The sequence below is a fragment of the Podarcis vaucheri genome, assembly GCF_965113315.1.
Source record: "Podarcis vaucheri genome assembly, chromosome: 14".
Classification (NCBI taxonomy): Eukaryota; Metazoa; Chordata; class Lepidosauria; order Squamata; family Lacertidae; genus Podarcis; species Podarcis vaucheri.
In genome coordinates, this window is record NC_138752.1 from 40,635,312 (window position 1) to 40,707,400 (window position 72,089).

The window sequence follows — 72,089 nt, forward strand, 5'->3', positions numbered from 1 at the left end:
TGTGCTGAATTGTCAAGAGCTCACAGATGTGCTGCCATGCAGGTTATAATTACAAACGCACACCTCTGCGTACCACCATTGACCACATTAATGTCAAGAAAACCCAACAGATTCTTCCCCTTTTCCAGCATTCAATCAATGAGAACTTTTAATCCAACTGCTAATTATTGGTCACAAATCCCAATGAATCAGTGGTGCTCCTTGACTTGCTCCCATATGGCACAGAAGTGGGCGGCCTACTGAGGAGTGCTGATCAAGGCTGGTCTTGCAACACAGCAGGATGAAGGGACCTGCTTCAGTGGCATCATGAGCGACAAAAATATGAAGGCAGAAACGGTGTCTGAATTGTACAGACTTCTTAAGGCAGGGCATTGCCAATGCTGCTCCCATGCCTGCCAGAATGCACACCAGTTCCCCTACTAAAGGTAAATATCCCCTCATAAATCCACAATGTGCAAGAGACGTCATGCTCAGTTTCTACCACCATTGGTTCAGCATCTCCTACATTGAACCTCTACCCCTTTAACCATGTGCACGTTGTCAGCACTTCCTTTTTGTGAGCAGGGAAGTGCAAAAACATCATCTCTGTGAGTGAACACGGAGGTGGCTAATATCGGTGCCTTTTTCCATCGACGAGGAAGGCACACCTGCTCCATTTTGCAGCCCTCTCGTCTGCTCTTTTAGATGTGGCAGCCATTTTGTGTTACACCACACCTGCCCAACATCCATTTTGTGATGGGTGTCCATAACATTTCATCAAAATTCAAATGTGCCCAATGGTCCAAAAAGGTTGGTATTCCTGTCACAAAGTGTTGTGACAAACACTGGAGGTTGGCAGAGCCTTTTGTCTCTGCTTCAGGCAGGGGAAAAAATGTTGGGCCCACAATGATGTATGGAAGGGAAAATCTTCCAATTTTGCCATGGCTGGTCTACATCCTACTTGTCAAGATATTGATGGGAAAGAGGACTGATGGATGACCTGGTAGAAAGGCCTTTGCGAATTTGATACCAATACAAATGGTGGTCTTTAGTAGCCATTTATCTTTCAAGAAAGGAATAATTTCCCCCTTTGGCACATTAAGATCTTTGTCTGGATTTATCACCACTACCACCGATGCATTCAGTACATTTTTTGAGCACAGCACAGGGAAATATAGCTCTTCCAACAACAGCAACATTTCATCAGACTTATACAAACCTTAAAATATTAAAATATCAAATGAAGTTGAATGGCAGAAGTACTCCCTTACACAGCACATAGTTAAATTATTGTATAGTGAGATGGGTTTATGGGCAATAAGTCTATCAATAGGTTCTGGTCATGAAGATGGTGTACTCTCTCCCTCTGAATACCAGTTACTGGAGAACAACGACAGAAAAGGTTGGTTGCTTTTGTATCCTGCTTGCGGGCTTCTCATAATCATCTGGTTGGCCACGGTGAAGAAACAAGATCCTTGACTAGATTAGATCTTTGGTTTTGTGTTTTTATTCATTCCTGATGGTGGGGGAATGCCTAGTTTTCACCCCATTCAAAAACCTGCTCTTCCATGCTATAGAGTGTGGTTAGATCAGGTTTCTGTGTCTTGCCTTGGGTCTAAAGAGGTTGTGTGGAAACACAGGGTTGTCTTTACTTGGGGTTGTTTGACTTTTACATAGTGGTCTCTGCTTTGGTTGGCCTTGCTTATCTAGACCTACCTTCTGCTTCTTTGAACCTTGCTTTGCTGGAACCTGGGGTGATGTCATGGAATCTAGATGTCTTACACCTGCCCCTGCCTGAGCTAGAGCCCAGCTGGGACTACTGATTGGGACAGAATGCACGGTTCCCTCCCCCTGGCTCACCTCAGACTGCCTTGAGGAAGCTTGGAGCTATCCATGGTACTGAAACTCTAGTTTGATATTGCCTGCTATCTACCTGACTAACCTACCCTGGGACATCTATCAAGTTCTATGGCAGGGGTGAGGGACTTGAAGCCACCCAGTAGGCTGTATCTCCACCCCCCCTCCATGGGTCATGCTCAGCTGGCCATTGGAATTTGCAGAATGATGTACCTTTGCTTGCATAAACAGTTGCCCAATGTGAGCAAAAGTGAGTCACCTGAAGCTGTTGATCTCCTGGCATCATGGTGATCCATTTTTGCCCACTTTTCAGCTTCAATGCCCAGCTAAGGACTTGCAAAGCACTATGCATGGGCTGACTGGGAGGGCCTGCAAAGCTCCTTTAGTTCAACAGACTATTTACCTGTATTTTTACCTGGAAGACAGGTGGATATGACTTGGACAAATGGCATCACAGGCCTGATGGGGAAGTGTGCTAAGCCTCATTTGGCTTGCAGGCCATTTGCTTTACCACCCCTACCCTATTGACTCAGACTAGTGGTCAAGATGGACCACTGATATATAATATTCCCCAAGATTTTGGCTCATCCTTGCCTTGCTTTGCCAAGAATACACTGCAATTCTCCTGACAACACTGGAATATGCTTCTGGAAATTGCTCCCACTTTACATACAGGAGAACAAAGCAATCTTGTCTTTTGCAGAGCAGACTTCAAGTAATACATCCACCCTGCTATAGGGAAGGGAGAGAAACTTCTGCACAAATGTAAAAGAGCCTTATGCAGAGGTTTGCATTACAGAAGAGATACCTTCTGATGCTGTTTGTTAGTACTTTTTAAAACGTGTCACAGTAACAAATTGCGTAAGTTGGAATTTCTGTTTGCTGATAATGAAAGTTGGTTATTAGTATTAAAAATTTAGATTGCCACCATGCTCAAGCAGCTATTACACTCTTCATTCACCTGCCTGTTTGATCTGTCAGCATTATTAAACGACCCATCTGCAGGAGAGGATGTATAGCTTAGGGGCCCAGAACGCCCGATATGAGCTCCGCATACAAAAACCTTTAGGTAACTGACAGTGCTATACAAATCCGAGATCTGCTGGGATGAGCGAGTTTGCAAGAGATGGACCCTGAGCTGTTCCTCATCCTGGGGCTGCTGGGGATATGCTGGTGTAACTCATAGAATCATAGAATCATAGAATCATAGAATCATAGAATCATAGAGTTGGAAGAGACCACAAGGGCCATCGAGTCCAACCCCCTGCCAAGCAGGAAACACCATCAGAGCACTCCTGACATATGGTTGTCAAGCCTCTGCTTAAAGACCTCCAAAGTAGGAGACTCCACCACACTCCTTGGCAGCAAATTCCACTGTCGAACAGCTCTTACTGTCAGGAAGTTCTTCCTAATGTTTAGGTGGAATCTTCTTTCTTGTAGTTTGGATCCATTGCTCCGTGTCCGCTTCTCCGGAGCAGCAGAAAACAACCTTTCTCCCTCCTCTATGTGACATCCTTTTATATATTTGAACATGGCTATCATATCACCCCTTAACCTCCTCTTCTCCAGGCTAAACATGCCCAGCTCCCTTAGCCGTTCCTCATAAGGCATCGTTTCCAGGCCTTTGACCATTTTGGTTGCCCTCCTCTGGACACGTTCCAGTTTGTCAGTGTCCTTCTTGAATTGTGGTGCCCAGAACTGGACACAGTACTCCAGGTGTGGTCTGACCAGAGCAGAATACAGTGGCACTATTACTTCCCTTGATCTAGATGCTATACTCCTATTGATGCAGCCCAGAATTGCATTGGCTTTTTTAGCTGCCGCGTCACACTGTTGGCTCATGTCAAGTTTGTGGTCAACCAAGACTCCTAGATCCTTTTCACATGTACTGCTCTCAAGCCAGGTGTCACCCATCTTGTATTTGTGCCTCTCATTTTTTTTGCCCAAGTGCAATACTTTACATTTCTCCCTGTTAAAATTCATCTTGTTTATTTTTGCCCAGTTCTCTAATCTGTCAAGGTCGTTTTGAAGTGTGATCCTGTCCTCTGGGGTGTTAGCCACCCCTCCCAGTTTGGTGTCATCTGCAAATTTGATCAGGATGCCCTTGAGTCCATCATCCAAGTCGTTGATAAAGATGTTGAATAAGACCGGGCCCAAGACAGAACCCTGTGGCACCCCACTAGTCACTCTTCTCCAGGATGAAGAGGAACCATTGATGAGCACCCTTTGGGTTCGGTCAGTCAGCCAGTTACAAATCCACTGAGTGGTAGCATAGTCAAGACCGCATTTGACCAGCTTCTTTACAAGAATATCATGGGGCACCTTGTCAAATGCCTTGCTGAAATCAAGGTAGGCTACATCCACTGCGTTCCCTTCATCTACCAGGCTTGTAATTCTGTCAAAAAACGAGATCAGGTTAGTCTGACATGACTTATTTTTCAGAAATCCATGCTGACTATTGGTGATCACAGCATTCCTTTCTAGGTGCTCACAGACTGTTTGCTTAATGATCTGCTCCAGAATCTTCCCTGCTATTGATGTCAGACTGACTGGGCGGTAATTATTTGGGTCCTCTCTTTTCCCCTTTTTGAAAATAGGGACAACATTTGCCCTCCTCCAGTCTGCCGGGACTTCGCCTGTTCTCCAGGAATTCTCAAAGATGACTGCCAGTGGTTCTGAGATCACATCTGCCAGTTCTTTTAATACTCTTGGATGCAGTTCATCTGGCCCTGGAGACTTGAATACATCTAAACTAGCCAAATATTCTTGTACTATCTCCTTAGTTATTCTGGGCTGTGTTTCCTTTGCTGAATCATTTGCTCCAAATTCTTCAGGTCGGGCATTGTTTTCTTTATCGGAGAAGACTGAGGCAAAGAAGGCATTGAGTAGTTCAGCCCTTTCTGTGTCCCCTGTTTGCATTTCACCATCTTCTCCTCTGAGTGACCCCATTGTTTCTTTGTTCTTCCTTTTGCTACGAACATACCCATAAAAGCCTTTTTTGTTGCTTTTAACCTCTCTAGCAAGCCTGAGTTCATTCTGTGCTTTAGCTTTTCTGACTTTGTGTCTACACGTGCTGGCTATTTGTTTGAATTCCTCTTTGGTGGTTTCCCCCCTTTTCCATTTTTTGTACACATCCTTTTTTAATCTTAATTCAGTTAAAAGTTCTTTAGATAGCCACCCTGGCTTCTTTAGGCACCTTCCATGTTTCCGTCTCATTGGTATTGCCTGACGTTGTGCTTTTAGTATCTCCCTCTTAACAAACTCCCAGCCATCATGAACTCCCTTTCCTTTTAGTATTGTTGTCCATGGGATCTCACCCAGCACTTCCCTAAGTTTTATGAAGTCGGCTTTCTTAAAGTCAAGAAATTGAGTCCTAGTATGCTTGGCTGCTCCTTTCCGCTGTATAGTAAACTTCAGAAGAGCATGATCACTTGCGCCTAATGATCCTTCCACTTCTACCCCACTAACCAGGTCATCAACATTGGTTAGGACCAGATCTAAAATGGCTGTTCCTCTTGTTGCTTCTCCCACTTTCTGAACAATGAAGTTGTCTGCAAGGCCAGTGAGGAATCTGTTTGACCTTATGCTCTTGGCTGAGTTTGACGTCCAACAAATGTCCGGGTAATTGAAGTCCCCCATTACTACTATCTCCCTTCCTTTTGCATGCTTAGCCATCTGTTCCAGGAAGGCATCATCTATGTCCTCCGTTTGGCTTGGGGATCTATAGTAAACTCCCACAATGAGGTCTCTGTTATTCTTCTCTCCCTTAATTTTGACCCAAATGCTCTCACTTTGGCTTTGAGGATCTAAATCTTGGATCTCTTCACAGGTATACACATCCCTGACATATAACGCCACTCCTCCTCCTTTCTTGTCTGGTCTGTTTCTCTGAAATAGATTGTATCCCCCCATTATTACATTCCAATCGTGGGACTTATCCCACCAGGTTTCAGTGATGCCTATTATGTCATATTTAGTTTGCTGTACCAAGAGCTCAAGCTCATCTTGTTTATTTCCCATGCTTTGTGCATTAGTGTACAGACATTGAAGTCCATTAATCATTCCCCCGTGTCTCTTATTTAAGGATTTTTTCCTCCCACCACTAGGTCCGCGTGCTGTTTGCTCCATTTGGTCTATGACATTTGGATGATCATCTTCATTAATTGATAGACTCCTACCTTCAGGAGCACTGTCTCCCTCAACCTGGCTGAGTTGAGACTATTCAGGGCTCAGCTGGTGGAACTTACACCAGATTAAGTCCTTAAAAGGGGACCTCTTTCTGCTCAGTCACAAGGCTTTTAAAAGGAAATGAGGAAGGTGGCTAACAAGGGTGTATGATGACATAGCAACACTAAATTGCTTAACTTTGGAGCATGATCCACGAAGAAATAAAGAAAATATTAAGAATATCATATAGTAAAAGGCCAGAGGCATTCCTTTTAGGAATTTTAAATGACGATATTCCAAAAGACAAAACTAAATTTTTCTTATACGCAACGTCTGCAGCAAGAATCCTGGTGGCTAAGTACTGGAAAGGGAATCAGTTGCCCACTAGGGGAGAGTGGCTATGTAAGCTCTCAGAATACTTAGAATTAGCCAAATTGACAGACATAATAAGACAAAAACCAAAAATTGAAGTAAAAAAAAAGAATGGGAGTGCCTAAATGAATACCTCAAAAGTCAAGGTTCGAGGGCAGAAATCTGGCTGAGTCTGGAATAACCTTGTGAAGTGAAAGGATATGAAAGAAGGATTTACATCTAGATGTTAGGATAGAGATGATGAAGAAAACAGGAAAACAGGAAGACAATTTTAAACCCATAACGCAAACAGGAGTGAATGGCTGGAGCTCAGTGTTCTGCAGGATATTCACTCAGATGAGTTCCCAATGCGCGTGCTGGGAACTCATCTGTCTCCACCAAGGCAGGGTGAGTTCCATCCCCTCACCACTGTCACCATGGGCCAACAGATGCCAAAGTCATAGATCTATGGGGACACCCATTTCCCCCTTTGTACAATTGCTCTCCTGACTTGAACATCCTGTTTTAATTGCTGTTTTAAATCTTCCGTTGTTGTACCGTTTCAGCAGACTCCTTTTAGTATGCCTTTTAATTACGAATGCTTCTTTAAATGTTTTCGTGTAATTGTTTTATTGCGTATTTTAATTATGTGTAATTGGTTTTAGAGTTGCAAGCCACTTAGAAGCCATCTTGGCAATTAAAAGGTATATATAATAAATAACAATAATAATAATTGCATTCACTTCCTGGAATATTTTTAATAGGGGTTTTCTGATCACGCAGAGCTGCTTAAAATGTTTAAAAAGTGGAGTAGCCCTCATATAACCTCAAAAGGACAGTATGGATCCATGAAGGGTTTAGCCCATTGATCAATCTGCAGATCAACAGTCCAATTTCTGTGTGAGTCCAGCGGGGAGCGGGTAAAATGGGAAAGTTTGCTCAAAAATGCAGAGAGAACCAAAATCCTTCCCAACCTTAGGTATCAGACAGCTTCCTAAGTTTTTTTTTTTTATAATGATTTTTATTGCATTTTTTCCAAATTACAGAAAGAACAGAAGAAAGAAGTAACATAAAGAATAGAAAGAAAGAAAATTAAAACAGAAAATCACAACCATTTCAACAACTTGTTTCAAATTTCCTTTGGACTTCCCCACATCTCCCACATAGTGCATTCTTGACAATAAAGTTATCAGCAAATTATACCCTTATTTCGTATGTTTCTTTGTATTTTCAATTGCAGTTTAGGTTTAAATCTCTTATTTTCCATTTACTCTAAAAATATAACATGTTGTCATTTTTACCCATTTAAACTTTGATTCTTTCATAAATGTTATCCAATTTCATAAATAATTAAATTTTCGTTGCTGGGGCTAACATTCCAAGTCATACGGCATCTTAAGATTCATATAACTTATAATACTTTTGCAAATAGTCTTTAAATTTTTTCCAGTCCTCCTCCATTGCCTCTTCTCCCAAGTCTCGGATCCTTGCAGTCATCTCGGCTAGTTCCATGTAGTTCATCAATTGCGTCTGCCAGTCCTCCAGTGTGGGCAAATCTTGGGTCTTCCAATGCTTAGCGATAAGGATTCTTGCTGCTGTTGTAGCATACATAAAAAAGGTTCTATCCTTTTTTAACACCTTCTGGCCGACAATGCCCAGAAGGAAGGCCTCCAGTTCCTTGGGGAAGGTGTACTTGAACACCTTTTTTAACTCGTTATAAATCATTTCCCAGAAGGCCTTCAATCTTGGACAAGTCCACCAAAGGTGAAAGAATGTCCCCTCAGCTTCCTTACATTTCCAGCATTTATTATCGGACAAATGGTATATCTTAGCCAGCTTGACCGGGGTCATGTACCACCTGTATACCATTTTCATAATATTTTCTTTCAGAGCATTACATGCAGTAAACTTCATACCGGTGGTCCATAACCTCTCCCAGTCTTCAGACATGATATTATAACCAATGTCCTGAGCAGACAGCTTCCTAAGTTTTTAACCCTTCTTTATTTTCGTTTGGAAAAGCTTTGTTTTATTATTTGGGGATGGGCCACAGCTCAGTGATATAGGATCCGCTTTGCATGCAGGAAGGTCCCAGGGACAAGCCACAGAATCTCCAGGCAAGGCTGTGAATTCATGCTGTCTGAAACCCTGGATAGTTTTTTTAAAAATACAGTGGTGCCTCGCAAGAAGAAATTAATTCGTTCCGTGAGTCTCTTCGTCTAGCGGTTTTTTTGTCTTGCGAAGCAACCCTATTAGCGGATTAGCGCTATTAGCGGTTTAGCGGCTATTAAAGGTTTAGCGGCTATTAAAGGCTTAGCGGATTAGCGGCTAAAAGACTATTAGTGGCTTAGCGGCTTAGAAAAAGGGGGGGAGCGAAAAAAAATCGGAACACTCGCAAGACGTTTTCGTCTTGCAAAGCAAGCCCATAGGGAAAATCGTCTTGCAAAGCAGCTCAAAAACGGAAAACCCTTTCGTCTAGCGGGTTTTCCATCTTGCGAGGCATTCGTCTTACGGGGCACCACTGTATATTCTTTATTGAAAAATAAGAATGAATTTTCGTGCACGATGTAAATAAGTGCAAAGGTAAAACAAGATGTGAAAAGAGTAACAATTGTTAAAATATACCTGGGTAAAAAGAAGGAAAAAAAAGAAAGAAAGAAAGAAAGAAAGAAAGAAAGAAAGAAAGGGGATTTTTAAAATAAGATTGTTATTTTAATGATCCTAAACCTAATACAGTGTTTATAAAAATGATTTTTAAATATTGTTGAATTTATCCATGGCAAGTCGACATTTGTACACGACTTGTTCATATGTTGCGAGTTTACACATCTCTTCCATCCATTTGTTGAAGTGAGCCAATTTTTTATTTTTTCAGTTCATCAATACCAGTCCTTTTGCCGTCACAAGGGCATGGAGAGTCCATTCATATTGTCCTTTTGTTGGGTTCCATAAATTGTGTATATAGTTCAAGGGGATGTTTTCCTCTGCAAACCTAAGATTTTTCCGAACAGTCACGTTGATAGTTTCTGTTACCCTCTGCCAAAAATTTAGCAAGGTAGGGCATTGTAGGGACATATGTTTTAAGGAAGCGTTGTCCCTATTGCACCACCAGCAGCTAGATGTCTTGGATAGCCCTTTTGTAAATCCTGGAGAGTTGCTTTCAGTTCGTGTAGACAATACCAAGCTAGATTGGCCAATGGTTTGACCTGGTTTAAGGCACCTTCCTGTGTTCTACACCAGGCTGTCCCAACCATGGGTCCCCAGATATTGTTGGACTGCAACTCCCATCAGCCCCAGCAAGCATGGCCAATAGTCAGGGAAGATGGGAATTGTAGTTCAACAACATATGGGGAACCAAGGTTGGGAAAAGGCTATTCTACGTCACACTTCAAATGATGTTTGTCTCCAGGTTGGCCACCTTCCTGCTACTTATAATGCAGCTATTTGACAGTGGTCTGCTGATGCAATTGCTCTGTGGTTAGCATGTTTGGCCACAGGTCCCCCTGTGCTTTTGGAAAGAGTTAAATCAATTTAGTAGCAAACTTAATATAATTAGTAGTTAATAGCTAGAGCCCAGGTTCTCGTGGTGTAAATTGTTTCTGTATTGATCTGAACCTGCATTGTCAGCATTCTGGAGAGGCTGAACTTTAAGTGCTTAATTCAGCCGTATTCAACCAATAATTTTGTGTTTATCCTTCCAAACAAAAGTGCCCCGGCTTGCTCTATTTTTCTGCATGTAACAAAATCAATTAAAACTATTTCTCCCTCCTGCCCACCCCCAAATAGCCTTAGCCTCTTCTGTTCAATGCATTTGAAATGTCAGTGTATTCCAAGAAAATGGTTTTGAATCATAGCTGTCAACTTACAGATTTGAAAATAAGGGACCAGCAGCCTTGAAAATAAGGGACCAGCAGCCAAAATAAGGGACCTCCAGCCTCACCTGTTCCAGGCACTCCAGTCTTCCTGTCCTCCTGCAGTCTGGTCAAACTCATGCTGGTAGCTTCGAGAACACTGCCCAACCAACTTTGTAACCAGAGGTTCAACTGAATAGAATCTGAATCACATGCACCACAAGGCCTATGCAGCCTCAACTTAAGATGACTCCCCGGCCTGGCTTTGCACTGCAAAGTTTGCAGCAGCACGTGCAACAAAATGGCGTCCAGCATTCAAAAAACCCCTCAGCTTGCATTAACTAGCCACACACAAGGCATGCAAGCTCCACCCCCCATTCTTTCTTAGACTTCTTATTGGGTGAGCAACACAGCCAAGCAACACAGTTGGAGCCTCTCTCCTCCCTGGCTGGCAGGGAGGGAGGGAGAGGAGCTGCTTCCTTTGAAATTTAAGAGACATCATTTAAGGGACATCCATCAATAAGGGACAGCAGCGGGACATGGCGCTGGAATAAGGGACTGTCCCTTTAAATAAGGGACACTTGACAGCTATGTTTTGAATGCATTTGCGGAAGACATTGCAGCCCCCTGGAGGCAAATGGAAAGCCAGTAGTGAGCTGCCCCCCAGGACTGTTGAGATCTCTGCTGGGATATTTTCCCATCAGTTGTGTTCTGGTTATAGAATGGAGGTGACTACAAAAGTAACCTAGGTCAACCCTCTGTCAGTGCAGGGAACCCATCCCTACAGCATCCTGATAAGTGGTTCAACACCACCATATTCCTTTTTAAAAATATTTTTTGAATTTTATAACAATTAATGATACAAATCTCATTCATCATGTTATTTACAATTATTCTCCCTCCCCTCCTCTGGACTTTGCTCAACTCCCCGTCTGCTGAGTTATTTAGTTTTATTTATCGTATCCTGCTTTTCCTACACAAAAATAAAACCCCTTATCATTTCTCTGAAATATCTGTTACTCAAATGAAATTGTAAAAGTTTATTCAAATCCTGCCAGTGAATCCAGTCCATTCTGTTGTTTCTGCAAATAAACTGTAAATGGTTCCCAGACTCTTTTGAAGTCCTTTTTGTCCTTCTCTCATAGTTTGTCTGTTAGCTTAGCCAATTCTGCATAGTTCATCAGCTTTTCTTGCCATTGTTTCTTTGCTGGTATTTCTTCCGTCTTCCAATATTGCACAATCAAGATTCTTGCCGCTATTGTAGCATACATACATAATGTCCATTTTTCTTTTGGTAGCTCTTGATCTGAGATACCTAACAAAAAGGCTTCAGGGTATTTAACAAAATTCATTTTAAACATTTTTTTCAGTTCATTGTATATCATTCCCCAATATTTTTTAATGCATTTGCATTCCAACACCACCATCTTCCAATGCAATCTGTTTCACTGTAGAATAGCTAAGTACAATGGAAAGATATTGGTGATGGGCATTAGCTCAGTGGTAGAGCAACTGCTTTGGATGCAGGAGACCCCAGTTGAGTGTGTGGAAGGTACCAAAATGGTTCATGGCATTTTGGAGTAAAGGGATGCTAACCATGGTGGTGTAAACAACTCCCCACAAAATAACTTCATGGCTCTGAAACAATACCCTTAAGGAACCCCTCTAAGAAGGTCCCCTAAATTCACCACCAGTAAGAACATAGGAGTGGCCGCCGGTACCACATAACACTGGTTCTGAGAGATCTGCATTGGCTCCCAGTACGTTTCTGAGCACAATTCAAAGTGTTGGTGCTGATCTTAAAGCCCTAAACGGCCTCCGTCCTGTATACCTGAAGGAGCGTCTCCACCCCCATCGTTTAGTCCGGACACTGAGATCCAGCGCCGAGGGCCTTCTGGCGGTTCCCTCATTGCGAGAAGTAAGGTTACAGGGAACCAGGCAGAGGGCCTTCTCGGTAGTGGCGCCTGCCCTGTGGAACGCCCTTCCAGCAGATGTCAAGGCAATAAACAACTATTTTACTTTTAAAAGACAACTGAAGGCAGCCCTCTTTAGGGAAGTTTTTAATGTCTGATGCTGTACTGTTTTTAACATTCAGTTGGAAGCCGCCCAGAGTGGCTGGGGAAACCCAGCCAGATAGGCGGGGTATAAATAATAAATTATTATTATTATTATTATTATTATTATTATTATTATTATTATTATTATTAGAGCTCAGCTGGCTCAGGTCAATGGTTCATCTAGTCCAGTGTTTCCCAAATTTGGGTCTCCAGATGTTCTTAGACTACAACTCCCATGATCCCTAGCTAGCAGGATCTGGGATGATGGGAACCGTAGTCCAGAAACAGCAGGAGATCCAAGTTTGGGAAATACTGACCTAGTCTAACATCCTGTTCTCACAGTGACCAACCATATGCCCATGGGAAGCCCACAAGCAGAACCTGGGTGCAATAGCGTTCTTCCTACTTGTGATTCCCAGCAACTGGTATTCAGAGGCATATTTCCACTGACGGTGGAGGCAGAATGTAACTATTGTGGCTAGTAGTCACTGGCAGTCTTTACGGGAGCAGCAAATGTGAAGGCTATTTCAGCACATTTCTAACCTCCTCTGGTTTCCAGCTTGTTTCCAAGCTCATTTAAAATAGCTGGTTTTGAACTTCAAAGTCCTAAGCAGCCTGGGATCTGGGCATTGTCTCCAACTATATGAATCCATGCAACATCAGAAATGGAAATCGAACTTGTGAGATTAATGCAGCATATCTAAACTCTATCTAACCATGTTATTAGTTTCCAGCCTTCACTGTCATTGACCGGACCTAAGGAGATTGGCTTTGCATAACACAAGAACATGGCTCTGAGCAATATTTTTTATGGATTTCAATTTATGGAAATTATGACACCAATGATGATTGCTAACACAATACAGCCTCCCTAACGAGAACATGCCCCTAATTATTTCCAGAAGGCACTTCTTGCCCCTTCGATGGGATCTCATTGGCTGGTAATAAATGTTAATAGAGCTCTAGACCTGGTTAAAGTTATCAGATCCCGTGTAAAACAATGAACAATTTATTTAGCGTGATAAGTTCCTTTTAGTGGTTACAAGCTTTTCATCTACTGAGGTGCCATCTGCTCTGCCCTTTAATTGCATGTTGAAAAGGGGCTGAAACTTGCGTTTGCATCATAATAAAAAGAATGTTATTTGATTTTAGCCTCACAGCATGTTCTGTCTTGCTGGTAGCTGCTGTGCTTCCTAGAGGTATTAAAATCTATAACTGCAGGGGCTTAGTGCTCTCTGTCAAGCAGCAAACATGCACACTCTTGATTTCACAGACCGGCAGACACACAGACACACAGACACACACACACACACACACACACACGAAGAAGATGCGTTTAACCAACCACTTATCCATTCAATCTGTTCAAAAGCAGAACCACACATCTGTTCACCATGGGGTGCCTCTCCACTGGAACATTGTTTTTATGTTTTTATTTTTTAAAAAATGATATTTATTAAAAGTTTAAAATTACAGAGAATAAAAAAGAGAGAAGGAGAAGAAGAAGAAGAAAAAGAAGAAAAGGAAAAGAATATATATATATATATATATATATATATATATATATATATATATATATATGCAGGTTTTGGTGTCTTCGGGTGTCTTCCCGTGTAAGAGTCGGGGTGTCTGTGCGACGTTTCGACGAGGTCTCACTCGTCATCTTCAGGCTGGTGCTTTCGGCTTCTTGTTACTGGAACAGAGCAGAATCTGGTGTTTGAGTTCCTATAAATACTGTTGAGGGGTGTGGTGTATAGCCTCCAACGTTCTGGGCAGAGAGGAAGTTCCTAGATTAGTGTGCCTTTTCTTCTTTTGTTCCTTAATTACTTGAGGGATATCTTGAGTGATTTCATGAGCGATATTCTGAATACCACTGGGTGGGTCATTAAGTGTAGATTAGTTGCTAAAGCTTTCGTGTCTTGACCTCTTGAGCTTGTGAAGAGTTTTTCTGAGAAGATGGCTGTGCTGCATTTAGTTGTGCTCTGGCTTGGCTTCGTGTATAGGGGCGAGCTGTGGTTTTGTGCTTTGTGCCAGCCAGATCTGTGTAGGGATTGCAGGGGGGTGCAGCATCCGGAGGTGCCACTATAGTTTGGCTACTGGATGGAGTCTGTAATATGTCTGTGGAGAGGGTCTGGGTTTGGGTCTGGTGTGGTTGATTGGTGACGGCGTTCTGTGTGCCTCTGGTTCTGGTGTCGGTTTTTGTGGGGAGGGCTAATTTCCAGATGTCTGGCAGGCGGGACGTGTCGTCACGCTTGTTCATGTTGTGAGGGTGTTTCTCTATCTCGATGGCTTCCATGATTATTCTCTTGTGGTGATGTTCCATGTTAAAGAGCAATTTGGAATCTGCAAAATTAATTTCGTGTCCTGTTTCTTTCATGTGTTGGAAAAGAGAGGAAGTTTTTTCTTCTTTTTTGACGGCATTCTTGTGTTCTGCGATACGTGCATTTATTCGTCTGTTTGTTTGTCCAATGTACGTGGCTGGGCAGACTTTGCAGGGTATTTCATAGACCCCTTGGTTTTCCAGCTGGATTTTGTCTTTTGGGTTTCTGAGGATACACGGGAAGACACGGGAAGACGGGAAGACACCCGAAGACACCAAAACCTGCATTCCTGTACCCGTGAAAATCTACGAAAGCATATATATATATATATATATATATATATATATATATATATATAAAATTCAGAAAAACAAGGAATTAAGCAATACAAGTCAATAAAAAGAAAAAAAGAAAAATACAAAACACACAATACATCAAAACCAACAACAAAAAAACGAAAAACAAAAAATTTAAAAACAAATCCAGTATTCCCAAATCTTTATCTTTCGTTAACTTGTTTCATCGACCTCCTCACACCTCCCTTTTTTGTATTCTAATTGTTAATTATCTCAGCAAATCCTTTGCATCTTTCACTATATTCTATCATTAAATTACCTTAATTTATTTTAACCTTATCTTACCATAAAAAGCCCTAGAGCTTAAAACTTAAATCTTATTTATACATAATTCCTTATAGTATTTCTACTAAAGCCAAATAGTTTCATTCCAGCATTTTTCTAACACTCATTAATTTTACAATAATTCTCTAAATGAATTTTTAAACTTTCTTCCAATCTTCATCCATCGTCTCTTCTTCCTGGTCTCGGGTTTTGTCAGTCCTTTCTATCCCTTCCATCTAGTCCATTAACCTGGTGACCTTCTATCCGAGGCTCTTAAGTCTTTTCCATGTCCCTTCTGCAGGTCCTCTTCATGTTTATACCTGCACTTTACTTTATCTTCTGCTGATCTTATCCTTAATTTCCTTCCTTTCTCACTGAGGGGTAGATCTCAGGGAGACTCCAACTTGACAATGTCTTTATCCCTTCTCGACAGGTCAGCCCACTCTCCACAGTCAGCACTGAAATCCAAAAGATATTTGAAGGCATGTTTCAAAGTCCCTCCAAAGTTAAGGGCCCCCACAACTCCAAGCTCCCCCTGGCCCACAATCAGATCCCAAAAGTCAGAACATTCATGTATAGGGGGATCCATCCAGCTTCCCATCTCCAAACCAAACAGTACTCCATCTCTCCCAATCTGACTTTCTCCAGGTTCAGTCGTCGGAAACAACAACTTATTTTCCTGCAAGGCTGCGGCTCTCTTCATTTCTATTACTTGAGGTTCAGCAACAACCTCCTCTTTTGTCTTCTGCACAACTTGCCCTGTCAAAGCAAATTCCTGAGATGGTTCCTGAGTAGTTTCTATGTAGGTATTCACCGTTTGTCCAAAATTGCTAACTGCAACAGTCATCAAATCCATCTTTTCATGTAGCTGTTCCAGTAAAGCGCTTGTCTTGCAAAGAGCAAGCACTAAAACTTCTTCTAGACACATTCTTGCTCAAGGTCAGTGTCTGGTTCCCACGATCTTTAATCTCTGCAGCTGTAAAATTCCCCAGATCGACTCCAGCAACAGTATCACAAGCTCCCTCTAGAGGAAACAATTTCTGTTTGTATCCGTCTTTTTGAAAGCAGCTCCAGCAACAAAATTACTTTCGTTTTCCATATATTTTATTCCTTTTTATATGCAGAAGGAAACACTGGAATCAATATGTTTCTCTTTTTTAACTATCTGTCAAAAAACGTTTTATTCACAGTCAATGAACTTCCCCAAAGCGTCTGTCTCTGACACCCCGTTCCCAGGTTCAAGACGGTGGAAATTTATCTTTCTTTACTCTCTCTCCTGCAGGTTTAAACAATCTAAGATTTCCCCCCTCTTCTCCTGCTTCCAAGGGGGGTTTGGTGTTTTTAGCTGTTGAAAATTTAGTCCTTTACAAACGACTTTCCAGACTTTAGCTTGCAATGTCTTTGCTTCAATCTATTTACAAAAGCGGAGGGCGGACTTCCTGTTTAGACCTTCCCGCTTCAGTGCCAAATAAGTTCAACTTTTAAAACTCCAATTCTTCACTTTACTCATGGGTAGTTACTTTTAAATCCAATTGTCCACAGGAAAAAGTCAGCGCTCTCCGGCAACAGCTGTGCGGCTTCACTCCATGAAAGTAGCAATCAGTTCGAAGCACCACACCGCTCACCCCACTTCGCTCCGGAGCCCCAAAATGGGTTTCCCTGCGAGTAGGGGAGGCGCTCTTGGTGCCCGCCAAATCCCACGTTCCCAGGCTTCCTCCGCCTGGGATTTTTAAGGGGTCCCCACCTTCGCCGCCGCGGCAAGACCCGATTCTGACAGAGCAGGTTCCTCTCGGTCAGAGGAACTCCGCCATTGCCGATGGCGCTAACCCGGAAGTCTCCACTGGAACATTGTTACCTTGGTAGTTGCTAGTGCACTCTGGTGTCCCATGAGTCATCAGGTAATCTGTTTTGCAGCATCCAGAGTCGATAGGCTGAAGATTGCTGAATATGCTTGCACTTTCTTCACCTGTCAACAGCTCATGGGACTCAATGCAGGAACACCTCTTCAGCTTGCCATCAGAGCATAGGCAACTGAAGAGAGGGTCAAAGAATCATAGAACTGTAGAGCTGGAAGGGACCCTAAGGGTCATCGCATCTAACACCTAATAATAATAATACAGTGGTACCTCGCAAGACGAATGCCTCGCAAGACAAAAAACTCGCTAGACGAAAGGTTTTTCCATTTTCGAATTGCCTCGCAAGATGAATTTCACCTATGGGCTTGCTTCGCAAGACGAAAACGTCTCGCGACTTTGTTTCCTTTGTCTAAAAACAAAGACATGTTTTGTTTATAAAGTTAATTTATTTTCCCTTCAATTTTTGAACTGCTCTTTACAGTATGTGTGACTTTAAAGAGCAGTTAATAAACTGTTGTTGTACCAAATTTGGCTTTGTTTGGACTTTTTTTGACCATAGGAACGCATTAATTGTTTTTCAATGCATTCCTATGGGATTTCGTGATTCGCAAGACGAAAAATTCGCTAGACGACAAAACTTGCGGAACGAATTAATTTCATCTTGCGGGGCACCACTGTAATAATTTTTTTTATTTATATCCCACCCTCCCCAGCCGAAGCCGGACTCAGAGCGGCTAACAGCAATAAAAGTAACACAGCATTCTAAAATCAATTCATTTTAAAATCAATTCAAAATCAAATTCATGGCAACCATTGGGCTAGAGTTCAGTGAGGATTACCAAAGGAGGGGGTCAGTCTGTGCCTTGGCCAAAGGCCTGGTGGAGCAGCTCTGTCTTGCAGGCCCTGCGGAAAGATGTCAAGTCCCACAGAGCCCTAGTCTCTTGTGACAGAGCGTTCCACCAGATTGGGACCACAGCCGAAAATGCCCAGGCTCTGTTGAGGACAGCCTAACCTTCCTGTGGCCCAGGACCTCCAGGATGTTTTTGTTTGAAGACTGTAAGGCCCTCCGTGGAGAGGTGGTCGGTCCCGTAGGTTTCCTCCTCCTTAGAATCTGCAATGCAGTAATCAGTGCTAAAGAATCCCTGACAGATGGCCACCCAACTTCTGCTTTAGAACCTCCAGAGAAGGAGAGTCCACCACCTTCTGATGTAGCCTGTTCTACAGTCAAAACAGTTCTTATCATCAGAAAGTTCTTCTGAATGTTTAGTCAGAATTTCCTTACTTGCAATTTGAACTCTACCCTCTGGAGCTGTAGAAAACAAGCCTGCTGCATCTTCCATGTGACAGAAGCATGGCTGAAAGATTCATGGAACTACAGTGGTACCTCATGTTAAGAACTTAATTTGTTCTGGAGGTCCGTTCTTAACCTGAAACTGTTCTTAACCTGAAGCACCACTTTAGCTAATGGAGCCTACCGCTGCTACCGTGCCACTGCCATGTGATTTCTGTTCTCATCCTGAAGCAAATTTCTTAACCCGAGGTACTATTTCTGGGTTAGCGGAGTCTGTAACCTGAAGCGTATGTAACCTGAAGCGTATGTAACCTGAGGTACCACTGTACTGCTCTTATTGGTGTTTTGCAACTTTGATCTGTTGCAGGACCTTAGCCAGACCTTAGCAGAGCATACGCAGAGTTCCAGAAAGTAATCAGTTGCAGGCAGGATGGACGAAGCAGGAACCAGACACCGCTACTAGTAACTTGGTTACTTAGAGATGTTTATTATTTACAGCAGACGCTACAAGTTACTATATACAAGAACAGATATGGATCTTAACTAGCTCTCTCTTAACAAACTCCAAACGACTCTCCCTCTCTCAGAACACCACACTGACCAACAAACCATCCAGTCAGTTAGGTCATAAGTCACTGTGCCTGTGTGAGACCTCAACCAATGGTGGAGCTGTATCCAAGGTCTCATATCTCTAGGCAGAATAACTCCTCTCTGCTCAGTCATCCTTGGCTTTCAGCCAATGCTTAATTGACTCTGTGTGAAGCTGCACAGAATGGCATGTAGTCAAAAATCCCAACAACTCTGTTGATACAAATGGAGCAGCCTTTGCAACAGTGGAGTCTGGTCCATTAGCACCAATGGGGCATTGTCCCACCAACTCCGCCTGCCTTCAGCTAGCCCTGCACTCGCCTGCTTTCTAACAACTGTTAGGATATTTCCGTTCCACCTTAAAAGGGAGCAGGATGTTTGTCTCACAGCCTGCGTATTTCCTGTTCACAGGATGTTTATGTTTCCTATTGCTTTCGTTTTCTCTCTCTCTGTCGGAGACACTGACGCAGACAGTCATGTCTTTCTTTGTTCTGATCAACGCTGAATAAAGCTTGTAAATAATGCTCTCCTGCGTGCGACTTCCGCTGTACTTTATCTGCTGATAGAGTGTGCATGAGCTCTAGAATGTGGCAAGATTTTTTCTAGCAACTCATGTCGCTAATCGATGATACTGCGTGCCTACGGGAGATCGATGGATCATCCAGCACACGGCTTGGGGCCATGATGGACTTTATCTCCCTGGCAGTATCCCAACAACAACTAGTCCAAAAGTGGCATTCCCCATCAGTTTCCTCCTCCTTAAAATCTTGACTAGCCTCTGTCACACCGCCGCTAACTCATCTTAGATGAAAAATCAAAAAATGGGAAGAGGGTCAAGGTGGCAGGCTGGGGCAGATCAGCTGAGAATTTGATACCAGGTATGAAACACTGTCCAGGCTTGGATGGTCAATAAGCTAACTTTAATTGGCCTTTCACATTTGTTATGGAAACAGTAATTGCAACAACAGGATTGATGGTGATGACTGGTTTGCTGGCCTCTCTCATATTTACATTGCTATTTTATACTGCAGGAAGTTAACCTCCCAGTTTAAATGAAGTGTTACAGGAAAAGAAAACCACATAAAATTCTATGTAGTGTAAAATGAACAGGGGAGATTGCAAATTAACTGCAGAATATCAATACCACAATGAAATGAATAATGTATCTAAGGTATTGATTGTCAGTCCCTTGCATTTCATTATCCATGCTCTTTGTTTTAGAGGGTTTTAAAAAATAAAAAATATTTGATCAAGTTGTTGGCATAACTCAGATCATATCTATCTTAGGCTTGGCTCACATAATCACTTTTCAAGTGGATGGGTGGAAGAAGTCACCAGGAAGTGATATTTCCATCATCGGTTTTCAATGGTCTTGACAATTTTCTCAAAAATCTTAAACATTTAAGAAGGGTATTGACAAGCTGGAAAATGTACAGAGGAGGGTGGCCAATATGATGTCTGGAAACCAAGCCTTATGAGGAATGGTTGAAGGAGCTGGGTATGTCTAGCCTGGAGAAGAGTAGACTAAGAGGTGATATGATAGCCATCTTCAAATATCACATGGAAGATGGAGCAAACTTGTTTTCTGCTGCCCCAGAGAGCAGGACCCAAACAAATGGATTCAAATCACAAGAAAGGAGGTTCCAACTAAACTGTAGAAAAAACTTTCATACAGTAAGAGCTGTCTGGTAGAGATGGAGGAAGAGGTTCCATGAAGCGGCTCCTTTTTTGACCCATGGGCAGGACTGTTGGTTGACCCCTTGGCATGATGCTGTATCAGGAGACGCCAGGGATTGAACCTAGGAACTTCTGCATGCAGGGTCTATAAAAAGGTAAAGGGACCCCTGACCATTAGGTCCAGTTGTGACCTACTCTGGGGTTGTATTGCTCATCTCGCTTTATTGGCCGAGGGAGCCGGCATACAGCTTCAGGGTCATGTGGCCAGCATGACTAAGCCGCTTCTGGCGAACCAGAGCAGCGCACAGAAACGCCATTTACCTTCCCACCAGAGCGGTACCTATTTATCTACTTGCACTTTGATGTGCTTTCGAACTGCTAGGTTGGCAGGAGCAGGGACCAAGCAACAGGAGCTCACCCTGTCGTGGGGATTCGAACCGCCGACCTTCTGAACGGCAAGTCCTAGGCTCTGTGGTTTAACCCACAGTGCCACCCGTGTCCCTGCAGGGTCTATACTCGCCCAATAATCTGTGGCCCTTCCTCAAAGAAGCATCTCTTTCTTGGGCTGATGGCTGCAGCCAGGGAGACTCTGGGTTGTTCCCCACCCCCTTTATAAATCAATGCAGGGACAGATTGCTAATGTGAGAAGTTAGAAAATTTGCTGAACAGATTAGACCTACAGACTTTTCCTTCTTTTACAAAGATGCAATTTAGCAATTGCATATATCCCCTTCCCTGAAAGGAGTTTATGTTGATAACAGAAAGAAAAGTGGGTCAAGCAAAGAAGACTTTGCTCTTTTCGTTTCCTGGGTACAGCCAGGTCACCGTGGCCATTGTGTTTGCTTCCACGCTTTGTGCCTTTTCAAAAGCCCTGTGTGGTCCAGTGCTCAAATCCCCAGACCATTAAGTAGCACTTAGGTGCTCAGAATGGTCACTGCAATTTGCCCTAAGTACAGAGAAGCTCAGACAGAGGAGTGGACCTTTTCTTCTTAATGCACTTCAGAGCAGAAACCTTTTCTCCTCCTGCATTCGGCAAAAATAGTTTTGCCGTTCAGCCTCCCCTTATAAAGCAGCTCACACTCGTCATGCCAAAGGATCACTTTCTACTTCAAGTTCTAAACCTGAGCAGATGTGAAGTGTCTGGAAGAAAACATTGCTTTTGTTTGTAAATGAAACTACATTAAAAAATGCCTTGATTTCCAACTCCTCCACTTTCTTCTTAAGTGCGGAAATATGGGAGAAGATTCTTATCAAATGCTTTATTATTTTTATTATGGGCTTCTTCAGGGACCTGCACAGCTAGACTCTGAAGTCTCCTGTGGCTACCAATGCTGGCTCATAATGGAGGCCACTCGGGCATTGCTGGGAAAAGAGGATCAGATAGATTTGCATAAAATTCCATCTGTTAATATATGTAGATATGGTGCCAATTTGAAAACTGTTACTGTGATCAAAAAAACAAAGATCATGGCCACTGGTCTCATCACCTCCTGGCAAATAGAAGGGGAAGAAATGGAGGCAGTGAAAGATTTTACTTTCTTGGGCTCCATGATCACTGCAGATGGTGACAGCAGTCACGAAATTAAAAGACGCCTGCTTCTTGGGAGAAAGCAATGACAAACCTAGACAGCATCTTAAAAAGCAGAGACATCACCTTGCCAACAAAGGTCCATATAGTTAAAGCCATGGTTTTCCCAGTAGTGATGTATGGAAGTGAGAGCTGGACCATAAAGAAGGCTGATCGCCGAAGAATTGATGCTTTTGAATTATGGTGCTGGAGGAGACTCTTGAGAGTCCCATGGTCTGCAAGAAGATCAAACCTATCCATTCTTAAGGAAATCAGCCCTGAGTGCTCACTGGAAGGACAGATCCTGAAGCTGAGGCTCCAATACTTTGGCCACCTCATGAGAAGAGAAGACTCCCTGGAAAAGACCCTGATGTTGGGAAAGATTGAGGGCACAAGGAGAAGGGGATGACAGAGAATGAGATGGTTGGACAGTGTTCTTGAAGCTACCAGCAGGAGTTTGACCAAACTGCGGGAGGCAGTGGAAGACAGGAGTGCCTGGTGTGCTCTGGTCCATGAGGTCACGAAGAGTCGGACACGACTAAATGACCAAACAACAACAACTGTGATTTAAACAGGGGAAGTTGCCCTTATACCAAGTCAGACCATTAGTCCATCTAACTCAGTACTGTCTACACTGACTGGCAGCAGAATATAAATGCAATAAATCCAGAGGGATGTTTGATCACATTTACCTGAGCCTTTTTGGGGGGCAACCAAACCATTTCTGAAATCAACTGGAAATCTGTTTTCTGTCTCAAAGGTGATAATAAGGCTGCAGATTTGAAGCAAAGTGTAAAGGCAGATAATTGGATCAATGAGCTGTTAATGATGACACTGAACAGCTACTTTGCCACTTGGGTCTGTGATATGGTAAAAATAAATGGAGCTTGTTTCGCATTGCAATCCAGCAATGGCTTAATCCTATCAACATATCTGCCCTGCAAACTTGAACAATTCAGAGGTGACTGAGATTCTATTCAGACAGACTGTGATGGTTAAATATTGGTTGCACAAACAGATGAAGCAGAATGGGTTGATTTCTATGGCTATTTTGATCCCAGGTACAGTGGTACCTCAGGTTACATACACTTCAGGTTACAGACTCCGCTAACCCAGAAATAGTGCTTCAGGTTAAGAACTTTGCTTCAGGATGAGAACAGAAATCATGCTCCGGCAGTGCGGCGGCAGCAGGAGGCCCCATTAGCTAAAGTGGTGCTTCAGGTTAAGAACAGTTTCAGGTTAAGAACAGACCTCTGGAACAAATTAAGTACTTAACCTGAGGTACCACTGTACTTTGTCATGTTACCCCCCTGCAAACAGATGCGAATGCAGGTTAAATAAAGACCTGATATCTTCTAACCTATGTGTAGGCTTTGTGCAAGCAAATCAGGGTGAATCCTCCTTGAACAAGTCCTTTGGAGGAGCTGTCGGCCAGGGAGGTCCTCCAGAAGAAGAAGAAGAAGAAGAGTTTGGATTTGATATCCCGCCTTTCACTCCCCTTCAGGAGTCTCAAAGCGGCTAACAATCTCCTTTCCCTTCCTCCCCCACAACAAACACTCTGTGAGGTGAGTGGGGCTGAGAGACTTCACAGAAGTGTGATTGGCCCAAGGTCACCCAGCAGCTGCATGTGGAGGAGCGGAGCCGCGAACCCGGTTACCCAGATTACGTGACTACCGCTCTTAACCACTACACCACACTGGCTCTCCAGGTGTTCCATTAGACCCAGCCAGCATGGACAGCACTCAAGGACTATGGGAACCATTGTCCAAGAGCATCTGGAGGTCCACAGGTTCCTCACTAGATGGGTTGATGAGCTGACTCAAGTATAAAGCAGCTCTCTCCCCTTTCCACCTCCATCCTGTCTGCCATCCGTAGAAAAAGCTTGCCCCGATTCCTTTGCTACTGATGAAGAAGTGGAGCAAAGATTCGGCAGGGATGCTAAAGCGGTTGTGACTTGTCCCGAGGAAGAGAATATTAATTCACTCTTCTCTTACTAATAGCTGATGTCATGTGAATTTGCCGTCTCCTGCTGCAATAAAGTACCCGGGAGATAATTAGCCATGAAAAAATAGCAGTGTACTTGAGACACATTTAATATTTGGAAATATGTCAGCAATGCACCAAAATGTTAGCTTTCACAGTGCGGTGCCATATTTTAAGACCTGAGAAGGAGCTCCATGGCTCATCTATCAGGGGGTTTTTTGTACGCGGTTACAATGTGCTCTGCTGTGGGTTGTCACAGAGGCCTTTAATTACAGCTATCATAAAGATTGGTTGTTCATAATAACCATCAATAGACGCTCTTCAGAGAGCCTTCCTTTCTCTCTTGTTTTTATATTCTTTTTCCTTCACAGGATTCCTATTCCCTTTCTTTAGTGCCACTTGTTCATAAGAGAAAGTGAATGCTGTTGTTTGAATGAAAATGAGATCCCCAAACCTACCTTAAATCTATGCCACAAGTGGAGGACCCCACAGCCAAGGGTGGAACATGGCCCTCCATACTTTTATACCTGGCCCTCCAAACTCTCCACCAGGCCACACCCTCTTTTGCACCCACATGCTTCTATTTGGGTGTAGTAGTAGTAGTAGTAGTAGTAGTAGTAATAATAATAATAATAATAATAATAATAATAATAATAATAATAATAATTTATACCTGCCCTCCCCAGCCAGAGCCGTGCTCAGGGAGGCTAACACCAGTAAAATTACAGTAAAAACATAATAGGGGAAAAAAAAACAATTTAAAATACAGGTTAAAATGCAGCCTCGTTTTAAAAGTAGCCCATAGATCAAAACCATAAGGGAAGGGAAACATAAGGGTCAGACTGAATCCAAACCAAAGGCCAGGCAGAACAGCTCTGTCTTGCAGGCCCTGCGGAAAGATGTCAAGTCTCACAGGGCCCTCGTCTCTTGAGAAAGAGCGTTCCACCAAGTCAGGGCCAGTACTGAAAAGGCCCTGGCCTTAGTTAAGACCAATCTAACTACCTTATGACCTAGGACCTAGGACCTCCAAAATGTTGTCATTTGTGGACCTTAAGGTCCTCCGCAGGGCATACCAGGAGAGGCAGTCCCGTAGATAAGTGGGTCCTTGAACTCTGATAATGCCTCTTGCTTGTCTGAATGAAAGATATAAAGGGTGTGTGTGTGTGTGTGTGTGTGTGTGTGTGTGTGTGTGTGTGTAAGAACTAGCCTATTGTACAAAGGTAACATTTGTGACTTTGCTCAATATTTGCCTCTGGCTCCACGCATCACTGTCCTGTGGCCCCCCAGAAGCAAACGTGGCCCTCAGACTGAAAAAGGTTCCCCATCACTTATCTCCGCTTAACTGCTATTGACAAGAGTAGGAATGGAGAATAATTTGGGGGGATAGGGGCTTAGAAACAGATTTCTTCAGCTCGGAAATCCATCAGTGGATAATGGCCAATGTCATAGACCAGGAGCCAGGGGTCCTCCAGGGGTTGTTGGAGCCAGGGATCCTCCAGGGGTTGTTGGAGCACACCTCCCACTGTCCCTGAGCATTTGGGAGGGAGTCCATTCCACTGTCAAACAGATCTTTGTTTAGTTGGAATCTCCTTTCTTGCTACTTGAAGCTACTGGTTTGAGTTCTACCCTTCAGAGAGGAGAAAAGGAGCTTCTTCCATCTTCTTTATGAGGAGCGATTGAAGGAGCTGGGTATGTTTAGCCTGGAAAAGAGGAGACTGAGAGAAGATGTGATACCAATCTTCAAATATCTCAAGGGCTGTCGCATGGAAGATAGATGAAGTTTGTTTCCTCCTGCTCTGGGGGGATAGGATTTGAACCAATGGCTTCAAGTTACAAGAAAGGAGATTCCAACTAAACATCAGAAATAATTTTCTGACACTAAGAGCTCTTTGACAGTGGACGGACTCCCTCAGGAGGCTGTGCACTCTCCTTCCTTGGAGGTTTTTAAGTTGATGTTGGATGGCCGTCTGTCATGGATACTTTAGTTGAGATTCCTGCATTGCAGGGGGTTGACTCTTGGGGTACCTTTCCAACTCTATGATTCTATGTGACAAGACGTGAGGTATTTGAAGATGGCTATCGTATCTCCTCTCAGTTTCCTGAGATAAACATAGCCAGATCCTCAAACCATTCGATACGATAATCTTTATTGTCATTGTCCCATACAGAACAACGAAATTGAAAAAATCTACATAAGACATTCAAAAACCAGCAAGCCTGCTATCCCAGTTATCCCAACCTGGTTAGCCCCCTAAAAACTCTGATACCCCATTTTTAAATACAATATACTCCCATAGAGACTCCTTATACTGCATTTAAAATCAAAATCACATTTGGATATAAACTGTTAGTCCTAGTCTTTATAACCCTGTACCTTCTTCCAGAAGGCAGAAGTTGAAAGAGATCATTTCCGGGGTGTGCACTATCCTGCTCTATCTCTGCAGCTTCCTTATGGCACTTGGAAGCATAGATTTGATCCAAGGTGGGAAGAGTGCACCCAATTATTCTCTCCGCAGTCTTTACAACCCTGGACAGCATTGTTCTTTCCCTGACCGTGCAGCTCCCAAACCACACACACAGACCATAAGTTAATACACTCTCCACAGTACAATGGTAGAATGCCATCAACAGGTCCTTTGAGAGATTGTTTTTCTGGAGGATTCGAGAACTGGACATGGTATTCCAGGTGTGGTCTGACCAAGGCCAAATAGAGTGGTACTATTATTTCCCTTCATCTGGAGGGTATATGTCTGTTGATGCAGCCTGGGAGAGCATTAGCCTTTTTGCTGCTGCATCATTCATGTTAAGCTTGTGGTCCATCAAGACCCTTAGATCCTTTTCACATGCACTGCTGGTCAGCCAGGTGTCCTCAATCTTACATTTATGCAGCTGGTTCTCCCTGCCCAAGAGACTTACATTTGTCCCTATTGAAATTCATTTTGTTAGTGTCACTTCTGCTCTGACACTCCAACCCAGGCATCCCCAACCTTCGGCCCTCCAGGTGGTTTTGGACTGCAGTTCCCATCATCCCTGACCACTGGTCCTGTTAGCTAGAGGTCATGGGAGTTGTAGGCCAAAACATCTGGAGGTTGGGGATGCCTGCTCCAACCATTCTACCACACTGACTCCACAAAAGAGACTAGTGGAGCAAAGGAGTCCTGTATGGCAAAGGTGGAGAATGCGTGGTTCTCCAGATGTTGTGAGACTCCAGCTCCCATCAATTCCAGCCCCCCCACCCGCTTGATCAGGAATCCTGTACCATTGGCAGTCATGGAGGTTTCCCCTCCATGCTGTACAGCGACTGCATCCCTACAAACTCCCTCCCTCTGTGAGTGGCTTTGCTGAGGTTCGTCCTGGCCAGCTATTACCCCCAGACATCTCTGCATTAAAAATAAAACTTGCTGGGAATGAGGGGATGGTATTGGCCGTTTGTCATTTTAATGTCAAAACCTTGGCAAGTAATTGCTTTAAAATCCTACTTTATTGCCAGCTCATGCTTTAATCTAACCGCTGACGTGAGCCACATCGGGAATGGAGGAGAAGGCACCTGGAAGACTCCCTCTCCCTTGGAGATCTTGCCCTCCACTTTCCCCCCAAGGGCAAATCCTCAGCCTGGTTTCATCGTTGGTGTCCAAACACCATGTAGAAAACGGCAAAATGTCAACTCTCCACCATCCCACCCGATCTAAACCAAGCACAGATCACTATTTTTGGCAAATATCACAAGGAGACTGCCGTTTAAATTATAGGGGGAGGGGGAAATCTGTTCCTCGTTCTGTTCTCCCTCTTTTTCTTTTGTACATTAAACATGCATTCTGGGTATTGTGTCCTACACTCAGAACCAGCTTTCTGGATGCTACATTAGGTTTTTTTGATGACGCACACATCTGGCATGCAAATGTGGACAGATTGACTAAGAAGAGGCAGCCATCTAAATCGGTGTTTGATAACACTCCTGCCGCAAAGCAGTGGCTTTTACGAGAGGAGAAATATATCATAAATCCTACAGGAAACTCTGCTGAAGTGGGGGGGGGGGCAGCCGGGCGTTGACGCGTCCGCCGGAGGAGATATTGCTGACTGGCAAGCATTAATTACAAGTGTCAAGCATAACGTGTGCAACACGGGCTCATGTGAAATTAAGTCTTTGATTTACTGAGCAGCTTTTACTCCCCATGTGCACAGAAGAATAAGGTTTGCTTTGACTCTTGATTTTATAAATTGCATTAGCATTTGACACCCTCTCCCTACCAAGTCTGGTTTTACAACTAAAGACTTCCAAGTGATGTCCAGAGAATATTAATGTGGAGAAGCTGGTGGGCCAAAGATCTGCTTCCTCTTCACAGTGGTTCACAGAACACTGGCCAATTTGGGACAAATGGCTTGCAGATAGTCTACCTAACACCATGGCTGACTCATGGTCACACCGTGAGGTTAAATCCTAGAGTGATAAACTTGGGTGCTTAAGGGGACTTTCCTTGTTGTGAGCAATTTTGGAATGACCTGTAAGTTTGTTTGGGCAGTGGGTAACAGGCAGGAGATTTGAGAGGTGTTGAGTGAGGAAATGTTTTAAAAGAAAAGGAGGCAGAATCTGTTGATTTCAATTTCTCTCTGTTTCTCATTTTTCCAGTCTTCAGTTTTCCGCATTTCCGCACCAGTTAATGAATTTGTGTGCGGGTGGTTTTATATTTATTTATTTATTTATTTATTTATTTTCAAAAAAAAAAATCCTTATGAAAATTCATCACAATTTTTTAATTGCTTAGCTTCGTATGCACTTTTGCCTAACATAAACAGGTTTGAAAGCAATTTCTCCTAATATAATGCATTTTTGTATGTTATTTTCACAAATAGATGCATATTTATGAAGATTTCCCCATAACATATGTATTTTGTATATACTGTTTAGTTGGAGGACAGCACTGCAAAATTCAGAGGTGTGTGTGAATTTTGAAGAATCTCATATAGTCTTCCCCTCCCCATTTTATGCTCACAATAACCCTGCAAGGTGGGTTAGGCAAAGAGACAGTGACTACCCCAAGGTCATCCAGTGAGTTGCATGCCTGAGTGAGGATCTGAGTCTTCCAGGTCATAGTCCAGCTCTCACAAATGCATAGAATCGTAGAGTTGGAGAGGATACCAGGGTCATCTACTCCAAACCCCTGCAATGCAGAAAGTAAAGCTGAAGAATCCATGACAGATGGCCATCCAAACTATGCTTTAAAACCTCCAGTGAAGAGGAATCCATCACGTTCCGAGGGAGACCATTCCACTGCCAAATTTTAATCCATTGGCATTTATGACCAATGGATCCATTGGACACGAACAATGTCAAAGGGCTCAAGATGGCATCCCTACAACCCTACATTTTCCATCTTCCCCATCTTCACGTAAACAATTCTGCAAGAAACAAAGTTAAGGCAAAGAGAAGGTGACCTGGCCAAGGTCACCCAGCGAGGTTCAGAGATGAGCTGGGAAACTGAGTGCCTAAAAAACAGGAGGGCTTAAGGCTATAGCATTATTATTTTGATGGTCAATCCAACCTTGGTACCCAGTGATGTGTGCTTCTGGCTTGTAGATAGATAGCTTAGTGTCAGGAGTGCATGCAGGAGCCAGGCCCTGTGACCAGTAGGGCTTCACAAGACTGGGGCCTTCCTAAGTTTGTTCTGGAGAGGCAAGGTGCGGCCGCACAGGTGAGGCTGATTGGTAACTCACAGCACCTGGTGGCAAGAGCCGGGAAAGGATATAAGCTCAGCATTTCCCTTCGGCTCTTTGCCCCAGCAACTTGTTTCCTGCCTTGCTGCATTTGGCTTCTTGCTTCCTGATCCTCGGACCTCGGCTTCTTGACCCTCGACTTTGTCACTCCCTGCTTCCTGATCCTCAGACTCCTGGCTTCTAGACTCTCATTCCTGCTCTCACCCCATCACCTTGCCCCCAGTCCCGGTGTTCTCAGCCGGGACTTTGATTGACCGTAGACCGGACAGTGGCACTTAAGTAATACTGGAATTGCACTGCATTCTAAGAAGGAGGTAGAGCCAGTGACTCAATTAAGAGACCAAACTATGCAGCCCAACCTATATACAACCTATACAGCAAGAACACTCTGGAACCCAAAGGTAGTTCAGTTGGTAGAGAATGTCCAAGCCCCACGTTGGGCAAAAAGATTCCTGCATTGCAGGGGGTTGGACCAGATGACCCTCAAGATCTCTTCTAACTCTACAGTTCTATGATTCAGCTGATAGATCCATTGCAGATTTTCCAAGCATCTGGCAGTAGCTAGAGCACTGGTCTCGAAAAGGTGGGTTGAGAACCATTACTGAGTCACTGCCTAACCCAAGTTGTGTCGCAACCAGAGCACTACCACCATGCAAATACATAAGATGTGGGATATTTACAATGTGGACAATCCAATAATGCATGTTTGCTAGATGATAGGAGCTGAAGCTCACATAGCTTTCCTGTAACTTTGCTAGAAATAACTCTGAGAGACACTCCCACTGTGCCATGGGTAGGCAAACTAAGGCCCGGGGGGCGGATCCAGCCCAATCGCCTTCTAAATCCGGCCCACGGAAGGTCCGGGAATCAGTGTGCTTTTACATGAGTAGAATGTGTCCTTTTATTTAAAATGCATCTCTGGATTATTTGTGGGGCATAGGAATTCGTGCATTAAAAAAACGTCCGGCCCTCCACAAGGTCTAAGGGACAGTGAACTGGCCCCCTGCTGAAAAAGTTTGCTGGCCCCTGCATAATCTCCTCATCTGACCAGGTACTTTGTCTTTGCTCTTTGCTCTCGTTGCAGAAATGTGAGAACATCTGCATGTCTGATCTCCATTGCTCAGACGCCATTTTAAGCCAGACTAAAGTATGGATTTGTGTTTGGATTACCATTTTAAGCCTGCCTGAGCAAAGTTGCTGTTATTTGTTATGCTTCAACAAGAAACACTGGGTGAGAAAATGTTGTTTTTACCTTTTACAAGACTCTTTGTCTGATGATTGTTTTAAAAGGGGAGAGAAGGGGGAAATAGCAGGAGAATCCAACCTGCCTCAAAGCATCCTAGATTACTTAAATGAAAAGGCTAAGACTAACCGATCTAAGCTTCCCTTTTAAGATGCAAAGGGTTGCACTCTGCTGAACCCACAAACGTGAGGAAGAAAGGATAAGATCTGATAAATATATCCTCTTTTAGCACCCCCCCAATACGGTAAAAGAATAAGAACTGGGTCCTCAAATGCATGCTTGGGTCCTGGCTCTGGAAAGTTCGAAGACTACTGAGCTAAAGGATGCATGTTGTATGTACAAAAAAGGGCACACCTCAAAGTGCTCACTTAAGACTGCACTTAGGAAGCACACTTGGGGGTGCAACCAAGCAAGAGGTGGTGATGTCCTGTGATAATTTCAAATTGGGTGGAGGTCAGCTAGCAATTTTTTTAAAAATATTAATTTTTATTTCAATACACACTGGTGGTTTTGGTGAAGGGTTTATAGGATCTGAAGAGAAACCAGAGTATAATACAGGTTACGGTTTCAACAAGGAAGAAGCCTGTGGACGTGGGATTCGGCTGGCACCTTTTGCGCCTCCCCTACTCGCGGGGAAACCTGGTTTCGGGGATCCGGAGCGACGTGGGGTGAGCGACGCGGTGCTTCGAATCGACTGCTTCTTTCACGGAGTGAAGCCGCATTGCTGTTGCCGGAGAGCGCTGACTTTTTCCTGTGGACAATTGGACTTTAAACAACTACCCGTGAGTAGAACGGGAAATTGGATCTTTAAACATCTTAATTTGGCACCGAAACGGGAAGGTTTCAAACAGGAAGTCCGCCTTCCTCTTTTGTAAATAGATTGAAGCAAAGGCTCTGCAAGCTAAAGTCTTGGAAGCCTCTTCTAAAGGATTAAATTTCCATCGGTTAAAACTACTAAACCCCCCTTGGAAGCAGGAGAAGAGGGGGGAAATTTTGGATTGCCTAAGCCTGCAGGAGAGAGAGTGAAGGAAGATAAATTGCCACCATTTTGAACCTGAGAACAGGCTGCCAGTAAGATCGACGTTTTGGGAAAGTTCAATGACTGTGAATAAAATGTATGTTGACAGACAGTTAAATAAGAGAAATATATTGTTTCCATTGTTTCCTTTTGCACTTAAAAAGGAGCAAAAGTAGCTGAAAATTGAAACTAATTTTGTTGCTGGATCTGCGTTTAAAAGGATGAATACAAATAGAAATTGTTTCCTCTAGAGGGAGCTTTTGAAACTGTTGCAGGAGTGGAGCTGGGGAATTTTCCAGCTGCAGAGATTAAAGACCGTGAGAATCAGAGATTGACCTTGGACAAGAATGTCAACAGAAGAAGCCTTAGTGATTGCATTTTGCAAGATAAGTGCTTTATTGGAACAGCTTCATGAGAAAACGGATGTGATGACTACTAAAATTGATAATTTGGGACAAAAAATGACTGATTTGGGACAAAAAGTGAATACCTATACAGAAACTACTCAGGAATCCACCTTGACATGGCAAGTTGAGGAGAAGATGAGGGAGAAAGCTGTTGTTGAACCTCAAGTAATACAAGTGGAGAGAGCCCCAGCTGTTCAGAGGCAATTTGATGAATATAAGCTGTTGCCTTCTACGATTGAATTTAGAGAAAGCCAGATTTGGAGGGATGGAGTCCCGCTTGGATTGGAGAAGGAAAGTTGGATAGATCCCCTTATGCAGGGATGCTCTGGCTTTTAGGATCTGGATTTGGGTCAGGGGGAGATTGGAGTTGTGGGGGCCTTTAGCTTCGGAGGGATTTTGAAACACGCTCTGAAATATCTTATGGACTTTAGTTTTGACTATGGAGAATGGGCTGACCTGTCGAGAAGGAATAAAGACATTGTTAGGTTGGAGTTCCCCCGAGATCTACTCCTCAGCACCAAAGGAAGGAAATTAAGAACAAGATCAGCAGAAGATAAAGTTAAGTGCATGTATAAATATGAAGAAGATCTGCAGAAGGGGACATGGAAAAGAGTTAAGAGCCTCGGACAGAAAATCACCAGGTTGATGGACCATATGGAATTGATAGAAAGGACTGACAGAATCTGAGACCAGGGAGAAGAGACGGTGAAAGAAGATTGGAAAAAAGTTTAAAATTTATTTAGAGAAATATTGTAAAATTAATGAGTGTTAGAAAAATGTTGGAATGAAATTACATGGCTTTAGTAGAAACGTTATAAGGAGTTAAGTTCAAATAAGTTTTAGGGTTTTAATGGTAAGATAAGGTTAAAATAAATCAAGACAAATAAATGACAGAAAACAGTGAAAGATGGAAAGGATTTGCTGAAATAATTAATAACTAGAATACAAAAAAGGGAGGTGTGAGGAGGTCGATGAAACAAGTTAATGAAAGATAAAGATATGGAAATATTGGATGTGTTTTTAATTGTTTTTGCTTTTGTTTTTGCTTTGATGTATTGTGTCTTTTTATGTATTGCAATGTATTGATTTGTATTGTTTTTCTCTTTTTTTACTTCTTTCTGTAATCTTTAAACTTTTAATAAATATTATTTTTTTAAAAAACAAACAAACAAGGAAGAAGCAAATTCCATTTGAATACCCAAGGAAATTGCTCCTCTGCTGTTTCTGAGCAGTCTTCAGATCTTGTGCGAATCAAGTTTTACCCAACTTCTTTAAGAACATAGTTTTCTTCGCAATCAGCATGGCAGCCACACATGTGACCCTTAGACTTTTTAAAGACTTTCGTGCCACCCGCTACATCAGTAGGGAAGATTAAAAGAATGGAAAGGGGGGGGGACGACAATGAAAGTGGAGAATAATTAAAGAAACTTTCAAGTTCACGGGGAACTTTTCTCTCTGTATTGGTAACCTTTGCTGATTAGTGGTGACCTCAGACAGCCTGGTCTCCATAGCAGCAGCAGCTGCCTTATTCAGGATTTGCAGGTGATGTTATAAACTCCTGCATATTTTCTCGTTTTTAACTGGTAAGATGCCAGTTTGAGAAGAGGAATGGCGTGCGGGTTGAGGAAGACGCCACTTAACCCTTTCCGCCCTCCTTTGCTCAGAATTATTCATTCCTCTGTATAAGGAAAAAGAGCCAGTGTAGTGTAGTGGTTAGAGTGTCAGACTAGGACCTGGGAGACCAGAGTTTGAATCCTCAGCCACAAAGCTCACTGGATATCCTTGGACCAGTCACTGGCTCTTAGTCTAACCTACTTTACAGGATTCTTATGGGGATTAACTGGGGGAGGGAGAGAATTATGTATGCCACCTTGAGCATAAATATACAGGGTGGATGAGGAACCTGTGGCTCTCCGTCTGTTTCTAAACTCCAACTCACATCATTCTTGATGACTGGCTATGCTGGCTGTAATGATGTTGGAGTACAACAACATCTGGAAGGCCACAGATGAGATACAGGAACCCTTCTTCTCCCCTTGCCCCCAGCAGGAAAGAAGCAAAGCAGTGGGCTTTGATCAAATAAGTGCCAGGAAAGGGATAAAGTTAAGTTCTCTCACACACATTTCCATCACAACCTCCACGGTTCATTTTAATATCCAGGAGACTGTTTATGGATATCCCATGCAATCCTTCAAGTTTGGCCTTTAGTCCATTCAATCACCAAAAATCCCTTCTGGATTAAGACCAGAGTTAAGACTGTCTCGCGTTGGCTCAAGTTCCACAAAGCTGGGAAATTAAAAGCTAAGTCTGGTGCCTTAACAGATGTGCCTTGTGACCAGCAATTAAGTTGTGCCGTATCAGAATATTTGTGCCTACTTGCATCTTTCCCCTCCATTCACCTGCAATTCCTCTGAGTTTTTCAGACCAAAATCCAACTGCAGAAGCTTAAAGGTCTTGGAACAAGAAAGAGGCCCCATATCCACCTGGTTTTGTATTGCCTTATCAAGCCAGAGGACTTCTCCTGTGAGGATCTGTGCCTGTTCCTTGCTTATATCAGCAGCTGATGGAGGGGATGAGAAAGTTTCCTCCTGTGAACTTCCTGCAGCTATCTTATTTTAGGATCCAAAGCATTATCTCTTAGTGCTTGTCCACACTTGTCTTGCCAGTTCCCCCCAGGAAAGCCCACTGCTTACCCCTGAATTGGAACAAATGTCAATTGGTTTCTCTGTGGCTTGATATTTGTTCACATTCAGCAGTAAACAGTGGGTTTTCCTGGGGGAAAGCGGTGGGTCAAACGAGAAACCAGACTCGTGCCTCGAAAGCATGGGAGAAGCGAAAAGTCTCAGACCCGTGTTTTCTAGGCACGGGAAAAACCAGAAGTGTAGCCGAACCCTTAGTTTCTGCTTTGGGCTGCAGTGGTCAAGTTCTACGACTGAGGTCACGTTTGAGAATACTTCCTTATTTGTTTTGTTGCATATCGTACAGCTCCGAGTGGTTTAACAATCAATCCCTCTTCTTAGGCAACTCTGGGGCATGTAGCTCTGGGAGGAGTATATGGGTCTCCTAATCACACCCAGCACCATCACAAACTACAGTTCCCAGAATTCATAGGGGGAAGCCCTGACTGTTTAAGGTGGCATCAAATTGCGTATGGTGTGCATATGGTTTGGGCTCTGGGTGAGAGCTGGGAGGCTGATAGGTACTGAGTGAGGAGATGAGCCACCAGGAAGGTGGAACTGCTATCTGTACACATTTTGTTAGCAATTTTTAATGATGGTTACATTGTGCGTTTTTGTGATAGCTGTTGTTTTAAGTTTTCTGCGCACCACATTGAGATATTTTATATATATTAAGCAGTGTCCAAATGGTCTAAATAAACACATAAAAGTTTCAGCTGAACAGGGTGGTAATTCTGGCTGAAGGCAGCCAAGCTTTTGACACATGGGGCTAACAACCTTTCCAAGGTACTTTGGCGGTTAATTGCTTTTTAAAGCTCATCTTGGAAATAATAACAATTCTCTCAGGTATGATAATAAATTACCTTTGTTAATAGATTTCCCACTTATTAAGAGATTCCCCATAGCCTTCCTGAAACCTGACTTCTGCACTCTGATAAGATCAACTTGATAATGTATAAACACACAGCAGTCCTGGAGTTTTATTTATCCTGGTTAACGATAGCTGCTGTATTCCATGCTGTGGTAACCTCCCAACTAGACTACTGCAGTACATGGGTCTGCCCTTGAAGATGACATAGAGACTTTAACTAGTGCAGAATGCGGTGGCTGGAAAGTCCACAGGTGTAGTCAGATGTAATCATATTACACTGATCCTAAGGGGGCTGCCCTGGTCGCCTTTTTGCTTCCAGGCCCAAATCAAGGAACTGCTGCTTACCTCTATAGCCATAAAACAGCCATAGAACAACCTCCCTAGAACAACCTCAAGTCTTTAAGGCCCAAGAGGCTCAGTGGTTTAGACCACAGCGCCACCCGATCAGAAGGTCGACAGTTCGAATCCCCATGATGGGGTGAGTTCCCATTGCTCTATCCCAGCTCCTGCCAACCTAGCAGTTCGAAAGCATGCCAGTGCAAGTAGATAAATAGGTACCACTGTGGTGGGAAGGTAAACGGCATTTCCGTGCGCTCTGTTTTATGTCACGGTGTTCCATTGTGCCAGAAGTGGTTTAGTCATGTTGGCCACATGACCTGGAAAGCTGTCTGTGGACAAACGCTGACTCCCTCAGCCTGAAAGCGAGATGAGCGCCGCACCCCCATAGTGCCTTTGACTGGACTTAACCATCCAGGGGTCCTTTACCTAATCTTTAAGGAAGCATTGAAGAATCTTTTCCAAGGGGGGTCTTTGACCACCCACAACCCCAGACCACTACACCATTTCTCGAGAGGGCCAAACAAAGAGGCCTGGAGGGCCAGACATGGCCCCCAAGCCTGAGATTCTGTACCCCTGGTTTAATATGACACCAGATGCTATTGTTTGATCCTAGATGAGACATTCCTGCTGTGCATGTGTTTGTAAGAAGTCAGGAAGCATTTGCCATCTTCATTTTTTTTACAGAAGTACTACTAAAAAAAGAAATCGGGGTGCAACATTTAATGGATAGGTTTGGTCAGTTAATGAAAAAAAAAACATTTCAAGTGCAAAGAGTCGTCATGGCAAGTGTACAGGTTTGAGAATTTGATTCTACACTCTACAGCTGGGCAAAGCACAGGAACATCTGCTGCTTAAATATATATATATATATATATATATATATATATATATATATATATATAGCTGCAGGCTTTTTCTGTTAAACTGTCTTGCTTTCTGAAATTAGTTTCCTTCTCTAAAGCTAGCCATAACAACAACAGCAGCAAAAATTTAAACAGTAAGTGATTCCAAGAGAGTCTGACTGGGACACACAGACACACACACACACAGAGAGAGAGAGAGAGAGAGAGAGAGAGAGAGAGAGAGAGAGAGAGCATGAAATGAAGAAAAGCAGGGATGGGGAATCCTAGGCCTGGGAAACAAATGTGGCCCTCCAAGGGCAGATCCATAACATACATTTAAAAAACACTGCTCAAAAAAGCCTGGGAAGTATAGTTTCCCCCTCACAGAGCTACAGTCCCAGCACCCTTAACAAACTACTGCTCCTGGGATTATTTTGAGGAAGCTGTGGGCTTTATATGTGCCGGGATAGCTCTGTCAGTGAAGCATGATGCTCCTAATCTCTTAATCCTATGCTCTTTTAAAACGTGGTGGTGGGGTTTTTTTTTGGGGGGGGGAGGTTATTGAGTTGTTGTTGTTTTGATTATATGGTTTTATATTTTGTGGTATTTATTTTGATTTTATTCTGTGAACCGCCCTGAGACCTGCAGGTAGAGGGCAGTATATAAATTAAACATGGAAACAAATAAAATTTCAGGGTTGTGGTTTCAAGTCCCACATGGGCAAAAGATTCCTGCATTGCAAGGGGTTGGACTAGATGACCCTTGGGGTCCTTTCCAACTCTACAATTCTATGGAAGTGCTATAACTGTATGGTGTTAATCTCCCTTTGGTGCGTCTCTTTATCTGTTGCAAAGGTGGTCTGAGACTCTTCTCATTATAAGGTTCTTGTGAAGCTTATATCTGTACAGGTTTAATCATCTGAAGTTTTACAGACCCTTTCCCTCCCCACAGTTTATTTCCGGTGCCCAGAGCTGTGTAGTTCTGCCACTCACAGCTCTCTATTTTAGTCCTTCCCTGCCTTAAGTCAGCTTCAACTCAGCTTTTATTTGCTGCTTTTGAGACTGAGGTAACATCCCCCTTATAGCTCCATTGTTGCTGGCTGCTGCTAAGGTTGCTTCTGCCTCTGTCCCCCCCCCTTTTTTCCCTCCTCCCCCATCATCACCTTACCATACAGGTGAAGGCTGCTTTGATGTCTTCAGGCTGCTCTTCCAGCCAAGCAATGTTGCCTCTGGCACAGCTGTGTTTACACCCAGCTGTGTCCAGTAGTGTGGTGGCAAATTTCGAAATGTAGGGTTCCCTTCATAATAGTCACAGGCACGCCCTCTTTTAAGACTATAAAAGCTTCTAAGATTATAAAACAATCTTAAAATTACACAATAATAATCTTACAGATGTAATGCAATGATCAGTGCAGATCTTCACTAGTTGCCTTTCAGCTAGATCTAATATTTGTAGGTAACAGAATTTGGACACTGAAACACTTCAGGTTTTCAGTGTTCCTGGATGCTTAGCTTTGCAGCACAAAGGAGGAGGAGAAGAAGAAGAAGAAGAGGAGTTTGGATTTGACATCCCGCTTTATCACTACCCGAAGGAGTCTCAAAGCGGCTAACATTCTCCTTTCCCTTGCTCCCCCACAACAAACACTCTGTGAGGTGAGTGAGGCTGAGAGACTTCAAAGAAGTGTGACTGGCCCAAGGTCACCCAGCAGCTGCATGTGGAGGAGCGGAGACATGAACCCGGTTCACCAGATTACGAGACTACCGCTCTTAACCACTACACCACACTGGCTCCTCCTCAGTGCTCTTCCCACACACCTTCTCCAGAGTGACCATAGGAGCCAATCCTCGGTGGCTGACTCTTGTCCCTTTCACTCTGATTTGCTCCAATCAGCACAAAGCATGAGAAGATGCCTTCTCAGTGGCTCAAAAGTTTTCATGCTGATTGGGCAGCTCTAGGTCACTGGAGACAGAGTCTCTGCTAGGACCTTGCTGCAAAAATATAAACAGGCCTTCAACCCCTTGTGACCCCAGACACCTTTGGCTGTGTACCATCTAGTAACTGGAGCTGCTCCAGACTCCCTAACTACATCCACCTTTCAGGATATACATCCTACGAAGGTGACTTATGATAACTTTCAGTTACATATTCTGCCACTCTCAGACACACTTGATATGGACATGGGAAAGGGCCTTCTCAGTAATTGCTCCCAGATTATGGATCTTCCTCCCTGGAGAAGTTAGACTTGTTCCTTCCTTGTTGATTTTCTTGTTCCAACAGGCTTTTTGGGAACTGAATGCTTTTAATGAAAGGGCTGGTGCCATGCTGTCATGGATCTCTTCAGAAGTGTACTCATCCTTTATTTATAATGCTGCTACTCCTCCCTTCATGTTTGATCTATTCCTTTTGAATAGGTTACAGCCATCAATTTCTACATTCAAGAGTCTCATCCCACCAAGTTTCAGTACTGCCTATTAGGTCAGATTTGCCATTCCATATTAAGAGGTCAAATTCATCTTGCTTGTTTCCCATACTCTGTACATTAGTATAGAGATAACTGAAACCATGAGTCATTACCTTCAGCTGCTTCCTTCTTGTAGTTTCCTGCCCTTTGGCAGTTTTTTGGAGCACCACCTCAATTTCCTGTACATCAATGATGCTATTATCCCCACTACCAGGTGTTCCCCTGTCATTTGTAATATTGTCTCCCTCCCCCTCAGGATTTAGTTTAAAGCTCTCTTGATCTGGTTCGCGAAACTCTTAGCAAACACATTCAGCCTAAATGTGTCAAGCAAACAATGAGCAACAAGAAGCAGCTTCTCACAGTTCTGCCAAAAATGCAAACTCTATGGAGGGGAAACTTATATCCCAATTGAGTTCATGCCTTGGGGTGTCTTGGACAAGGAGAGAGGAAAAATGCCGTTGATGATGTCAGCTGTGGTATAATTTTGGTTTGGAGAACAACAAAACCAGCCATATGGAAGCTAAATACGAAATCCTGCCTGGAGCAAAATTAAGTGAGCCAAAAATAGTTATCCTTAGGAGGAGACTCACCAGCCCATATGGGATGACATATGCAGAGTGCAGGGAGGGAGGGGATATCCACAGCAAGGTTACACTCTGGGGTGATCCTTATAAAAACACTGTAAATGTTTGTTCCGTGCATGGTAAATGATCAGCCCTGCATGTTTCCCTGCTTGTTTCAGCAAAAGCCTCTCTCCAGGGATGGAGAACCCTTTCTAGCCTGAGTACCACATTCCCTTCCGGGGAACCTTGTGAGGGCCACATGCCAGTGGTAGGTGGGACTAGATGCAGAAGTTGGCAAAGCAATGTGTTACTCTTACCTGTGCACAGTAGGAGCATTTCCACTCTCACAAGCATCCTTCTCTATCCTTTATCCAGTCAAGCAAAGGGCATTGTGCGGTTTTAATGACATATCTTTCATCCAGTCAAGCAAAGGGCTGAGATCTCCCACCCCACCTTATAATAAGTTACTTATTTCAGTTAGATCCATGCTGGCATCTCTTTCCAACAGGCAGAAAAAGCATCCATAAACTACAACTAATCCAGAATGTGGCAGCTAGACTGGTGACTGGGAGTGGCTGCCAAGACCATATAACACCGGTCTTGAAAGACCTACATTGGCTCCCAGTACGTTTCCGAGCACAATTCAAAGTGTTAGTGCTGACCTTTAAAGCCCTAAATGGCCTCAGCCCAGTATACCTGAAGGAGCGTCTCCACCCCCAACGTTCAGCCCGGACACTGAGGTCCAGCACCAAGGGCCTTCTGGTGGTTCCCTCACTGCGAGAAGCCATGTTACAGGGAACCAGGCAGAGGGCCTGCCTTGTGGAACGCCCTCCCATCAGATGTCAAGGAAATAAACAACTATCTGACTTTTAGACTTCCCTGTTTAGGGACGTTTTTATTGTTTTATCGTGTCTTAAATATTCTGTTGGGAGCAGCCCAGAGTGGCTGGGGAATCCCAGCCAGATGGGCAGGGTATAAATTATTATTATTATTGATGTAAAGTCATGGCACTGAATGTATGTGGAGTTCAAGGTGGTGGTCTACTGTTTGAAGAAATTGGGGGGGGGATGCTGGACTGATAGAGCAGCACTCTGTTTACATTCTTACTGGTCTCTCTGCACCATACAAATGTCATTTTCATAAGTCGTAGAATTAGCAAAGGAATTTCTGAAAAAGCATATCGATTTTGAGTGAGATCCAGGCCATTTGGTTGGTATTCTCCAAGCTTCTTTGCCCACGCATTGCCTCAGCGACCATTTATAAGCTTTCAATGAGAGAATTGTGTTTGAGGCTTCCTTTTGGTGTAAAGTATTGTCTTGTTACAATGACAGAGTAGTCGCCTGGCCTAACCTCACAGAATAGTGCAATTCCAATGATAACAATCCCATCTATCTAAAGTGGAAACTTGCAATTATGCTCCCTCTTATAAGACAGCTTTACAAATATCCCCATCTCTGGCAAGGCAAAATGATTGCTCACCTGTTTTCTAAAGGGCAAAACATATCTATATCCTTTTCTTAGCTGCGGGCTGCAACTCATTAGCCCAGGGATGGGCAACATGTGGTCCTCCAGATATTCTTTGACCAAAGTTCCCATCATCCCTGACTTCTGACTAGGCTGACTGCGGTGGATAGGAATTGGAGTTCAGCAACACCTGCAGGGCCACAGGCTCCCGATCCTTGCCCATAATAACAGGATACACGTTTCTCTGCCATTTTGTATCACGTGATACCTCTTTGAACACCCAGCTCCCACCGACCCCACCCATCTTGGCCAAGACTTAGGGATTATGGGAACTGAAGTCCAACGTCACAGGTTCCCCAGTTCTGGTTTAAAGCCTGTCCCCTTTCCCCCCATTTGTGGAGCATTGTCAAAGATGTAATGTTTTGTCACATGATCCAATTCTTATAAGCACCATGAATGCGCCATAGCTTGCATCCTGATTTCCCCCTCACTCTCATGATAGGGATTTTAAAGGAAAAAACATAGCACATTACTTATACAGTATGAATTTAATGTGTGTTCTAGGTTGGTCCTGTGGCTTTTATACTAGGAGATGAGGACCTCAGGCCTAGGGGCCAAATAGGCTCTTCAGACTTCTCTGTCTGGCCCTCAGAACTCTCCTAAGGTCACACACATTCTTCCTCTATAGGCTATACCTTACACTGGTCCTGATCACACTCTGACTGTTCTTGCCTGGCCAGAATATGTCCTTGAACTCTGATCACGTCTCTTGATTTTAACTACCCTACTGTATAAAGGAAAAACAACAACAACATTTATTGCACCAACCATATTTGCCTTTGACCCAACTCACTACTGCATTCCCTCCAAGTGTCCCAATTTCCCAGGGAATTGAAATTACAGAAGCCGTCCTGGTTCTGATGTGATCTCAGAATGTCCCGGTTTTCCTTTTTCCTCCCCTCCAAGTCTTGGAGAACAATTTAAAGTGATGGAGAAATCAGGACACACACACATCGTCCTTTATGTGTGTAGGTAGGTGAGTGTGTGTGTGTAGGTGCAAAAACTGAGTCCTGTTTATACTGAAAATAAAATACCTGCACCAAATGAAGGAAATAGTGACTCTGGCATATAATTTTGAAGGAAAATGTTACCAGTCCACTTCAGATTCTTTAATTGCAATGTTTCAGTAGCCAGCCATTTTTAAGGAAACCCATAGAGTGTTTATTTCTTTTCCATAAATGGAGGCTTACATTGTCTACTCAGAAGTACGTTCCACTGTATTCAATGGAGCTTACTCCCAGGTAACTGAGTAAAGACTGTGCAGCATTACACTGTAATCCTGAGCATTTTTACTCAGAAGTAAGTCGCACGAAGATCAGTAGGATATACGCCCTGGTATGTTCCTGATCATTTTCACAGTTTCCATTATTATTTTTATTCCTTTTCCCTTACAGGGGCTCAAGGCAGCTTACAGCTAAAATTTTATTTCATTCCAGTTATCTGTTGAAGGTATTGTACACGATCCCTTCCTTAGCACATTTTTTTCTTTACAACAATCCTTTGAGGTTATTATTGGCTCAAGGTGACAGATGTATATGTGCATATGACGTCTTAAGTGTGCGGCAAGATCAAATGAGGGAGAAGCTTCCGGGGGTAAAATAGGATGTCCCTATTTTCATCTGTCATAAAGAAGGCTGATCACCAAAGGATTTATGCTTTTGAATTATGGTGCTGGAGGAGACTCTTGAGAGTTCCATGGACTGCAAGAAGATCAAACCTCTTCATTCTTAAGGAAATCAACCCTGAGTGCTCACTGGAAGGACAGATCCTGAAGCTGAGGCTCCAATACTTTGGCCACCTCATGAGAAGAGAAGACTCCCTGGAAAAGACCCTGATGTTGGGAAAGATGGAGGGCACAAGGAGAAGGGGATGACAGAGGACGAGATGGTTGGCTAGTGTTTTCGAAGCTACCAGCATGAGTTTGACCAAACTGCGGGAGGCAGTGGAAGACAGGAATGCCTGGCGTGCTCTGGTCCATGGGGTCACGAAGAGTCAAACACGACTAAATGACTAAACAACAACAACAAATTTTCATCTGAGAAATGTTGGATACTGGTGTGTGGCCCTCAGAAGATCACCTAGAAGGGAATGTGACCTACAGGCAGAAAAATATTCCCCCACCCATTTATACAACTGTAGTTTTGCACCCCTGCTAATATTACAGGATTTCGGACTCTGCATTATATGCAAACGCATTAAAAAGGAGCAAATTGTGTTCTCTTATAAAGGCAGGTAGAAGAAGAGCACAGTGTGGGGATGGATGCTTGAATTAGCTGGCATCTGCTGCCTGTAGGCTATCACACATTTCCGAGGCCCCAGGGCTCTCAGGTAGAGAAGAGACGGACATCATTGCAATTAGGCAAGAAATACTGCTGGGAAGTTATTTTTTTTAAAAAAAGCTGGTGCTTGTGAGACCAATTATCTGAGTACTGTGAAGGTCACACTTTTCTAGAGCAATCTCAAATTTGTGTTTGATCTTTGCCAGAACAAAAAGTAAATCTGTCATTGCCATCAAACACTCATATGGGAAGCAGAAGAACAAAAAGGGCCATAGCTCAGTGGTAGGGCATAAGTTCCCAGGTTCAATCCCGGCATCTTTAGGTAGGTATGGGAGAGAGGACATACACACACACACAGAGAGAGAGAGAGAGAGAGAGAGAGAGAGAGAGAGAGAGAGAGCTGCAACCCTGGAGAGCTGTTGTCAGTCAGTTGTAGACACTATGGAAATAGATGGACCAATGATCTGACTCACTATAAAGCAGCTTCTTATGAGTGTGTCTGGGCATTCCATTTTAACTGTTCCAATTCAAATGGAATAATGCCCCCATGCAGAAAGCATGATGCACACATGCTCAGAATCCTGTCACCTGCTGTGCTTGCCGGCTGACCGTGTGATCTGTTTCCATTTCAAAGCTTACTTCTTCCCCATGTAGCCTGAACTGAAAGTTCCATGTCTGGTGTTCGTTCTGTTTTCACATGTGCAAAGCATCTGCAGATATATGTGCACATGTGCAAACCATCTGCAGATACTTCAATCGTTTAAAGTGTAATCCTACGCAGGCCTGCTTGGAAGTAAGCCCACTGAGTTCAATGACACCAACTTCAAGGTAAGGGCTTTATCCAATGTTAGCCTTCCTTGGAATGTATCCATGGGCATTACTAACTTAGCTGTATTAATTTCAATGGGTCTGAGTACACCTGAGTTGGATACAACCCTAAGGCTACAATCCTATATGCACTTAGGGTTGCGTCCAACTAAATCCTACTCAGAGTAAATCCATTGAAATGAATGAACCTAAGCAAGTCATATATATTAATTTTCATGGGATACAACTAAAGTGTATGGTGTGTATGAGCCAAATGACTCCCATAGCTTGGTCCACATTTACTAAGAACGTAAGAATAGCTCTGCTGGATCAATTCAAAGGCCTATCTAGACCAGCATCCTGTTCCACATCTTGGTCAAGCTCCCAAACCTGGAAGCTCCCAAGCAGGGCATGAGTCCATTAACCCTCTTCTACCATTGCTCCCCAGAAACTATTATTCAGCATCATGTTGCTTTGGAACTTGAAGACTATAAATTGCTGTCATCTCTAGTAGCCATTGCAATACCCTAATTTGATGGTGGTAGTGAATTTTGCTGCTTTTTACAATCCCTACCAATTTTTTTTTATTTCCTCTGTTTTTGTATCCACAGCATTTAAATTTGTAAATGTGATTTGTGCCATACATCTTGGAGTTGTTTTTTTTTTAACGCAACAGCTCTTGGCCATAAGCAATAAAAATGTGATCTAACTTAATTGGGTGTATCGGAAATGAGGAGGCATAAAGTAACTGAAACCTGCAGCAAATGGTGCATGCTCAGTATACTGTACACAATTTTTTATATAAGAATCCAGGGCTGGGGAGGGGATGAACAATCCATAATGTTCTGCTTTGGAAACCGGATGAATTAGGCAGGAACTCTAAAATCCAAGGAGATGGAGACTTCCGGGTTAGCGCCATCGCCGAATGGCGGACTCCCTCCGAGCTCCGGAGGGAGTCGGCTCGGCAGGGGTTGGGTCCTACCGCGCCGGCGACGCGGGGACCCTCAAAAACCACGGGAACGGATCCCGTGGACATGGTGACTCGGCTGGCACCGCTATCGCCCTCCCGGCTTGTGAAGGAGCCTTTTTAAAGGCTACGGATCGGGCGCCGGGGAGTGGCGTGGTGCTTTGAGTCCTCCGCTTCCCCTGCCGGGCGCAGCCGCATGCCATCCGGCGGAGAGCGCTGGCTTCTTCCAAAGAAAATTCGGACATTTAACAACAACCCGTGAGTAATTGGGTAACCGGGCATAAAAGGAGGAAAAAAGAAAATTTTTTCCGGATTTGGCACGAGCGGGAGGGGATCCAAAAAGGAAGTCAGTCCCCTCCCTGATTGTAAACATGCTAAAACAAGGACTGAGAAACCAAGATCGATTCAGAAGTTTATTGATGACAAAAATTATTAACTCCACGATGTGAACTATAAGAACTGTGCTGGAGGAGAAGAGTCGAGGGTGAGAGGAAAAAGACAACCCCCCCCCCTGGGAACCGGGGCGATCCGGAGAGCCTGGCGAAGAGAGATGGAGAATTTGACAGCTGCCAAAGGAGCTGTCAAAGCTGGAAAATATAAAGAGGACTTTGCTACAAGTTTTTCTTTGCTGGTTAATTTTGCTACAATTTGACATAAATATGGATATAAACTGTCGGGGAAAAAGAAACAACAAATTGACTTTTGGATTAGAGGATACAAAGTTATTGCAATCCCCCTAGAGGGGTTTCGGGACATTACAAGTGTCGTATGTGGAAAACTACTCTGGGATGTGCATAGGTCTTATCTCTTGGGAAAGCTGCAGAACTGAAATATTATTTTGTCTACAGAGGTGATCATAATACAATAGAATCTTCTATTGAAGCAAGAAAGGAACTGGACGTAAGTCTTTGTCCCTGAATAACAAACCTCTGTAGAGTCACTAAGTTTTGAAACAAGAATGTTTTGACAGCTGAACAAGACAGAAACCGGAGAAAACAAGAAGCAAAAGAGTAAATGACTAAATACGACACGGAAAGAACAACGGGAGGAGCAACAAAAGATTAAGGAAAATTAAAGGCCTCTATTAGACTGGATTTATGAAGTTAAATATTATTAAAACAACCAAATTTGAAGAAACCGGCAAGATGGACTGAGAAAATTCGGCTGTGGACTTAAGATCTCCAGGCCGACAACATACAGACAAATGGACATGGGGAATCAAAACCGGGGAAGGGAGGGGGAACCTTAGAATCCAAAGGCTTTGTAACCAATTTTTTGAACTTTTCTATATATTCTATCTTATATTCTTTATAACTTTGATCTTATATGTTTTCGTTTTTTTTTTTTGTTTTTTTTTTAGAAAGGGGGAACTCGTGAAAGGAATGAGAGCTGATCTTGGGGGAAAATTTTGTTTTATTATAAGACGAGGAGTGATGTTAAGATTGTGTAAATTTAAATTGGTTTATGAGTAAAATATATTAGGCTTAAATTTGGGGATGAGAACTTGTGGAACCAACTTAGGGAAAGGGGAATACAGTCGGGACGGGAAGGAGGAAGTCCCAGAAAGAAGGTTATGAAAAGAAGGGTCTAAGCTAGTCTCTCTTTTTCTTTCTTTTCTTTATCCTTTTTATCTTTTCTATTCTGTTATTATTGGAAACTTTAATAAATATGATTATAAAAAAAATAAAATCCAAGGAGATGTTTGCATGTAGATAATTTTGGAGTCAACCTTAGAATCATAGAATCATAGAATCATAGAATCATAGAGTTGGAAGAGACCACAAGGGCCATCGAGTCCAACCCCCTGCCAAGCAGGAAACCTTCTTTCTTCCAATTTGAGCTTTCTCCCAGGCTCAAATTGGATGGACACGGAATAAGCTGTTTCCCCAAAAGAAGAGGAATGTCAGTTCATTTCCAGAAGCATTTTTCTGTGTGGGGCAGTGTGACTAGGCTAGCTCCCCAGCGGCTGGTTCACTGTTTGTGGACATCCAATGAAGCTGAACGTTGGAAAATTCAGGACAAAAGAACATGTTTTTCCACACAGTGCACAGTAACTCTTGAATTTGTTCCCACATGAGGCACTGATGGCCACTGTAGCAGACCCAGCACTTAATACCACCAATTAAAAATACAGTGCATCCACACCTACTCACGGTACACCAATTACACAAAGTCCCACAATTTACCACAGATTATCTAATGGGGGACTTGTGTGAGGGGTAATTTAATGATATTGAGTCTCAGGCAGTTGATCAAACAAACAAGAAGAGTTTTATTAAACAAATATAAGTTTATGAAACAAAGTGGGTCAGGAAATGCATTCTTACAAGGCAAAAGTTAACTTATTTACTTTAACTATAAGATGTCTTGGGCTTAAACACAACTCTTCTTAAATGTCAGTTACAAAAAATCAGGTGTTACACTTCAGGTGGTAAACATTCAGGTTTCTAGAATAGATGGTAAAATGCTCAACTCCGTTTCTGTCACTTAGATATTACAATTAAAGGCTTGCAACACCACTTCCTTCACAGCTTAATACTTTGGTTCATGAATGAGGGGCAGTTTTTCTGTCACCCACTCTATTAACAATCCCACACTTGAGGTCTTCTAAATGGTTTAATAGACCCAGGTGGTCACCTCACCCCTTGTTACTGGCTTGGGAATCTTGGTTCACACCCCTCCCAGAACACTCCTGTCTGTATGCCTTTCCCAGACCCTCAGCCCGGTCTCCCTATCCAAGCTGCGAGGCTCTGTCCTCTCGCTATGGACAGTCTCCTCAGTGTGTATGTTTAACTTCCCTCAGAACCAGTTCTCCTTATCTCATTCCCTAACTCCCAAGTCCAATCAAACCCTATCTCTTAACCTGAACCTTTGCTACTTCTCAAAATCAAACCCTACCTAACCTTCTCCCTCAGAAACCACTCCTCAAAGAAGAATGGGAACTTTTTACAAGTTACTTAAAAAGACAACAAAATGGACTGGACTTCTTGGCAGGTTTTGAATAAACATACTCAAATTTATTGATTGTTAACATAGTAAGACAGATAATATAAAGATTTATACAATTTTACAATATGCAGAGAATAATATGTGTGGAGAAATCAGAGAGAAGAGCTGAGGGAAGCCCTCGGGGGGAGGGTTTGATGGGGAGGTGAGGGAAAAGGGGGAAAATAATGAATAGGATATGTTTTGATATTTTGTTATGTTGAAATTGCCAGTAATTTTTTTTAAAAAAAGAAACTGCTCCTTTTATTCTCCCGCCCCTCAAAGTGCTGTTCTTCTCCCCTCTGTGGCTAGCCAATCAGCAAGAGGCAGCAGCACTAGGGTGCTGAAACCAGTTCTGAAAAGCTCAAAGAGGGAGTGTACTCATGTCTTGAAAGACCTACATTGGCTCCCAGTACGTTTCCGAGCACAATTCAAAGGGTTGGTGCTGACCTTTAAAGCCCTAAATGGCCTTGGCCCAGTATACTTGAAGGAGTCTCTCCACCCCCATCGTTCAGCCCGGACACTGAGCTCCAGCTCCAAGGGCCTTCTGGCGGTTCCCTCCCTGCAAGAAGTGAGGTTACAGGAACCAGGCAGAGGGCCTTCTCAGTGGTGGCACCCGCCCTGTGGAACACCCTCCCACCAGATGTCAAAGAGAAAAACAACTACCAGACTTTTAGAAGACATCTGAAGGCAGCCCTGTTCAGGGAAGCTTTTTATGTTTAATAGGTTTTGTTTAATAGGTGTTTTGTTGGAGGCCGCCCAGAGTGGCTGGGGGGACCCAGCCAGATGGGCGGAGTATAAATAATAAATTATTATTATTATATTATTATCTGGTTGTGAGAACAGGATGCTGGACTAGATGGGCTATTGGCCTGATCCAGCAGGCCTATGTTCATATTGCTCACCCCTCACTCCACCCTCAGCCCAACCCCTCACTTACCTACCTTCTTGCTTACAGCTGGTCTGGCGGGTGACACTGCCTGTCAGCTTCCTGTTCCTTAGACTCTTGTGTTGCCCTTGCAATGCTCCTCAGACAGGAGGATGGGAGCAAAACTAGGATTACTTGGCTCTGCCTATCAGTGGCTGTGGTTCTGCCTCTGGTTGGCCTTTGCCCTGGCAGTTCCAATGAGCACCAGCCACCACTGCTGGAAAGATGAATCCCCCAGCTGTTATATGCAATAGAAAAATGAGGGGCCCCTGATGCTATCTCTTGAAAGAGCTTCTTCATCCTTGTGTATGTTTCTGACCTCGCTCCTTGACATCCATTCCCTTTCTACTTTTATCTCCCTTTCATTTTTCTTCCCCCAGAGGGCTCTTCCCCCCTGCTCACAGCTTTGCTTCTCACCCAAGCAATTTGTCTGCAAATGGGGGGTTCTCTTCCAGTCCCCACGGGAGATAAACTTTGAAAAAAGGAAAAAAGACCAGGTCTGCATTATGATTTCAAATACCTTTTGATGGAGTGCATTTCTCATATAGATGCCAGGCTTCCCTACTGCTGAACATCAAACCTTAAAATTCCTTTCCTGCTTCCTAGGATGAATCTCAGCGGTCAAAGAAACTCTCTGCTGGAGGCTTTTCTCTCTCTTTTTAAAGTCCTTTGAGTCATTTGGCTACTTTTAACTCTCTGTCTACAGGGCATCATTTTATCAGCTTAGCCCCTTCCAAGTTACTGCTTCTTCTTCTTCTTTTTTAGTGAAAAGTGCTTGCTGCATCCACTTAGGGGCCATAAGAGAAAATATACAATCACCATATGAATACTGGGCAATTGTTTGTGTTTGAGAAGTCTGATGGAAGTTCTCACGGATTATGGGCTCATTTGCCAGTCTGACTTACCCATTGAACAATTCCATGGTTGGATCCTCAGTTGCAAATGCACTTATGGGAGTAGTGGAAAAACTATTGCAAAACTAGTAATGGATAAGGATCTTGAGCAGGGGTGTGTTTTGGTACAAGGGTCATATCATTGCAGGGAAACTTTGGAGGTGAGAAGCAAAAGGGGGGCAGATCAGTTAATTCAACTCTTGGGTTGTCACCAACACAAGTCCTACTGAGAACAGTCCTCGTGAAATTAATGAGTGTGACTAGTTTAGGTTCATTGGTACACATTGGTCTAGCTTGGTCTAGCTGAGGTTCCAATTCTACTCTGAGTCGAACTTCATGAGGGAACAGTTGAAAAACAAGAGTAAAAAGAAGCCTAAAATGTTTCTCGATAATGAGCATTCACACTTTACATTGTGGGTGCCCTTTGTGGGATTGCGCGCGGTGCTACAGTTCCCAGGGAGCTTACTGGCAAACGGGCTGGCTTGTCTTTCGGTGTTAATTTTTGGAGGTTCACGTCCAGCCTCAGTAATCAAGTTTCTTGTTGGGAGGTGGGGCCAGCCCCATTTATAAATAGGGGGTGGAGCCGACAATAGCCAGGCAGTTGGCTCTGAAGATTCACCCTCCCTACCCTCCCTTTGTTTAATGTTTTTTGTTTGCAGGTTAACTTTTTCTTCCTGTTTAGCAGGTGCTGCTACGGTCTTTGGTTGTTGTTGAAGGACTGGGAAGAAATTTTCCTGCATTGGCAGGCTTTGTCTTCTCTGTAGCAATTCATCACAACTTTGGCGGTTATGGCCTTGGGTGGAATCCTTTAGTCTTTTCTTCCCTATAATGGGCGGAGTGTGAAGTGGTGATTCACCCCTCTGCGGCAGCGATTCCAGGGTCCCCTCTTAAAGGGGTTATATATATATGGGTGTCACTGGCCATACACTGAAAGGTCGTCAGTGAACTACCCTGCATGCAGGGATATGGGCTTGGCTGCCTTATGTCTCACAGAGCACCCCCATATCCCATTTACCCTGATGAGCCCCAGTTCCCCCGGCTGGGGGGCTGGGAGGGATACACACCCAAGGCCTAAGCCAAGGTCTTCCTACATTTGGAAGTTTAATAAAGTTGGGGCCTAATTTTAATTCCACATAACGTCGTTAGAGTCTTTATTCCTTCCTTATGATCCCCAGGGGCTGGGGCTGTTGCCACCTGGTCACGCAATACTTATCTACTAGCCGATAAGACCTACCTTCTAAATAGGTAAAGGTAAAGGTACTGACCGTTAGGTCCAGTTGTGGACAACTCTGGGGTTGCGGCGCTCATCTCACTTTACTGGTCGAGGGAGCCGGCGCACAGCTCCCAGGTTATGTGGCCAGCATGACTAAGCCGCTTCTGGCAAACCAGAGCAGCACACGGAAACACCATTTACCTTCCCGTCAGAGTGGTACCTATTTATCTACTTGCACTTTGACGTGCTTTCAAACTGCTAGGTGGGCAGGAGCTGGGACCAAACAATGGGAGCTCACCCCGTTGCGGGGATGCGAACTGCCGACCTTCTGATTGGCAAGCTCTAGGCTCTGTGGTTTAACCCACAGCACCACCCGCATCCCTGGTACTAAATACCACCCTACTAAATGATAAGCTGACAATTATGGTGCAAGGGCCTGGGTGAATAAAAATCAGGGCCAAACCTGCATCCAGTATGTGGTGAGAGGCTTCTCCATCAACCTCCCCCCACCCTTACTCACCAGATCAATGGTGAGGAGGCTCACTTTGCACGTAAATAAAGCTGTGGTGGCATTGAACCAGTGGGTGGAGGCAGTGATAGTTTGGATGAGGGTCAGGATGCTGAAACTGAGTCCTCAAGCATTCTTGCAGCAGCATCCATAAATCCTGGGAGCCATGGGAACAACATTTCCCCTTGGTCCCACTGGTGTCCTTGGATGCTGTCACACAAGGTCATTTCAGTATCTAGAGTCTAGGATGTCATACCATGATGGTTGTCACAATCTCTCCCCATTGTCATTGCATCCAAGTAAATGTAGGAACAAATTATCTGTCTTCCACACCAGTGCAGGCAAACATGCACTGCCCTGGGGGATATTCACATGCTGAAGATGTGGGGTCATCATTGCATGGGTGAACCAGTCCTAAAGGGAAGAAGGATATCAGAAGAGCACATGAAATCTTGAGCATGCTCTTCTTATGATTCAGCAAGAGAACAGTTCTGATAATGTATGTTAAATATCACTCAAGGAGAGGGGACTTGAGGGAAAGGGGTGCCCATGTTTGGAATTTAAGCAATCTGTATTCATTGTGGAGAAAAAGAGACGAGCTTGCGGTACACAGCAGGAATGTAAATCAACTCAATATTTGCAATCTTAAGTCTGGCTGGTGCAGTATATTCCAATTCATCACTCACAACACATCAAAGCCAATTTGGAGGCTTGTGCTGCAAAGGTGACTCACAGGTGCTTATCTGTGCAGTTTGTCCTGTCACAGATATAACGGCACTGTAAAAGATGATTGTCGCTGTATCACTTATTCAAAGAAGAGCAAAGACTCCGATTCAAACAAAAGCCATAATGATGAGTGATGTCTTTCCACTGCATTGTGTCAGGTGGGACAGCAGCTATGTTCATTTCTATATGCTACAGGATTGCACAGGCTCCAAGATTCACCCTATATGTGTGCACTTTTTTAAAAAAAACTCTTAATAATAATAATAATTTTTATTTATATCCCGCCCTTCTCGGCCAAAGCTGGGCTTAGAGCAGCTAACATCATACAAGTAAGACAATGCATAAAAACAAGCAATCAATAAATTAAGATACCTCCCACAATTAATTCAAACAAATGAAAATTAAAACTGGACAAGTGGCAATCTTCAGGTTAAAATTAAAGACGGTTACCAACTGTTTCCACTGAAACCTGTGAGCACCTGTGAGCGGGCTGGGAACCTCCTTTGTGCTTGTTCTTATACAAGGAGAAAATGAGTCAGACTGAACCCTGACCAAAGGCCTGGCGGAACCCTGACCAAAGTCCCCAACCCCCAGGATGCGCGCCTGCTTTCCACCCCCGTTGCCGGAACATGAAGCTCCGTCACTGTCTCTCTGGGGCCCAGAATCTTTAGGATGTTGTTACAGTGGTACCTCAGGTTACATACGCTTTAGGTTACATACGCTTCAGGTTACAGACTCTGCTAACCCAGAAATAGCACCTTGGGTTAAGAACTTTACCTCAGGATGAGAACAGAAATCATGCTCCGGCGCTGCAGCAGCAGCAGGAGGCCCCATTAGCTAAAGTGGTGCTTCAGGTTAAGAACAGTTTCACGTTAAGAACGGACCTCCAGAATGAATTAAGTACTTAACCCGAGGTACCACTGTATTTGCAGACCGTAAGGTCCTCCGTGGGGCATAGCAAGAGAGGCGGTCCCTCTCCTTCAGTCTGTAATTTGGCTTCTAAGGTACTGCACATGGAGCAAAATTCTGTGTTTTCCTTTCACTATAATGGGAAATCTAAAGACAACACAAACAAAACAACACCTAGTCCTATTTTTTTCCCCTTTTTGCCAAAGTGGATGAAATTTAGAGGCACAGGAACTCCACTAGTCTGGATTAAGCATATCAAATTACAGACAAATAAGTCTAGGGACTTTTTGTACTATAAGTTTACCGGTAAGTGATTCACTTTCTTCCATAATATGTGACAGGGGAGACAATGGTGGGTTTTGACTTTCTCCTTTGTACTTGGCTGCATTGTGTATATTCTTGCCTGTTCATGTTTCAAAAACTTTGCAGCTTGACACCAAAAGTATCTATCTTTGTATCGTTTATGCCTCCTCTGAGCTTTTGCAGAACTCCAGTAGGTCCTACAATTCTAGGCTGCCTAGAATGCTGCCTGCAGATCCCTTTTTTGTTGATTTTGTTGTTAAGCAAAACAATGTAGGGTTTTTGCAAAACTTTTAACTTTTATTCTTTTTTAAAAAAATTATTGCTATGCTTTAACAACAGCAGCAGCAACAACAACAAACAATCCAGAGCTCTTCAATCCTCCATGGGGAACATTTTTCATAGACTCACTTCTTCAAAGCCCATGAACCTGGGGAAATGTAGAAATATTTAGGAAAGCAGAGCAAAGCATACGACACAGAAACAGAGCAATTGTGTTTTTTGTGTGTGTGCTGATGCCTTCATGTCCTGCTCAAGGGCTTCCCAGAGGTGATGGAGAAAATAGTAATTTCATAAAAATGTACCATTTTGATGATTCCATTTTCTTTTGAGCCTGTGGCCTAGCTAAAGTGAAAAGGCCTACCTTTTACAGTACAGAACTAGCTGCTTTTAGGTACTGTTATGTGGTAAATAGTCGTTCTGGAACCCTGAAAAGAATAAAGTGTTAGAATAGACTCTATGGTGGCCATTGTATGCGTGAAAAGAGAATTGGCTAGGCATGGCAATTGTGATTAATCTTGAACTGTTTTGTAGACAGATGAAAGAAGATATTGGAACACATTTAATGAATAGGAAAATTAGTCAAAGTTTTAATGAAGAAAGACATTGGAAAAAATGAAGAACCAAATAATTTTGATTGGATCAGGCTGATCACATTGGGTTGTTAAGATTGCTGTAATCCTTTGACTGCTGAAGAAAAACCATGTGTGTAATCTGGAAGTGCAGATCACTTTGGATGTGATTCTTTGCAGCCATCTCCTTATTTTTGAGGTTGTCTCTCTGTGCACTTGTTTTTCATTAAAGTCCTTTCTTTTCACTTGGAGTCTGCCTCCTTTTCTTTTGGGTTGCTGGGAATGATACCTCCGGTCCAGGAACCCCTTTTAAATTTATCTGACAAAGGCATCTGGTCAACCACTATTTCTGATCAAAATTTACCCAACTGTCTTGAAAGGCAGTTTCCAACCATCCAAGTTGAAAGAGGAAGGGGGAAAATGTGCAGCTCCCCAAAGAAGGACTACAGCTCCTTTCTCATCTGGTGCCTGAAGCCGTTTGATTTCAAAACACGCCTTTCGGCATCTTCTGAAGCCTTTGCCAAAACAGCATCCAGGAAAAGTGATGTTGAAAAATAGCAAAAAAGCAAAAACAAAACCCCCCCAGCAGCTATTTATAGCCACTTTCAAGTTTCTTTCTTCTTTTGCACCTGCACAGACACCAAATTAAATCCAACCTATAAGTCAGCATGGTTTCCAATAAATCAGCAACGATTTGGATACGTTCCATTGTCTTCATTCATTTGAAGCCTTTAAATATGCACTGAGAAGGAAAATTGGACAACAACATGTGTGTGCTACACACACACACACACACACACACACACACACACACAGGCAGTTTCCTGTCCCATCTGGTTGGCATACACTCCTACTCTTTTTGAGTGGTTCCCCCCCTCTATTTCATTAATGACTTCAATCTTCTACCTCTCTCCGCCATTCAACCAGGGCATGCTTCTTTCTAGCTGAGCATGCGGATCTAACAGAAAGCAGATTAGAATAAAAGAATTGTAGAGTTGGAAAGTACCCCAGGATCACCTAGTCCAACCTTCTGCAACAATGCAGGAATCACAGATGGCCACCCAACCTCTCTTTAAAACCTCCACTTGTTCCTGTCTGTAAAATGGGCATGAAAATGTTCTACGCAGCAAAGTTTCTCAGAAGTCATAAAGGTTAATGACAAGGTCCCCTCTATCACAACTTTAATTAATTAAAGGATATATCCCTTTGGTCTCCCCCTCCCCTTTTGTGAAACTCCTAAGTAGAGGCTCAGAAATGCAGAATTCCACTGTTAGATTGGTTCGAAATGAAATACAAAGTGCTGTTTACCTCTGAGCCGACAACTTTTTATCAGCCGAAGAAGAATTAGACGGAGAAGTATTGACGTGTCTCTATCAGCAGGAGAAGTTATTGCCCTGTCAATTTAATTTAAAATTAAGTTGCAGGGATCACAAACTCTGATTACAAATGGGGATTTGTCCAGAAAGGCTTGGCATGGATGATGTAAGGTATTAAAAGATAATTATATCAAATTGGCCTTCTGAACTTAAAAGGGACTCGGCAGGTTAAGAAGTAGAGTATGTTAATTTGAGATAAACCTAAACAGAAAGACGTAAAGTTGCAAAGGGAGAAAAGTGGTGCTAGCCTTTCTTGTGATTATTTTTTTAAAAAAGTTTGTACGGAAAGTTCAAATTATTTTTTGCTGGATTATTTTTTTAAAAATCCAATGTACCTGACACAATGGCCTGGCTTCCCCTTTGCAAAGCAGGTTTTTAATTCGACAGCATGAGCAGACTTGATAGGAAAACAGTGCTTTAACTACTGCATGTATCTTTATTGAGTCTGCAGATATTGCTGTGATTAGGGGACCACAGTGGTGGTCTCAGTTAAGGGTGAGCAGGCTGAATCGCATTCCGCCATCATAATGGGAAACTGGGGGAAGGGCTTATAGTACTAGGGCTTATAATTTAAAAATGGTACTGTGGACTGATCTGAAATTTGCCTTTGTAGGAGAGGAAGGTTGGATGATTGCCTGTGCAAAATTTGGGGTATTAAAGATAATACACGGCTTGTTCTAAATGTGGCGAGAGATTCTGGCATGTTGACAGGTAGTGTGCATTTTTCTTCCAGATCCTTTGTGAAGGTGGGGTGTAAAGGGAGGGGTAGTAACTCTGGTGGGGGCACGTCATGCTCCTTCCGCTGTACTTTGTGCACCTACTGTACCTTTGGTTCTCTACCCTGTACTGAGCTTTGAGCTCGGCTCGGTGAGTTAGGAGTCTGCATCCAAACACAGGCTCTGGTGGATTGAGTGGACGAGACCAACCGTGGGTCCAACAGTCAAGAAGGCAGTTTCTTCATATGCTGTAGTGAGAAGTGAGGGGCATATGGGGCTCATTAGCCTGGGAAGATAGCCCATCTAGGAGAAGGAAACTCTGATCCTAAACCTCTGCTGCCTTGCAGGATATCTTCAGGAGGAGAAAAGGCTAAGGATGTCATGAGTGTGTGCAGGAGCCAGGCCCTGTGACCAGTAGGGCTCCGCAGAACTGGGGCCTTCCTAAGTTTGTTCTGAAGAGACAAGGCATGGACGCACAGGTGAGGCCGATTGGTAACTCACAGCACCTGGTGGCAAGAGCCGGGAAGGGGTATAAGGTCAGCATTTCCCTTCGGCTCTTTGCCACAACAACTGGTTTCCTGCCTTGCTGTGTTTGGCTTCTTGCTTCCTGATCCTCGGACCTCGACTTCTTAACTCCTTGCTTCTTGACCCTTAGACCCTTGACTTTGTGACTCCCTGCTTCCTCACCCTCGGCTTCTGGACTCTCGTTCCTGCTCCCACCCCGCCATCTTTTCCCCGATCTAGACGTCCTCAGCTGGGACTTCGACCACCCGTAGACCGGACCATGACAAAGGAGCAAACCCTACACACATCAAGAGTGGCATCCCTAAGACAGTTGGATGGTGCCTGATATGCCGCCTCCTGGCCACTGCTGCAGTCAAGGTAGTACCAATCGTGTTGCTCTGATTTCCTCTAGACCACATCAGCGAGGCTGAGAGGGGTGGGTCTTGTCTAGCCCAGGGGCTCCATACACACTGCCCAGGTTTGTGCCCTAGGGAGATCACTTTGGCACTGCTGGCATGGTAGTTTGACTTCACCCCCAGAAGTAAACTCCATTGTCTCTCAACAACAACTGGTGCCAACAACTTTGCAGAGGTGGTTGTGGGCAAATTTCTCTGCCAGTGCTACATCTTTGAGGGAAATGGCTTGTTGTGTTAGGGTCAATGGGGACATCCAGCATGTGTCATTATTGGAATTCCCAGAAACTGCCTCCAGCAGTGGGGAATAGAAGATAGCCATTCTGGCTGGTAGCCATTGGTAGCTCTGGGAATTTGTCTAGTCTTCTTTCGAAGTCATCCAAACTGAAAGTGTTTCCTAATGTACAGCCAAAATCTGCTTCCCGGAACAGCAGGCATCCCTTTGCAGACACCTGCTTCCAGCTTCTCATGACTCCCATGGTTGGAACCTACAGGGCCAATGTTTGGTTACTTCACTTTTCCTTGTGACATGTGTGTTGATTCCTCTCATTGGAAGACCTCTCCAAACTTTGAATGGAGCGATTAATCCTCAGTGCTGCTTAGCCTGTAAGAACAAAACCCAGAGGCACAGCAAAATTAACAGCTCTTTAACTCATAGTAACAGTTCGCCTGAACAAGTCCGCAGATGCTCCAAAGGTCTCCTGCGGAAGAAGAAACTAGTACATATTTAGCAAATTAATTAGTATACTTAAAATATTATATCCAGAGAACTCCGGAGAGAGGCTGACTGACTTATTGAGGTTATAAATGCATGTGTAAGGCACACAGATACACACACTCATAGGCGCACCGTGTCCAGGTCAATAATTCACAGGCATAAGTCATCCCGTTTCAAGCGATGTTGTGTCTTATAAGGATGTTGCAAACATTCCAGTAGGGACACTTGGAAGAGCAAACACCCCTTTTCAAATACTTATGGACCAGAAGCAAAGTGAGCATGGCCCATTCTGAAGCCTGCTGCCAGTAGAGTTAACAGTGACCTGCTCACCTCCGTCTTGTGTCTGTCACCACAATTTTCTTACTCTGCCCACTATCCTTGGGGCATTTGGAGCGGAAGAAGGAGAGAGGTTGCATCAGACGCTCTAGATGCAGGAGAAGTTTGGTTCACTTCACATTTAAAGGCAAGCCTACCCAATCCATGCAACAGACAAACCAAAGCACACACATCCTTCAAAATGTGCACTCCTCTGAATTTTGCAATGCCATACTCCACCCAATGAATGCGCACAAAAAAGCATGTGCTGCTATTATTACTTATTAGATTTATATACCTCCCCTCATCACAAGATCTCAGGGCAGTTCGCAGGATTTTAAATATTATATGTTGTTGTATTTTAGAAAGGACCACCTCTTTCCATATGAACCTACCCAGACCCTGAGATCGCCTTCTGATGACCTTCTTTGCGGGCCTCCTCCTCAAGAGGTCTGGAGGGGGCAGCACGGGAACAGGGCCTTCTCTGCAGTGGCTCCCCCAACTGTGGAATGCTCTCCCCAGGGAAGTTCGTCTGGCACCTTCATTATACACCTTTCGGCACCAGGCAAAAACGTTCCTTTTTAACCAGGCCTTGGGTTGATCTGATTTACATCCCATGCCCTTTTAAAATTTGTTTCTTTTTTTGTGAGGGGGGGCTGTTGGGTTTATTATTATTATTATAAGGTATTTTTTGCTTTTATATCTTGATTTTATTCTGTGAACTGCCCTGAGACCCCCAGGTATAGTGTGGTATATGAATTCTAATAATAATAATAATAATAATAATAATAATAATAATTAATATGCATTAATCGTTGGCATCCCTGAGCAAGAATTACTCACTGGGATTAAAATTTGTACATTTTGTTGTGGCAGAGCCACTGAAATTAATTAACCTAAGTAAATGGGTCTACTCTGAGAAGGACTAACATGGGCTACGATTTCTCTAATGTGATTTCCATCTTGAATTGCACAAGGAAGGGCGGCATAGAAGTGTTATTAATCATTCCATAAGCCACTAGTTTTAATAAGGGTTCCTACCCACCCAAAACAAAACAGGGAACTTCAGAGAAAGTTGATCAGGCACCATGGCATGAGCAGTAAGCAAAACTTCCACTGCTAACTGACAGGCAGAAAATAAATAATTGTGGCCACTGTCTGTTGAGCTGTAATTGGTTCATCTAATAGTGTGTCTCTCCTCTTCTTTGGCAGGGAGGTGGGGAGGGATGACGGGGAGCCACTAATCTGATCAACTGCGGACTATAAAGTTTCCCTTTCCATCCCAGCCTCTTCCGAGGAAATATAGCAGCAATTTCTTTCAACAGTTAACCCACTGAAAAAGAAAAGTGTGCAATTTAGGGGATGCAAGGCCAGAGTCATCATTTCTACCTTGGAGGGGGGGCATCTAAAACAGTAAATATAAGATGCATGGGCCCCAAAACAGAGACACACATAACTTAGTGTTACTAGCCTTGGTGGTGTTTTTCTACTCAGAATTTGTGTCAGATATCTCCTCCTTCAGGTCTCTAAGATCCTCCATACCCCAGGTGGCCTCTTAGCCTCATAAAATATCTGGTGGGACCCTTGTTGTTAGGGTTTGGGGGTCCTTTGTTCATAACAGGATGGCTTTTCTATTTCTATGTCCACCTTAGAGCTTTCCAACCTACACACATGTCAGATTTGCTACAGAGTAGCAGTTCTTTTCAGCTCGAATCCTGCTTCTGGTTTTCCCACAGGCATCTGGTTGGTCAATGAGAGAACAGGATGCTGGACTAGGTGGGTGAAATATACTCTGAGTCGAGAGTGGATTTCATGCTCTTTATTCAGCTCATAGTGGTGGTGAGGAATGGAAGTTCCCCCAGAATGTCTGCTTTATATACATTATTTACACAATTGGCCGCACGTGATTGGCTAATTCTGGGATTCTCCTTTAGGCCAATCAGGTTGTGGATTCACTTCCACCTGGAGCTGGATTGGGTGGCTCCTGTGGACCAATCATACTGCTGCATTGTTCTAGGACCAATCAGACTGCTGCATTTTGGATCCTATTGTTCTAGGACCAATCGGACTGCTGCATTTTGGATCCTATTCAACTCAGTACATAACAGTGGGCCATTGGCCTGATCCTGCTGGTCTCTTCTTATGCTTTTAGTTGTCCATCCTATTCTGCACTGCTTCAACCCTGAGTTGCTACTGGGAGTTACCTCCATAATCAATCTTTTTCCCCTCCAAGAGGAAGGGACACTTGGAGGTCTGAACTAGGAGAGCAGCTACCAGCTAGATGGACCAATGGTCTGACTCAATATCAGGAAGCTTTGGGCAGAATGGCCACAGCTCAGTGGCAGAGCATCTGAGTTGCATACAGAAGACCCCCCAGTTCAAGATAATCTTTATTTTACAAGTTTCCTACTACACATACACATATTGTATTACATTTCACATTTATACTTGCTCCTAGGAGCTGACTTCTTCCTTCTTTCCTCCTTCTGACTTTTTATATCACCTCTAAATTTTTTCGCTTTCTTTGTCCATTTTATATATTGTTGTTCTGCTTCTGCATTTGTCCATAAAGTGTCTACAAACAAATAAATCCTTCTATATAGACAATTCTTATTGTCTGTCTATATATCATTTGCAACTACTATTGGTTACATCCATCACATTATACATTTGACTTCTTATTGTTATTTTTCCAGTAAAGTTCTTTGTATTGCACATTATGAGGTTTATTTCAATTCTACTCGTTTCTCTATTTCACCCTATCTTTCCAATGTACAACATAAATTTTTTCCATTCTTTTTGAAATGTTTCATTGCCATGTTGTTGAATTCTCCCTGTTAATTTAGCTATTTCTGTGTATTCCGCCAATCTTCCACTGTTGGCATTTGCTGTGGTTTCCAAACCTGAGCTAACAATAGCCTTGCCGCTGTTGTTGCATATAGGAACAATTTCGGGTCACCCCCCAGTTCAAGAACCCCAGTTCAATCCCCAGCACCTGCAAGTAGGGCTTGGGAGAAAGACTCCTTGCCTGAAACCCCAGAGAGCCACAACTGGCCAGGATAGATCATATTAAGCTCTATGGATTAATGGACTGCCTCCACCCAAAGCAGCTTCCAAGCAGGAACAGCACGGCTACTTAAAAGCACACCTGAGGCAAGAGAGCCCATTAGCTTCCCCTTCATTATTTTAACAGGGTAGTGATTGAATAATTGCAAATCACAGCACAGAGCTGGCATGGCTGCTGGTGGGGAAATGAATGGCCTCATAAAAGAAAGAGAGGGAGTAAATAAACAAGGTATTAGCATATCCCTTGTCGGAAGTGGGGGTCAGTCACCAAAGTTGCAGGGTGTCAGCTTTCCCCCCGCTTGTTGTCATTAAAGCAAGCGATTACGCCCGGGCAGCGGCACTCAACATCTCTGTGCCTATCCTCACGTGTAATTTATCTTGCCAGAAGCATTAACCTTTGGCACACCAGAGTGTAGCCGCCATCCATTAAAACCCAGGGACACGGAGGGGAGAGGAAATAATTACGCTCACATGTCTGAACGCTACGGAATCATGCCTGCATTGTGTAATTGCAAAGGTCCTCATGAGGCAGTCGGCATCGCACTTGACAGGAAGGGATTTTTTTAAGGTTCAGACTGGCGTCAGATATTAACAGCATATAATATGAGGTGGGCTGCTGGCCCCACCCTGCTTCTTGTTCCTAGTTGTGAGGTTTGGCTCCATAACGTGGTGCAATCCCCACCCCACAAAGGGGATTTGAGTCCTTGTTTACCTTAGCAATGGCAACAGCATCCTGAGGTGGATGTTACAGTAGTGCTTGGGGAAATCGACACCTAGGCCTCATCTACGGATTGCATTTAAAGCTCTATGAAACCACGTTTATGAATCATGGCTTCCCTCAAAAGCATGTTGGGAGCTGCAGTTTAAGGGTACAGTGGTACCTCGGGTTACAGACGCTTCAGTTTACAGATGCTTCAGATTACAGACTCCGCTAACCCAGAAATAGTACCTCAGGCTAAGAACTTTACCTCAGGATGAGAACAGAAATCATGCGGTGGCAGTGGGAGGCCCCATTAGCTAAAGTGGTACCTCAGGTTAAGAACGGTTTCAAGTTAAGAACGGAGCTCCAGAACAAATTAAATTCTTAACCCAAGGTACCACTGTACTGGGACTGCAGCTCTATGGGGGCAAACTACAGTTCCTACGATTCTTTGAGGATACTGTGGGTTTTAAATGTGCACTGAATCTGCTTTGAATCTACGATGTGGATATGCCCTTGGTGGGTCTCTTTATCCTTTGCGAAGGAGGTCGGAGACTTCTCATTGAAAGGTTCCTGCAGGGCTTATATTTGCACACACTCTTCCAGATCCTTTCCCCTCCCCCAAAGAGAGTTGTCAGGAGGCTCCTCTCCTCAGAGAGCTACAGTTCTCAAAGTGGTTTAACAGCCCATCCGTCTTCCCAGGGACCTCTGGGAATTGCAAGGGCTTCTTAACAACTCTCAGCGCCTTTAACAAATGACATTTCTGAGGATTCTTCGGGGGGAAGTTATGACTGTCTGAAGTAATGAGATGGCGCTTTAAATGTATAGTGCAGATGTGGCCATAGAATTATAGCATTGCAGAGTTGGAAGGGACCCCAATGGTCATCGAGCCCCCTGAAGTGCAGAAATCACAGCTGAAGAATCCCTGACAGATGACCGCCCAACCTCTGCATAGAAACCTCCATTGAAGAAGAGTCTAGCACCTTCCGAGGGAGACCATTCCACTGTCGAGAAACTTTAAACAACAGAAAGTTCTTCCAACCAAGTTGATTTGGAATCTCCTTTCTCACCATTTGAATCCATTGGTCCTGGCCCTCTGGAGCAGCACAAAATGAGCTTGGTTCATCTTCAGTGTGGCAGCCCTTCAAATATTTAAAGTTGGCCAATAACATGGGTGGCTTTGAAATGGGGGTTAAACACATGCAGGGGGAATAGAAGAAGAGGAGGAGTTTGGATTTGATATCCCGCTTTATCACTACCCGAAGGAGTCTCAAAGTGGCTAACATTCTCCTTTCCCTTCCTCCCCCACAACAAACACTCTGTGAGGTGAGTGGGGCTGAGAGACTTCAGAGAAGTGTGACTAGACCACTTGCATGCAGCTTCATGTGGAGGAGCAGGGAAGCGAACCCGGTTCACCAGATTACGAGTCTACCGCTCTTAACCACTACACCACACTGGCTCTCGTTGGCTGCTAGCCAACTTGGAGGCAGCAAAGTTTCTGAATGCTAGTTGCTGGAAGAGTGCTCTTCCACTCAGGTCCTGCTTGCAAGATTCCCAGAGGCATCTGGTTGGCCAGCGTGAGAACAGGATGGTAGACCAGATGGGGCCTTTGCCTGATCCAGCAGGCCCTTCGTATCTTCTTAGCCATGATGGCTATGTTCTGTTACGGAAAAGGAGCAATGCAGCAGCGAGCTGCAGCTGGCTGGAAAGCAAAACAGGATGTGAATATTTGGGACTGTACCGTGACAACAAAGGGGCAGTCTATTCACTGTGCTGAGCACCGGATGTTAGCTCAGAGTGTCATTTGACCTGTACTGGAAGTACAGGGGAGGAGTTTGTCTCTCTGCTGTTGGAGTTTGGAGAGAGCAGACGCGTTTCTCTGTACTGCTGCAAAGACAGAAATAAAGGCATGTAAATACATTTCTGTCTATCTCTTTCCCCTCCCTGGGGGAGGCAGGGAGCAGGGAAGAGTGGTGTGTTCTTCTCACGCTTGAGGAGGATCGCCGATAGTGACCTAGCCTGTATCCTGCCGGGAATGCAGACAGGGAGGTCAACCAAGAGATCAAGCCGGGTGCCTGGAGAATGGCCAGTTCCTCTAATAAGGCTTGAGATCCGACATGTTCTACCTTCACTGTCAGAGACAGTGTCCCTCTGAATACCAGCGGCTGGGATCACAAGTGGGGAGAGGGCTGTTGCACTCATGTCCTACTTGCACGCTTCTCATAGGCACCTGCAAGAACAGCATGCTGGGCTTGATGGTCCTTTAGGCTGATCCATCAGCGCCCTTCTTACGTTCTTAATGTATTCTTTGACACAGGGAGAAAACCAAAGATGAACCCTTTCTCACCTCTCCTCCCCCATTATGCCAGTGATGGACTTTGGGCTCTCAAATTTCAGCAGTGCCCTTTGCGATGCTAACATTCATTGCTCTCTCGCGCACTGTTCTACAGCATTGTTGTGGTGCCCAGTGCGGCCAAACCTGTCATGCTACTCTTAAACCTCCTCTGATTATACCATTTCTTCCAAAGAACACAAATTGGCTTGTGCTGATATATCTTCAGGTGACAACCTATGCCTAGCACATAGCAAAATGGGTATGTCAGGTTTTATCCCATTCCTACCGACCCGGATAATTTTTTATTGCACCTCCGTGCTGGCCTTGAGGAAATGAAAGCAGGTGACAGCAAAACTGATTGAGGTATCATCAGCACAAACCCAATGCAAGCAAATCCAGTCCCATTCTTGGCCAGTGGTAGTGGCTCGTGGATGCAGGTTGCTGCAAGCCCCTGAAGGAAAAAATCTCTCTGCATTTTTAGTACTTGACCTTTTCTTCTTCTTTAAACTAGATCATTAGGAAATTTAAAAAGAAGAAGAAAATCAATTATCTTCAATTGCTGGACTGCTTGTCCATCACAACTGCCTCTCCCCATGCAGACAACTTCCATATTAAGCATTTGTATTGCTCCTCTTAAAAAGAGCCTTGGATCTTTTGATTAGATATTCGTTTGAAAGGGGAAGTCATGCCACATACATAAAGCTTTGTAAGAAAAGTTTCGCTCGTTTAATAAAGTAATCATGTTCCTTCTTTTTGGTGCACAATACTTTTCAGGCATGTTTTTTCAAAATAATTCGTAAGCATATCATTAGAGCAAATTTTCACTCCAATGCTGAAACTGGTGAATAGGAGGTGTTGGATTGTGTGCAGACAGAGATAGATATTACTTAGCATCAGTAATTTAAAATAAATGTCTACACAATTTCAGCCTGGTAGATAGTAATACGATTCCAGGAATGATCATAAGAATATGGAAGGGAAAGGGCCAAAACTGGGGCTGGGGTATCTGGGGTTGTGCTGTTGTTATGGGAGTTTGCCGCTGTTGGGTTTTGCAACTGGGAGAGCCACAACTGGTGTAGACCACACTAAGCTAATGGCCTGACTCAGACTGAGGCAGCTTCCAACTAGCAATGGCCCTGCTGTTTAAATGCATACCTGAGGCAGGAGAGCCTATTAGCTTCCCCTTCATTATTTTAACATGCTAGTGATTGAATAATTGCAAATCACAGCACAGAACTGGCATGGGTGCTGTTGGGGAAATGAATGGCCTCATAAAAGAAAGCGAGGGAGTAAATAAACAAGGCATTAGCATATCCCTTGTCGGAAGTGGGAGTCAGTCGCCAAAGTCAGAGTGTTGAGGGTTGTTTTTTCCCCCTTGTTAGGTATGAAAGGAGGTGATTACACCCGGGTAGCAAAGCATTCAGTGTCTCTGTGCCCTTCCTCACGAGTAAGTTGCAGAACATCTGCTTTTCACGTAGAAGGTCCCAGTTGAAACTCCTGGCAGCTGGGACTCTGTAACCCTGGATTGCCTCTGCCAGTCAGTATAGAGAATATTTCCACTATAGCTTTTTATGCATACTTCCCCCTGCTATATGTATTTTTGTACACTTTACTTGCCTGCAAAATCTAGAGAAGGGCAAATTTCAATGGGTGGCTGCATTTCGGTTTGCATATTGCAATGAACAAGGAAGGTTGACCGTGCTGCCTCCTTGCAAACACACCCAATACAGGTGGTTTGTGATTTCCCTGCACTTCTTTCCCAAATCTGTGTGCAATTAATGACGCTGGTTTAAATCCCCAACTCTTCACCGCTAGCAAATAGCCCAAGTTACCCATCATTGACCGATCATAAATCTGAAGAACAAGCCATGGGCAGCCTATTGATTTTCTTCCCCAGTGACTCAGTTCCATGCACTCCTCCATAACTCTCTCGTTCCTTTCCTATCCCCACTTTTCTTTAAAAAGAAATGCTTTTGCCTTGACTGTCTCCCCAAGTGCAACCTTTTACGCGCCTCATTCTTGATTTACCCTTCCATAACACTTAGCCATTCTCCCCAGGGCTCCGCCTGGGTGGAAGCGACAAAATAACGATGCTGTCAAAAATGTGGAAAGCGGAGGAGAGAAATCCAACCTCCTCCCCTCCCTCTCCTCGACTGGTCCTTTCTCCTAATACTTAGGGAAGAGTGGATGGGGAAATGTGCACACTTGAGTGTTAGAAAGAAAGGGCAAAGTGAATGGCATGTGTCTCTTAATTAACGTGGATGCACCAGGTTGGCTATTATGCAAGCCAACCTGGAGCTGATTTATAAGATAAACAGCAAAAGGGCTTGTTAGTTGCCACGCACATATAAAAAGGTGTCAATTAGGGAATGCATGATCTTGCCATAAGTCCAGGGAGGTGGAGGATAGAAATATGGAGATGAGCTGCAGCCAGGGAAACAATATGTCATAATTACTGCACACGTTGCTTGGGCTATAATGGAAACAGAGTGTGGGGCTGGCTACAATGACATTAACATCAAGACAGACACATTAAAAGTAGGTGGGGTGGGGGGTGGGGTCGAAGAGTCTAATTGCCTCCTCCCAAGCGATGAGGCAGGCACTTTCCCTCCACAAAGTCTTATTTTTCAAACTTGAAGCCGGCCGGAGACCAATAAACAAAAGCAAATGGGCATGACACTTTTGTAGCTGACAATAAATTAAGCTGCATCAAATTGTTGTTTTTCTTTTTCTTTTTCATGTGGGGTGGGGCAAATTCCTGCTCGAATGTTCAAAAACCAGGTATGCAAGTTGAAATGGCATTGTAGGGCCAATACACCCAAAATGTCTACCTGCTAGGTAAAAAAAGGTAAAGGACCGCTGGATGGTTAAGTCCAGGCAGAGGTGACTATGGGGTTGCGGCGCTCATCTCGTTTTCAGGCCAAGGGAGCTGGCGTTTGTCCACAGACAGCTTTCCAGGTCATGTGGCCAGCATGACTAAACCGCTTCTGGTGCAATGGAACACCGTGACAGAAACCAGAGCACACGGAAATGCCGTTTACCTTCCCGCCACAGCAGTACCTATTTATCTACTTGCACTAGCGTGCTTTCAAACTGCTAGGTTGGCAGAGCAATGGGAACTCACTCTGTCACGGGGATTTGAACCGCTGACCTTCCGATCGACAAGCCCAAGAGGCTCAGTGCTTTAGACCACAGCACCATCTGCACTGAGTGAAATCAGAGGAGGCACAAGCCGAAGCCAAGTGAGTCAAATAAGGATGCTAACAAGCCTCCCATCTAGATGAAGTTTTCGTTGGGGTTATTTATGTATTCCACTACTGCGGCCCATGTTTCGTTAGCCCAAAAATGGAAAAGGAGAAAGGTCCCAGCTAAAGAAGAATGGCAACTTAAATTGATGGAAAATGAGCAGCTTGTGGACTTAACCTATAGAATAAGAGAACAAGAAGAACATACGTTTAAAGAAGATTGGAAAATGTTTATTGAATACATGGGGGGGAATTGTGTACACTTGAAAATGTTGGCAGCATTAAGATAAATTCAACAGTTTTGATGGATGTAATAATGGAATACTCAGTATGCCGATGACACCCAACTCTATCTGTTGATGGATGGCCATCCTGACTCGGCCCCAGACACACTGACCAGATGTTTGGAAGCTGTGGCTGGATGGTTACGTGGGAGCCGGTTGAAGCTAAATCCTTCGAAGACAGAGGTCCTGTGGCTGGGACGGGGCGATATGGGATTGGGGGGGCAACTCCCATCTCTTGCGGGGGCGCAATTAGTGCCAGCACCGTCCGTTAAGAGTTTGGGTGTAATCTTCGACACCTCCCTTTCCATGGAGGCGCAGATTGCAGCTATAACAAAGGCGGCATTTTTCCATCTCCGCCAAGCTAAGCAGTTGGCTCCTTACCTCTCTCGCCCTGACCCAGCCACTGTGATCCACGCGACGGTCACCTCCAGACTGGATTATTGTAACTCGCTCTACGTGGGGCTGCCCTTGAGACTGACCCAGAAACTCCAGCGGGTGCAGAATGCTGCAGCGAGACTCCTTACGAGGTCTTCGCTGCGAGATCACATTCACCCGGTGCTATACCAGCTGCACTGGCTCCCGGTGGAGTACAGGATCAGGTTTAAGGTGCTGGTTTTAACCTTTAAAGCCCTATATGGCCTAGGACCCTCGTACCTACGGGACCGCCTCTCCTGGTATGCCCCACAGAGAAACCTACGGTCTTCAAATAAAAACATCTTGAAGGTCCCAGGCCACAGAGAAGTTAGGCTGGCCTCAACTAGAGCCAGGGCTTTTTCGGCTGTGGCTCCGATCTGGTGGAACACTCTGTCACAAGAGACCAGGGCCCTGCGGGACTTGACATCCTTCCGCAGGGCCTGCAAGACAGAGCTGTTCCACCAGGCCTTTGGCCAGGGCACAGCCTGACTCCCTCCCTCGGCAATCTTCGCAGAGCTCTGGCCCAATGGTTGCTAGTGGCTTGAATTAATTAATTTTTATAATGAATGATTTTAGAATGTTGTTTATGTTGTACTTTTGTACTGTTTTATTGTTGTTAGCCGCCCTGAGCCCGGCTTCGGCTGGGGAGGGCGGGATATAAATAAAATTTATTATTATTATTATGTAAAATATGCAGGGATTTATGATATGCAAAATGAACCATGGAAAGAGAAGAATGGAAGTCATTGACAGTTTAAGGTTGTTTAAATGAATATTCTAAAGTGTAAAACTGAAAATTTAATAAAAAATATGTTTATAAAAAAAATAGTGGTGGGTGAAGTCAGGGTCCTTCCTCTAGCCTTTCCAACTTTGGGATCACCAGCCTCATATAACTAACATGCTTGCATCTAATTAATGCACAAAGGGGTTAAGACCATAGAGTAAGCTGTCCTGCCAGGCTTAACTCACCTTGGGAGGGACAGGGTAATCAAGCCTTTGTTCCATTAACATTATTAACATATTGCATGTGATGAGACTCCCCATTTGGGCAGTGTGCTCTTAATTTCTGAAGGCCTCTATTCCAAATTCCATCTCGCCAGAGAGAAAAAGTAACTGAGGTGGTTTCCGATTGAGCCTGCACAACATGGGTAATTTGTAAGAGAACTTCTGCATACTCCAGTCAAATTAATGAACCCTGAACTTATTTGGGTCCAATTAATGATCCTTTGACACATATTGTCTATTAAATCTGTACAAGGGAAACCAGAGGGAGAGGAATGTATGAGGCTCTTTAATCCTGCAAGTAGGAATAACACTGAAACATAGCAGCAAAGTTTTAGACAAGAAGAGAGGCAGAAGGATATTGCTTAGAGCTTTGAAGACTGCTGCTGCATTTTGAATACAAAATCAATTTAAGGCCATTCGCTCTTAAAGATTTCCCATATGTTGGGCCCAGTCCTGCAGCTCACAATGCTGGAAGAGCTTCTGATCATAGAATCACAGGTGGAATCTAGACACATAGGAAAAAAAACATTGTGAAAATGCTTTTTTTAAAAAAAACGTTTTGAAAAATATATTGAATTTGCCATAGCTTACCATCGCCACCTAGTGTCACATTTGTATAATGCACTTTACAACACACTTAAAACGTTTTGTTTGCAGCTGTATAGCTGAGTCTACAGAATTGTGGAGTTGGAAGGGACCTTAAAGGTCATCTATTCCACCACCCCTGCGATGCATGAATAACAGCTAATGAATCTCTGACAGATGGCCACCCAACTGTCTTTAAAAACCTCCAGTGAAGGAGAGTGCACCACTTTCTGAGGGAGTCATGTGGCTTAATAGTCAATCTCTCTTCCTATGAAAATCTGTGACTTGTGAGGGGAATAAGGGTCTCCTAACAACACTCAGCACCCTTAACAAACTACAGTTCCCCGTATTCTCTGGGGAAACCATGACTGTTTAAAGTGGTATGGTTCTGCTTTCAATGTATAGGCCTTAGTTTCAGTGGGTATAAGAAAGAGAATCTTTTGATTCCATAGAACAAGACATTTTGCTTTGCAGTTTTTCTTTGAGAATATAAAGTTCAAAGATTGCCTTTCTAATACAGGAAGAAATCATTCAACAGCATTCCAGTACTGCCTGGTGAATTTCTTCCAGGCCCTTATGCTAAGAAGATGGATGATTTGCTCTACCTAGAGATACTTGACATTTATTTGTAATTTTATGCCACTGAGGAAGACCAGCGAGTCGAATCGCACCCGGCAATTGTGGGCTTTTTGTATAAGAATTTTGGCACCAGGACTTGTACCCTGACAAATCTGTCCTTGCGCACATACACTTACATTGACAGATGGGTCATTTATTGCTCTTGCATCAGAAGAGATGTAGGACAATAATCCAAAATTGGCGTGAGCTTTATTAATACACGACAGTTTGCAGCATTATATTTAACAGATGCTTGGCATTTGAAAGCATGTTTCAGCCTTCCCAAACCTGGTCCCTGCCAGATGTCTTCAGGTGCGACAGCTTCTGTATTAGCTTACCCTCCAAGACCACAACAGCAAAACCCAGGACGCAATCTTCTGGGGTGCCAACTTACCATTTTTTTCTTGCCAGAGAACAGAGGCCATTTTGGATGCTATTATCTCACAATTCCGCGTCATGATCCCCCCCCCCGATAAAGTACTTTTTCAGGCACAGTGTCCCCAAAACATGCATTTTGGGGTGCTGCTCAAGATCGCAGCCCTGCAAAAGCTTTCTTTTCAGGGAGAAACTGCAGTGTGAAATTATGTGAGATCACAGTGTCCAAAA

General features: G+C 43.8%; 1 long non-coding RNA gene across 1 annotated transcript; it reads left to right on the forward strand.

The window, feature by feature from the left end:
• The first annotated feature begins 30,998 nt into the window (after positions 1-30,998).
• On the forward strand, positions 30,999-55,434 carry LOC309519332. The gene is made up of 2 exons (XR_014213807.1): positions 30,999-31,108; positions 55,152-55,434. It is a non-coding gene; the product is annotated as an uncharacterized lncRNA (long non-coding RNA).
• Positions 55,435-72,089: the final 16,655 nt, after the last annotated feature.